At 40.0% G+C, this 72,089-nt stretch overlaps 2 protein-coding genes across 2 annotated transcripts; one reads left to right on the forward strand and one right to left on the reverse strand.

The window, feature by feature from the left end:
* The first annotated feature begins 18,552 nt into the window (after positions 1-18,552).
* Positions 18,553-21,158, forward strand: LOC141643015 (omega-3 fatty acid desaturase, chloroplastic-like). The gene is made up of 8 exons (XM_074452037.1): positions 18,553-19,341; positions 19,455-19,544; positions 19,655-19,721; positions 19,890-19,982; positions 20,061-20,246; positions 20,358-20,438; positions 20,515-20,652; positions 20,745-21,158. The coding sequence occupies exons 1-8, from the start codon at positions 18,857-18,859 to the stop codon at positions 20,907-20,909; spliced, it is 1,305 nt and encodes a 434-aa protein (XP_074308138.1). The 5' UTR covers positions 18,553-18,856; the 3' UTR covers positions 20,910-21,158.
* A 1,117-nt stretch (positions 21,159-22,275) lies between these two features.
* Positions 22,276-25,361, reverse strand: LOC141643016 (N-(5'-phosphoribosyl)anthranilate isomerase 1, chloroplastic-like). The gene is made up of 5 exons (XM_074452038.1): positions 25,246-25,361; positions 25,009-25,091; positions 23,892-24,256; positions 23,619-23,782; positions 22,276-22,766 (listed from the first exon to the last, which is right to left on the reverse strand). Exons 1-5 carry the CDS (start codon positions 25,326-25,328, stop codon positions 22,529-22,531), a joined length of 933 nt encoding a protein of 310 aa, XP_074308139.1. The 5' UTR covers positions 25,329-25,361; the 3' UTR covers positions 22,276-22,528.
* Between the last annotated feature and the right edge of the window lie 46,728 nt (positions 25,362-72,089).

Consider the following 72,089-nt stretch of genomic DNA (forward strand, 5'->3'; position numbering starts at 1 on the left):
CTTAGAAATGCGCATTCGGGGTAACATCCGGTAAACGCCTGGGATACGTTGTTAGCCAACGAGGAATAGAACTAGACCCTTCCAAGATCAAAGCTCTAATCGAAATGCCGCAAACTCAAACAGAGAAAGAAGTTAGAGGATTCCTAGGCAAGGTGCAGTACATAAGTGGATTCATATCGAAACTCACCATGATCTGTGAACCTATCTTCAAAAAGCTAAAAATAACAGATCACACCATGTGGAATGATGACTGTCAGAAGGCATTCGAGCGAATCAAGGAGATACTAGCCAAGCCACCAGTGCTCATGCCACCTCAACGAGATCAACCTCTTGGTTTATATCTCACGGTAACTGAAACAGCCATGGGCGCCATGCTAGCCCAAACCGTAGGAAAAGAAGAAAGAGTTATCTACTACCTTAGTAAGAAGTTATTGGAGTACGAGTGCAAATACACACCACTCGAGAAGATATGCCTCGCTCTTGTGTGGGCAACGAAGAAGCTACACCATTACATGCTTAGCTACTCCGTCAAAGTATACTCCAAAATGGATCCTATCAAATACCTCTTCGAGAAACCCGTTCTCAATGGACGCCTAGCAAGATGGACCTTGGTGCTCTCAGAATTCGATCTCAAGTATGTACCTCTCAAAATTATAAAAGGGCGCGCCGTTGCCGAGTTCTTCGCAGAAAATCCCATCAATGATGCACAAACAATAGACACCTGGTCATTTTCGGATGAGGATATACTCCAAACCGATGTAGACTCCTGGGACCTTTATTTTGATGGGGCATCGAACTTGAGAGGATTTGGAATAGGAGTGTTTCTCATTTCTCCTGAAGGCGAGCATACACCAATATCTGTCAAACTCGACTTCGAGGTGACAAATAACGCGGCAGAATATGAAGCTTGTCTCATCGGATTACAAGCAGCAGTAGGTTTAGGCATCAAGAATCTTCGCGTACATGGAGATTCATCTTTGATCATCAACCAAATTACGGGATCTTGGAAAATTCAAAGTGAAAGCCTAGCACCTTATCAAGCCAGAATAGACCAAGTAGCCCAATTCTTCGATCAAGTAACATACCTACATCTACCTCGAGAGGAAAATCAATTTGCAGATGCTCTTGCAAAACTTGCATCTTTGATTAATATGCCAGATAATATGGTAGAAATGCCTTTATGCATCGAACGATGGTCAGAACCGGCTTATGTGCACCAAATCACAGATGAAGAAGAAATTACAGAGGAACCTTGGTTCCAAGCAATCCTGAACTTCAAACTCAACGGCACCTATCCACCAGACATGGACAAGAGAGGACAACGTGCTATACGCCTACTAGCTTCCCAATACGTCCTCATGCAAGGAGAATTATATAAAAGAACGCCTCTTGGCGTAATCTTACGCTGCCTTGATCATTCACAAGCACAGAAACTGATGGAAGAAGTCCATGATGGAGAATGTGGCCCTTACATGAGTGGACCAATGATGGCAAAGAAAATCACGCGCTTAGGATACTATCGGACCACAATGGAATATGGCCAAATCAGATGTGACTTTTGACTAAACTCGTGAATTTGTGTCTCCGATTGCATCAAATATGTCAGACATTGTCATAACTGCCAAATTTTCGGGAATGTGCAACATGTCCCTCCTTCACTACTCTATACAATGATATCTCCTTAGCCATTTTCTGCTTGGGGAATCGACATCATCGGAAAGATCACGCCAGCCGGAACAGGAGGTCACTGTTTCATTCTAGTGGCAATCGATTATTTCACCAAATGGGTAGAGGCAGCTTTCTACACTAGTCTCACAGCCAAGAACATGGCAAAGTTCATACAAACGAACATCATCTGTCGATACGGTTGCCCACATGAGATCATTAGTGACAATGGGTCACATTTCCAGGCTGAGACTGAGCAATTGCTAGCCAAGTACAAAATCAAGCATCACCACTCCTCGCCAAATAGACCACAAACTAATGGCGCGGTAGAGGCGGCAAACAAGAACGTTGTCACAATCCTCAAGAAAATGATTGACAACTACCAAGATTGGCCAAGCAAGATACCGTTTGTCTTATGAGGATATCGCACATTTGTTAGGATGCCCACTGGGGCCACCCCTTTCTATTTGACCTACGACATGGAAGTCGTGCAACCAGTCGAGCTCGAAATACCATCCTTGTGTATTATACTTGAAAGTCAAATCCCGGAAGCCGATTGGAAGAAGGATAGATATGAAGAACTTATCCTCCTGGATGAACGTAGATTGCGCGCATTACATAATGTAAAAACATATCAGGCACGTATCAAACGAGCCTTCAACAAAAGGGTTAAGCCAAGGAATATCAAAGAAGGAGACTTGGTCCTCAAATCAATTAGAGCTCTTTTACCTGTCGATCCACGAGGGAAATTCAAACCCAACTGGGCCGGACCATTTCTAGTCAAGTCCATACTTCCAGGGGATGCGGTTAGGATCACAGACTTAGATGGGAATGAATTTGCCAACCCGATAAACCTCGACCAATTGAAACGTTACTATGCCTAGAATAGGAACAAAACGCGCCTCGCGTAACCCCACGTGTCGCTCATGGGGCACGGAATATAAATGGCCCCTGACCAAGCTAAATAAAACTAACGTCACCTTGCTCTTGCATTTTGACAATTTGTCATCCTCATATCATCAAATAAATTGAATTGCATTTTAGGAGTAAGTAAAAAGCTCATGCTTATTTTCTAGTTCACTACAAGCTCCTGCTTAGAACAATTATTATTTTACATTTACTTGAACTACGCGCAAGGGTTTGATTTCATTTTTAAAATGAATACGTAGGCAATCCTTCACAGGATACAACCTATTATTTTAAATGTAAATATAAGGACATTTGCATATGCATTTGGTATTCGACAAGAATAATAATAGAAATCCCAACGGTTTCATAACCAATCAACCTCTTTTATTTCATATCTTTTAATAATAATACGCTACATAATAGAAATTAATGCTAAAAAAATAGGCTAGAATTCTAAAAACCCCACTTTCTTATTACAAACAATAATAATCATAATAAATAATAATAAAGACTCAGGCTATTCTTCCATTTTCCCTTTGCCTTTGTCATTTTTATCATATTTCTTGTCACGACCTCGAGCCGGACGCTCTTGCGCCACTTCAGACCTAATCACCAACGGTCTCTCTCGTGGTCTTGCCTTGCCATTCTTGTCAACCACCTTTTCCACGGCAGGAGAAGTCTTCGGTTTCTTCGAAGGATGAACAACTCGAAACCTGGCTTCTTCCTCTCCCTCAGTCATATGCTTCTCTTTATCCTTTTCTACATCACGAACCTTGTAGTCAACAGGCTCGCGCTTCCTCAATCTCTCGCGCTCCTCCGGAGTAGTAGCTTTCCTCCACCGCGTATAGGAATCAGACACCCATAGAGCACTAATAGAAGAATTCAAGAACCACATATTTCTTTGAGCCCATTTGATGGCCCATTCTCTTTGGCTCTCAGTGGTAAAGGCCATAGCGGTCTGCGGGACGGTATAAAGCTTCGGGATCGTCTGCTTCAATCCAACCTGCCTCATCAACCTCTCCGGGAAGATGCATATCATAAACTCCAAGCCAGGAATGCGCACCGATCGGGTAGGATCCAAGGACGATATTCCAGTGACATATTTGAGATGCCACCATGGTACGATCCATCTAATCAGTGGACCATCTTCACTCTTCAGTTTGTTCTCCCAATAGTTGCAGACTCGAGTGAAGTCCACCATGTAAAGTCTAGTCCTCATTGCAATTGAGCGAGCATGATAAGCAGGAACATTAACTGGGGGCTCGATCAATCGAAGATGCTCCATAAGCCAAACCTACCAAAACGCAGGTATTAGAAAAAAAAAAACGAAAAAAAAAACAAAAAAAGAGGAAATAAAAAAAGCTTCGTTCTGTTACCTGCAATATGATGGGACTTCCTAAATAAGGAAGGTCGCGGTTGGCTTTCCTGTTATCTAACCCTAACAGGATCTCTCCTAAACACAGGCAAGCTGGGCTCCTGCGCAGCTCCATTTGCTCGATTAAGCTCAAGTAACGAGGGTCACCTCTCAAATCCTCATCAACATGCCCTTGAAGGACGTATACATGCAGTAGGCAAAATCCGAATGCCCTTCGCCTTGCAATATAGGAAATGGTAGGATCTGCCCTGTTTATGAATCGATCGATGAAGTCCAACATTCGCACCCCTTTTGAGGTCACAAGACGGTCAACCTCAGCTCTTGTCAACCCAAGCAAATCTCTGAACTTATTCCTATACCCTTGAGAAGTAGAGGGTATAGCAGGCAAATGCTCCGGGTCCCAACCACTGATCGCAGCAATTTCTTCGGGAAATGGGCAAATATCGCCTCCAGGAAAGGCAAATACGTGATAATTCGGGTCCCAATAATCAAGACAAGCATCTAGGAACGATTTGACTACCTTGACCAGCTTCAAACTCAAGATCGATCCAAAACTATAGGCGCCCATATCGTGTTTCTCCATATTAGAGAACTCATTTGTCCACTCTTTCAGACGGATTTCAAGAGTATTCATGATGTATGCTTAATTAGAGAGCTTTTATGTAATAAGACGAGAGAAAGACGGAAGAATTATGTGAATAAAACCTCCCTCGACGTCTATATTTATACTAAAACCTGTTTCCTAAAATCTGTCAGGACAGACACACTAGGGAACAGGCGCAGCACCTGATGCGCCTCTTCAAAGGGACGCAGCTCTTACTGCGCCTCTTCCTAAGCCTTATTTCTGTGATTGTCCGCGTTGGATCTTTCCTATTTCCTCCAAGAATAATTTCCTATTCATACGGGTTATTATTTTGGTAAATCCATCAAATTACCATGTTGCGCGTTTCCTAAATTCCACGGGCACGCATTTCGAGGCAATATCGGCATTTTCGTCATTTCAGCACACTTATACATTTCTTTTTAATTTTCTTTTTTGGGGAATCACTTCACCAATTTAGATATTCATTTTCAAACTTACGCATTTCTTTTTTTAAATTTTCTTTTTTGGGGGAATTATTTCACTCCCATTCCATTTCACATTTCAAACTTATATGTTTCTATTTTTTTCTTTTTTTAGGGGGTAACCCTCCCTACCGTCCGGTCATTTTCAGTAAATTTTTTGCATTTTCGAGTCTTTGTCTTTCGCTAATTTAGGCCATGTGTACAAATATGTGTTTTATGTGCAATTTCTTTCGGCAGCATGACGGCATAAACCGTCATCTATCAAACCTGTTCAAAAGCTAACATGTAGGTACAAACAAAGCAACCCAACAGCAAAGGCACTCAGGCCATCATATATACAACCAAAAAGGGAATATGTACACCAAACTGGGGGCTCGAGCCCGAAGCAAAGTGTATAAAGTGCAAAATGAAGGTTCCAAAATGTACAAAAGTCTGTGAAGTACGGCCAACAACAAAAACGACAAAGAGCAACAAACTACTGCTGGTCGCCACTCAACTCGGTAACTCTCGCCTCGAGATCAGCGATCTCGGCTTCGCGGACCTCTAGCTCCCTCAGCAGGTGAGCTGTCTCCTCCCGGGACTGGGCAAGCTCTCACTCCAAGTCACGCTCCCTCTACAAACGGCAAGAATTGGCTCATGTCAATCGTTTCAAACATAAGGAAAGTTAGAAAATTCAAAAATGAAGTAAACGAAAGGTTCATACCTGACGTCCTCGACCGCCCGCAAGTGCCTCGATGGCAATAGCCCGTAGCCGGTTGGCTACCCTCCACAAAGCCACGAACCAGGATGGCGCAACCTACATTTCAAGGATCCTCAATAATTTGATAAGTTTAAACAAGTGTATTCTTATACAAAAGCTAATTAAATTGGGGATTATACCCTCCGAATCAGATGTTGTCACTCGTCTAGACCAACATCTCTCACCGCCGCGTCAAAGTCGCGAAGCTCGGAGATCATCGTCATCCCCGTCGCATCAGTGTACTCGAGGGTCTCGGGGTACGCTGGGGGCTCGATGCCCGCCACCTCAACCTCCTGCAAAATTCAAATGGTTTTCATTAATTGATGATCATTCATCATGTCTTCATGTCAATCGAAAAAGAATAAAGCACTTCCCACGACTGGCCAGTACGCCAACCTCCCGTAGAGGAACGCCGAGTAGTCCTCACCAGGAAGAAGGAGGGCATCGCCACCGACGCCAGCTAAGTCGGCCTCCCTCTCAGCATCGGAAGGCTCCCTGAACATCGTCCGAGGAGGATCGATGGGAACCGTCAAGACATCTCGGGAGCACTGACGAGCCAAGCGCTCGCCCAAGTACCACACAGGACCCATCGACGTCCTCAAAAGCAACCGGCTCGAGCTCCTAGGTCGAAGGACCTCAGCCACAAAAGGAGGAGCGCCAGTGTAGTCCGCCCAAGGCCTGGGCACCCACTATGAAAAGCAAACAAGAGGTCATTCATATGATCAGTTCCGAAAGAGAGCAATGAAAAGTGAACAAAGAAAAGCGGCACGAAGATTCTCACGCCGTCCAGCTGTAGAGCGTTCACGTCCCGTCGACAGGCGTCCTGGAAGGAACGCTGGCTCTTCGTGCGACACATCACCCAATCCTTCACGACGGGATAAGCTCTCTCCCCTGGCTCCGTCCTCTTGGGCACGAGACTCGGAAAGTAGCAGTACACCCACGCTTGTAAAACAAGATAGTCAATAACGATCTTTTGTGATTCGATAAGGAAATGATCTTTCATGAAAATAAATGGAGGTTCATACCCCCAGTAATAATCCAGGGCCAACAGTAGCAGGAGAAGTCCCCTTCTCTATCAACTCCGGACGAACCATGGCCCTCACATAGCGAATGAGGACCGCAAAGCCAGCAGTGACCCAGTCCCAACGGCCTAAGTCACCCAGGTCAGAAAGAAAGGGAAGAAGCTTCGTCGACAGCCTCTCTCCCTTGTCTCCGAGGTAGATCGAAGACAAGAACCACCAGAGCCACAAACGGACTATCTGCTCTGCAGTGCAAAGAAGAGGAGCCATCTCCCTCCCATCGATCACCACCATCGCCGACCTCTTCCCAGCAAAGTAATCCCGGACATAGGAACTAGGCACCAACTCGGGAACCGCAGCAGCCTTCGGCATCAAATTCCAGCCGATCAAGCTCCTAGCCTCAGCCGAGTCTACCCTCATGGCTGTCTCCGACCACACCACCGCCTCAGTCCCGCACGACAAGCCAGAAATCATGTCGTAGTCCTCCAACGTGACCCCAACCTCACCGAAAGGCATGTGAAAGGTAGAGGTTGTGTCCCAAAACCGATCCAGGAAGACTCGAACCAGGCTAAGGTTAGCCCGAATCTTCCTCCTCGTGATGTCTCTCCAAGCCTGTACCAAGGCACCAAACGCTCTTTGCTCGATGATGGCCCGCTCCTCTACTGACAGTCTCTCGTAGGCCCCCATCATCGTCGTGTAACCCGAGAACGACCTGATGTTCCCGCCCTCCTATTTTGATTTGAAGTAAGAGCTATCTTTAGTTCGAATGAAAGGGAAAAGGAATAGCAAATAGAAATGAAAGAAGATGAATGAAAGAGTGATGAGTTCAAGTTACCAAACTCTTCACCGTCCTGTAGGACAGGTGACCCTCCGCAGCCCAGATGAGGTGTCTGCTGTCCCAGCTCTCAGCCCACTCGGGCGCTCCCCTCAGCTGGTGACCACCTCGCCCGACGTTCGCCAACCTCGGGGCCTCCTCCTCCTCAACAACCTCCTCCTCGACGACCTCGTCCTCAGCAGCTACCACTGCAGCAGTGAAAGCCTGCTCTAACGGCTCCTCAAGTGTACGAGAAGGGTCAAGAGCTGTGTCCATGTCCATGGTAGCCCTCCCTGACGTAGAAGTCTCATCACCTGCAAAATTAAAGGAAATTTAGGTCGCGTCAAGTGACGACAAGCCTTAATTAGGGGATTTTCGAGTTTTCAAAGCTTCGAAATCGCTCTTTTCTCGCCATCTTTGGCCAATTTTCCCACAAACCCGTCCGCTCATGTGGTAATTTGGGTCAAGTTAAGCCTAAGTTGAAGCCTAGTCATGGGTTCGAGTCGAAATTTCGACAGCATTTCGTTATAACGGCGATTATGCTCTAGAAAAGTGTCCCAAAAAAGCTGTCACAAATCAAAATTCCGAAATGGTAGGAAGTTTACCCATCATACGAGGATTCCAAATACCAAATTTCATCGCAAATGGGCAATACTAAGGCTATTTTTGAAGCAATATACGGTTTAGCTGTGAGACCGTCACAATTTCACTCAAATGCTCAAAACTCAATGAAAATTCGAAATAAATACATGGTTACGATCCTTATACTACCAATTATCCATTTGCAAGGTCAATTTTACAAGGCAAAATCATTTGGGGGAAAAGCCCCAAATTTTTGACTTTTTAGGGTTGAAAAACCCTGATTTGTCGACCCAATTTGACCAAATACGGAAGATTAATGCAAAATTAATACACATACCTCGATTAGTCATGGCAAATGCAAGCGTTTCGATCAAATTTTGGCGAGAAATGGTTGGAATTTGAGAGAGTAATTGAGATTTTATGTTTCGAAATTATGAAATGAATCTCGTATTTCATCGAGTTTTTACTCAGAAAAGCCGCACTCAGGAAAAGACGCAGCAGGTGCTGCGCCTCTTCCAAGAGACGCAGCTCTTGCTGCGCCTCTTCCTCAGTTTCCCTCCAAATGAATTTTTGAAGATTTGTTATAAGTTCGTTATTTGTGGGCCCATCTTTGGTGCGCCTCTTCCTTGATACCACACATCATATATTTGGTCCATTTGACATTTGTTCTTCGCCCAGACTCGCATTTCCAAGCCAACTGCAAACTGTCGTAATATATATATTTTTTACCAAGACTTTGCTTGCCACAACGAGCGGATATTTTCTGACAGGTGTTTCGACACACCTTTATTCTGTTCCCCCAGCGAGAGTACACGGACAGCCAATCGTCCCTCTCGAGACATGGAGATCAGTTCCCGATTATGTTCCCCGACGAGAGTATACGGACAGACACTTGTCCCTCTCAACACGTGGAGATCAACATCGACCCCAAGCTCTTTCAAAGTTTGTTTGAAAGCCGACCCAAGCAGATTTCTCCCAGCAGTTCCTGCCTACGTCCTGCTGCCTCTTCCAATATCGCGTTTTATTTCCCCTTGGAGTTTCAAGGAATTTCAGGTATGGTCTCTTCTTATGGCTGGAGAGCCTCCTTACATAGTCTAATGGACTTTAAACGACCCTCCCCGATAGTCGACAGACTCTAAAATGTTCCCGACGACAAGTCCATGGTTCAGACCCCTTGAACCGCCTCGCGTCGCCATAGTCGTCAGGTTGTGATCTTCGATTGAACTGGTGGCTATACTTTGACTTTTGCCTTGTCCAAGCCTCAGTCAAAGTGGGGGCTCTGTAGATACCTCATTTATGCACCTCACGCAAACCACCCGGTGATGATTGGGCCGCATGTTTGGTACAAGAACGATTTGTGACCGTTCGTAAGTTTATCATCAAGTGATCGCTCAAACACTTATGTCTACCTCATAGTCGTCATCTACGCGCCGATACGGTCGTTTTGACAGTAATTAGAGTACATTTGGAGTCCGGGTCAAAAAACCGTCTTCATTTTCTAATAACCGTTAAAAATGTTGAGTCAGAATGTTCTGAAATGTTCCGAATATTTCTATTCCATATTTCTTCCAATCTTTTAATCTTTGGTAAAATATATCCCGAAATTATCATATAAAATATTAAGGAAATAAGATTAATCCGTTATTCCATAATAGAAACACGGAAATCTTTCTTCCGCAGGAGGAAACCACAAAGGAAAAGACGCAGCAGGTGATGCGCCTCTTCCAACAGACGCAGTGCTTGGTGCGCCTCTTCCTCAGTCCTTTTCTGCGTATTTTTCGTATCTTTTCGAGATTCACTTCCAAAGTTTCTCCGAAAACCCTAATTTCCGTCGTGTGATTAGTATAAATAGAGACCTTCGGTCTCACATATTTCTCACGCGAGTGTCCGCCCTTCTCTTCTCCTTTTGCATCTAGACCACGTTCTTACTTTTTGGCATCTACGTGCTTGAACTTTCGACCACGTAAGCTCGGATCCTTCTGAGTACCAGCCTCGTTTTGCATGACCGACCAATTTGACCAACTCCACAATCAATCAACTTAATCAATCTGTTTAATTCCTCTTAGAGGGCACTTTCGTCGTACATTCGAATCGAGCATCACTAAACGTTAACTTAGTCAATCTCACTTCGTCAAACATGTAAGACTGAGGGTGTATAATCCTTATTTTATTATTGTTATTTATTTTTGTAATCACAATTGTAAGATTTACGTCGAAAATACGCTTAAAACCGATTTATAAAACATTGTTTCAAACCCTTTTTTACGAATTATCAGGAGACAAACGTCGAGAAAGGACGCAGCAACTGCTGCGCCTCTTCGAAGGGACGCAGCACCTACTGTGCCTCTTCCTGAGGCTGCCGCAGTTCCTGCTTCCTTTCTTCTTCCTTCGTCTTTTGTTCGTCTGATTGTTTTTGCTTTGTTATCAATTGTTCATTGTTCATTAACATAATAATTTCTAATATGATAATTCTAACATGTAAATAAATCATTAATAATTTATCATCTTTTAACATCCCGACTTAAATCCCTTATAATTCATATTTGCGGGTTTTCGTCATTTAAATCAATTCGGGTTTTTAGAGATTCGATTTTTCCATATTGAGTCTCTGGAATTCATCATTGACATATTTTCATTCGTTATTTATCGTCACCATCATTAATTCGTCGTTAATAACCTGTTTAATAATTAATTTGTCTTTGTTTGTTTAATTCTCATAATTAACCTTATTAATCTTGTATAATTCATCCTAATTAGTTTTTATCCATGTTTTATCGTTTTTATGACCTCAATCACATGTAAATAATCTGTAAATCACTTCTATCCGAGTCAAATAATATAATCAAGCATTAAAATCACTAATGAATATTAACGATTTGCAATTCCGGCTTCACAGCCAGAACTGAGCTCAGGAACAGACGCAGCGTCTGCTGCGCCTCTTCCAAAGGACGCAGCTCTGCTGCGCCTGTTCCTGGTTGAGTTCTGTCTCTGAACTCTCGTTTCTGCCTTGCCTAGTCTATTAGTTTACATATTTAATTTACTATTAATCATATTATCACCTAATATCTGTTTGTTTGTTTATTTATTTATTCTTTCTTTTCTAAAATTATCCGTTTTAAATGTATTTTCGACATAAATAAATTAATCCAATGTAATTATTGTAATTTTCTTTATTGTATTTTTTTATTGTATTTCTTTTATCGTATTGCTTGTATGCTCTCACATGTAATCGATCTTAAATTTCTACTTTGACTCAATTGCATGTTAAATTACGTGATAACCGACTTAGTATTAATTCTCACATGCTAGGATTAATCTAATGAACGTTGCATTGCATGCATATAACCGACAACATATCGAGTATAGACATTTTCCCTAATCATTAGTAGAGGCCGCTATCGAGGCGGGCGGGATTAGGTGTTCGATCAAAAGAGCTTCCTAATACGTACCCTCACCCCTTACTCCAGATCTCTGTGAACATCCGTGTTCATTGGCATCCATGAGAGTCATTCTAGACATAGAATGCTAAGGGTAACGAGTTCTTGGTGTTCATGTCACTACTTTGTGTCTTGACATGACGCGAATTATTCGAACGGTTTCCAATTTTCCACAATAAATTGGTGGCGACTCCACAAATGCACAAGAAAAGCCTTCTCGCTTTTCGCCCCCGTGGGCCCGCGTCCACAATTTTCCTCAACAATAATACCTAAATCAAAGATAGATATGAACAAAGATGTCGGTGGTTCAGAGAGGTTGTAAAAATCAAGACAAATTAGAAAATGAATGTGAAAGTAGCTTTCAATCAAAACCACATATGACCCCTTTTGCAAATTAAGATATGATGATTCTAGTCCCATTAATCTTAACAACAATTCTAAACTACTAATCACTGCCCTTTTCGCCATCGTCGTTGTTGTCATCGTCGCTCAGTCCCCTTCATCCTCACCCATTGCCTCTCCATCATCCTCCGTAACTAAACCACCCACCGCCATTACAACTACTCCCACTATCGTCGTCTCTCCTACCGCCGCTGAGGGCAGGGTCCGTCGCCGTCGTTGATGAACTCCCTCCCTCTACCACCCCTACTGCCATACCTGAAATGGTGCTGTTTCATTGAACAAAGTTGCAGTTGTCGGTGGTCTTCATGGTTTTTGTTTTGGTTTCTACTTTCATGTTCTAGATCCACATCTCTTTTCGTCTCTCTTTTTTTTTCTAAAATTTTGTGATATAAAGTATGATGGATAGAGAAATATTTTCAAGTGGCAGAAAATATAATATTTTTAAATTGGAAATTGATTAGAAAATTAAAGATGTGAAAGAGATTAGCAAATGAAGATAAAAGAAGATGAACAAAGAGCAATGAGAGAATGAAAACTAAAACGGATGAAGCCACTGTTATTGTTGTTTTAATGATTTTTTTCTTTCTTTTAAGTGTGACCTGACAAACAAGTAGTCGGTTACCCGATGTATTGTGAGAAAAATGAGTGTATAGGTCAGATTAATATGTGTTAAAACATAGGTTGGATTAATATGAGAATGACAAGTATAAGTTGGATTATTCCTATGAAATAATAGATTATTCATATGAAATAATCTAGAATACAATCCTAAGGACTGTATTTATCATTACCTTAAGTATATTTGTGACTTGTTTTTTTAAGAAACTTATCTCAATACTAATACATATTTCCTTCATTTTGATCAAAATGTATTAAACTTTTTAAAAGAAGAATTGTATATTAAAGACGATAAATAAAAGGGTTATTTCATAACAATAATCTATCCTATTGATTGTCTGCAATAATCACTCCATCCTATTAATAATCCCAATTAAAGCCATCCTAACCACCATACCTTCTAATAAGGAACTAGCTGATATTTTTGAAGTTTATGTTGGAATATTTGATAGTTTTTGGACAACCTAGCTGGTATAGGTGAAGTTTATGTATAATATTTTCAAGTGATGAATCAAGAACTTGGTTTATTTGATAAACATAAACATCACAAAATATCAGCTGATTCGTTATTAGAAGGTGTGGTGTTTAGGTTGGATTTAATTGTGATTATTGATAGGATGAAGTGATTATTGCAGACCACCAATATGATGAATTATTGTTATGAAATAACCCTAAATAAAAAGTACGAGGGGATGTCAAAAAAAATGTTTGTTTAAATAAAGCTATGTGATGCTCATATACTCTTTTCTATTCTAAATAACTTCTTTCTGTCTTTTTTTTTTTATCTATTCATACATTTCCTTACTTAGTAAAGTTTTATACTTATTTTAATCACCTTACTCCACAACAATACTTATTTTAATTATCCATCGAGAATAATACCCCACAATACCTTCACTATCTCCAATTACCTCACCCCATCACTACTACAGATATAGGGGACAACAACGGTTATTAGCCGTTGTTATAGAAAAAAGCGGGCGTTGTTGTTCGGGCCGTTGTTAAGGGTTTTAACAACGGTTATTATTTTAGAGAAAAACCGTTGTGGAAAGTATTAACAACGGTTAACACCCGTTGTTATTTGGCGTTATCCGTTGTGAAAAAAGTGACTGATGCGAATAATATTTTGGTGCGAAAGTAATAACAAGGGTTATTTTAAAAAAACCGTTGTTAAAAGTAATAACAAGGGTTATATATCAAAAACATGTTGTTAAAAGTGACTATTAACAAGGGTTATATTCAAAAAACCGTTGTTAAAAGTAATAACAACGGTTATATGTTAAAAAAAAACCGTTGTTAAAAGTAACTATTAACAACGGTTTTGTGGCATATAAACGTTGTTACTGATGTTTTTTTTTTTTTTTTAAAAAAAATCTACAAAATCAGTGCATTCAAAATCCTGTATCGACAACAGCAATAGTATCAACATACAACAAAAGCTCACTTCAAATTAATTAACCTAAAATTAAACACCTGCAAAGTTTTATCCACTAGCACAACAATTTTCTCAAAATATTAAAACCACAATTCAAACATCCATTTACACCCGAGAGTTACAACTCCACTACTATGCACGCACATTTTAGTGAATTGACTACTCAACCATACAACTCCAACAAACTTACATCGATCTCGCATAACATCCAACATAACAATAACATCTTAGTGAATAGACTACTCAACATTACGTATTCCCTAAATAGTTGGTAGTCTACACCTCATTAACATCCTTCATCTCCTCAATTGACACTCTCAAATTTAAATATGCAATGATACATTTAAGTTAAGATGGCGGAAATAAAAAAGGGAAACATACGTAGATATGAGAAGTGGATGAAAGCAATAAGTTGAGGGAAAACAAAGGAGGAAGATACATGAGGCAAATATATGAAAATCACCAAAAGTCTAACCTACAAACAGCATAAAATGAATGTTTACTAGCAAAAATCGAGGAATAGAACAGAAATTGAAAATGAAGGAGAAATAAAAAAAAAAAAAAAAAAAAAAAAAAAAAAAAAAAAAAAGAAAGTGAGCCAGCACAACATAGAAATTTCACGAGTTTAGCAAAAAATGAGCATATATTGCATCTTTAGCCATAAAACTAAAAGTCATGAACCCAAACACTTGAAACTGAAGTAACACAAACAACATTGATCCATCTCAATTTCATAAAATTTGGAAGAAAATTCAAACCATAACGGATATTGGAGGTGGACTAAATTACCGAGTCAAATTAGTTATAGCTTAGTTGAAAGACTTGTTGATATGCAGAAAATAAACTAAACAGTTCTATATAACATTCCAAAGACAAAAGATTCGGAGTCTTGCGAATCCTCAGGAATTAAAAACTTTGCACTATATGTAAAATATATATGAACAACATAATTTCTAGTGAAAAAAAGTAGTGATAATTACCAAACAAAGTGGCTTTCGTCCTGCTTTGTCAGCCAGAGTTGCTCCAGCAGCAGTAATTACTACCTGCAGGATCGATTTCTCAAATGAAAAGCTATCAATTAATTCTCTAAAGAAGAGGTCAATTTAAGATGTTAACCTGGAGAAGAGCATATATTACTGTCCCAATGCTAGGTAATACCGCTGAAATGGGAAAATGAAGAGGTCACGGGTTAGTATCCTCGTGAAAAGGAAGGAATACATACCATTTCACACACCTCAGAAATTAATCATCTATAATCGAACAATAGTATACAAAGAAGCGTCATGTCCACCAAACAATATGATCGTTAAATAAGGAGCCCATATATTGAGTGAGATTACCTAACAAGAAAGACGGTAAAAGACTACAATGTACAAATTTCCACCATGTTTGACCTTCTAAATCAGATGAGCATATTAGCATACTACCCCCAAGACTCCAAGATTACAATGTACAAATTTCCAAGTATAAGAATAATGCGAGACGGTAAAAGAAGTACAAATATCAAAGAATCCTAAAATTCAACAAGGCACCAGGGATTTTAAAATCAAAATAGACGAAGCAATTAGGGTTAGAAAGAATACCTCTAAATATGAATCCCTTCATGGATACTCTGAAAGATGAGATTCTTATGAAATCAAACAAAACCCTAAAATTTAACAGGGTAATTGATAGTGTAAAATGAAGAATTGATAAAGGGGAGAGTGATGTCGATGGTGAGATAAAGAAGGGTTAGTCAAACAACAGTAAAATGGGAATTAAAATAGATGTGCGATTATTAAGATTTTGTGTTGACGAATAAATCGAGTAGATTAGTATTTCATACATAACAATCGAAGTAATAAGGCGAAAATCAAACCAAAAAATCAATTTCTTGCTCCCGTATTTTTAAAACCCTAGGTTTCTAAAAATCGATTTTGAGTGATTTTGATAGTTTTGAAGGTTGGAAAGTGGGTTATAAGTATGTAGGATTGAGTTAGGGAGAATTTTTCAGTGTTTTGGGGGTGATTTGGTGGGTTTTGAGTAGAGCTGGCAAAAGCTGACCCGACCCGCCCGAAACCCGACCCGATACAACCCAAAAATTGGGTGAATCGAAACCGAACTGACCCGACCCGAACCGACCTGATAACCGATAGTAGCCTTATTTTTTCCAACCCGAACCCGACCTGAACCGACCCGACCCTACCCGTGACCCGATATTTTCTCAACCCGATAGATGACCCGATAATGAATTAGCTTAATAATGGTTTAAATAACACCAAATTGATATTCATCATAATTATTTTCACTTAAAATTACAATTAATACACCTACCCATTATTTAAACATAAAATTACCATCTAAAACTAAATATATAAGATAAAATATATGCTGATACCTTGGCCCGACATTGACCCGTTAATGACCCGACCCGACTTTCCACCCGTTAATGACCCGACCCGAAGATGACCCGACATGAACCGAACCGACCCGAATCCATTACTGACCCGATATAACCCGAACCCGATATGACCCGACCCGCTTTGACCCGACCCATAACCGACCGAGTGACACGATTGCCACCTCTAGTTTTGAGTGAGTATTGTGTAAGGGGTTTTGTTTTTGAGTGTGAGGGAGATGAAGATGTGAATGTTGAAGATGAATAAATTAAAGAATAGAAAGGGAAAGAAACATAAGGGATCCGGTTTGTCCCACAGAGAAAATATTTTGGTGCGAAGGTAATAACAAGGGTTATATGTAAAAAAACCGTTGTTAAAAGTAATAACAACGGTTATATGTAAGAAACCGTTGTTAAAAGTAATAACAAGGGTTATATGTAAAAAAAACCGTTGTTAAAAGTAATAACAAGGGTTATATGTAAAAAAACTGTTGTTAAAAGTAATAACAAGGGTTATATGCAAAAAAATCGTTGTTAAAAGTAATAACAGGGGTTTTAAAGAAATAACCGTTGTTATTACTTTTCAACGGTTCTAAAATGAAACCCGTTGTGATTACTAATAACAACGGTTTTAAAGAAATAATCGTTGCTATTACTTTCATAGAATCACGCCAAAATATACTAACTTGATTAACAATGGTATTACATATAATGCATTAATATGCGTTGTTAATGATGCGTTGTTATTGCCGATATTTGTAGTAGTGCATCACAATAGTTTAGTTTTTTTTTTTTTTTTTTTTTTGATAAAGTAAGGAAACTAGGTTGATTATAAAATCAACCTATACCATCCGATTCCGCAAGGATGAGAAAGGTAAACGAAATTCAAAAGAATTTGCATTCACCACAGGAAACCATAAATAAAAGGGTACAAAGAAGGAGACTTCCTCAGGAAAGTAGTCACTTTAAAACCCTAAAAATAAAATAAAAAAGGAATTCATACTGATAAAAGAAACAATAAAAATTTCATACAAAATTGAAATTGTGCACAAAGATTACCAAAGGGGAACAAAGAAACCCCCAAAATTTGGGGAACAAAGAACCCCCAAAACTTCAGATACATTGTCTAAAAGCATTAACAGCTTCAATACACATTCATTACAAAGTAACAATTCTACACTAAAGAAATCGACAATAATTTGGTCAGTTTCTAAAGATAACTCTTGAAATATTGCTGTTAGATCCTCGACTTAAACCTTTCTTTTAACTAAGACATGACTGAAATAAGCTCTCCTAGGCTATAATAGAGAGCAAATTAAAGTCGAGTCATTAAAGAAGGAGAAAATAAAAAAAGATACTGAAAAAAATTTCAATTAAAAGACTTAAGAGAAGAGACTAAAGATCTACCACAAGGAGGAAGAAGATGACTATGAAGGATAGTGATTCGAGAAGAAGACACGAAAAAAAGCTAGGGAAGGAGACTGGAAAAATGTTGCAGATCTCCTCATTTTCTTTGAGATTTTGAGAGAAAATTCTCTCTCATCTTTCTTTCTCTCTCTTTGATTGCTAGGATGTAGATAAACTTTATTTAGAATAGGAGGGACTTGGACTATTTAGCTTATTTAATTTGGGTTCCTTACTTCTCGTGCCATATTTGAATATGGAATGTTATTTAGAATAGGAGGGACTTGGACTATTTGAAATGTTGGCCATTTTCTTAAATGATAACCTAGAAAGAATGGAAGATTCCACTTTCCCAAATTCATCATGCTTAATAAGAAAGTTGTTCTTTTTTCTAAAAATAATGTTACCGTGTATAATGGCCATTTATTTAGTTAAACACAAAAACTCCTAAGAAATGGTCTCTCAATAGGGTTATTAAGAGACCTTTCACATGAGGAGGTGAGGGACCCATTAAATTTATTTTTAACGTACTCCGTATTTATGATCATAACTAATAAAATTACATACAAGTAACAATATCGAAAAAGAAAAGCTTTTGTGACCTCTCAATTTTTTCACCAAACCCACATAAATGACACAAGGTCATCGTAAGTCAAAGAGCAATAGAGTACCTTTTCCAAAGGACTGAAATTTAACACATTTGACATATGCACTGATAAATAGTATACGAGTAAGTAAATTCCTCAAAATCAACTTACTTTATTAATTTCATTCAAATTACGGCTAGGAAACCCACAAGAAACTCAATATCATATTCATTCATAAAACACCACAGTCCACAGTCCACCCCTTGTACACACGTAAACTTAGACCAACCTCCCCTATAAATTACTCCATTTTTCAAACACACTTAACAAATTCAGATAATTCAACACAAATTTCATAGAAAAAAAAAAACCATTTTTGTAGAGTAACTTATTGATTAAATTAAAACCCCAGAAAAAATAGTGCAAGAATGGCGAGTTGCATGCTCTCAGAATGTGGTATAAGACCTCTCCATAAAATCTACACAAAACCCAGAATTCCATTCTCCTCAAATTCCATTAAAAACAACACACTTTCACAAATTTCCCCTGTTTTTTCAGTTAAAAAACACCCATCGTTGTTAATCTCTTGTAGTGGGAGTACTAGAGGTAGAGATTGGGAGGTTAAGGTACAGGCGCCGCAGATTGTCGCTTTGCCAGAGGCAGTGAATGATGTTGGGGAGTTTGATCCAGCAGCGGCCCCACCGTTCAAATTAGGTGACATTAAAAATGCGATACCGAAACATTGTTGGGTGAAGAATCCATGGAGATCAATGAGTTATGTAGTAAGGGATGTTGCGGTTGTATTTGGGTTAGCTGCAGTTGCTGCTTATGTTGATAGTTGGTTTGTTTGGCCTCTTTATTGGTTTGCTCAAGGTACCATGTTTTGGGCTCTCTTTGTTCTTGGTCATGATTGGTGAGTTTCTTTTTTTTTATTTTTTATTTTTTTTCTAATGTTGCTTTTGTTTAATTAACTCATTATCGCGTAGTTCGTACTTAATTAGTATGATCATGTTAATTTTGTGGCAGTGGGCATGGAAGCTTTTCGAGTGATCTAAACCTGAATAGCGTGGTTGGACACATTCTTCATTCTTCAATCCTTGTTCCTTATCATGGATGGTAATTTTTATGTTTAAGCCTTGACCCTAACTAACTTCTTTATAATACGAGTAATAATCTTGGTAATTAAACTAGGATGACCTGAAAGTTTGGTTATCTGATTTTAATAGGAGGATTAGTCACAGAACTCACCATCAAAACCATGGACATGTTGAGAATGATGAATCATGGCACCCTGTATGTTTCTTTCTTACTTGTTTTGTCTTTATTCTATTACTTATTCCGTCTCAATCAATAAAGCAAACGTAAACTATTGACCTGGACAAAAGGAATGGTACTTATTGTCTTTTTTTATTTATTTATTTATTTATTTATTTATTTATTTATTTATTTATTTATGCATAGTTGTCTGAACGAGTATTCAATAGTTTGGATACCATTACGAAGAAGTTGAGGTTCACCTTGCCGTTTCCCATGCTTGCATACCCTATTTATCTGGTGAGTACCCATTCTTTCAGCTTTGCTTCATTCTAAATGACCTGTTGGTTAGATCTAATTGTTGTCATTTGGCCACAGTTCGCTCGTAGCCCAGGAAAGAAGGGATCACATTTTCATCCTGAAAGTGATCTGTTTGTTCCAGCTGAAAAGAAAGATATTATAACATCCACAGCATGTTGGTCTGCAATGGCTGCTTTGCTTGCTGGATTATCCTTTGTAATTGGCCCTCTTCAATTGCTCAAACTATATGGTGTCCCCTATGTGGTAGGTTTCTATTTCTTTATTTGCAGTTCCTGTTCATCTCACAACCCATGCATAAACCCAAAATTAGTTTACTTAGTTTAGCCGTTTGATACATTTGGCTCTGATTTTCAGCTTTTCGTCATGTGGTTGGACTTGGTCACTTATTTGCATCATCATGGCCATGAGGACAAACTTCCATGGTATCGTGGAGAGGTAAGCTCCCGTCTCAAAAATCATACGAGACCAACCATATAACCGTATAATTAAAATGTAATTTACTGACGATCAGGAATGGAGTTACCTACGAGGAGGGTTAACAACATTAGACCGTGATTATGGATGGATCAACAACATTCATCATGACATTGGTACCCATGTCATTCATCATTTATTCCCTCAAATTCCGCACTACCATCTAGTTGAAGCAGTGAGTATCCTTATTTTTTCGTGTTTCCATGTGTTGAATTCTCCTCGATGTTGTTTTGTCCATCGTCTCACTATATATGAACTGTTCTTCAGACGGAAGCAGCAAAGTCTGTACTTGGGAAGTATTACAGGGAACCAAAGAAGTCGGGGCCTCTTCCACTGCACTTACTGGATGTCCTCAAACAAAGCATGAAGAAAGATCACTATGTTAGCGACACTGGTGATATCGTCTACTATCAAAGACACCCAGATCTTTGAAATTTATCATTATTATACCCATAAGTTTGTGAGCACCAAGATTCATCATAGCCACCAATGTCGATTTGAGAAGTTATGCCTTATTTTTTGTTATCATTGTCAAGGGTAATTGAGTCATAAATTCGGATAGCTGAAATAAAAATGTTCTGCCATTGTTGATCAATATGCTCACAAGGTCTGATTTTGTAATGTGTAAATATAATATAATATATAAAAATATTCTATTAATCAGAAACTATTTTCTCATAATATCTTGATTAATCTCTTGATTTGTCAGTTTACGTCCACTTTTGCTGAGATTTGGCGTCACTGAATAGTACCGAATAAAAGCACGACACGCTAGTGTGCTATATCAATGTTCTGAAACCAAACCACCATGGTTTACAAGTAAGAAAATTGCTGCTGAATCTTTTGAAGAGACAAATGTTTAAAAATTATTTCCTTCCCTTTTTCTTCATGGTTCATACTTCCATGCTCACACTGCACTCAATTTTGTGAGTGATGCTCGATTGTTCAGCACACTGCACTCAATCGATTGAGTATAAGGTTTTAATCCAAGTTTGGGATTATTACTTATGGAATATTTTTAGGATTATCGATGATTGTAATTTTAGAGTATATATTTTTGAGTATCTTATTCCCAAACTTCGGAGCCTGCTCATATTTTTTTTTTTTTCCGTTGGAAAAAACATATCGCGGACTAATTCATTCCTGGCAAATCTGCATTAGTGATGTCAACAACACAACTTGGTAAATCGTCTAACCAGAACCGTCTACCTATAGACCATGTGGTAAAAGAATGAGGCAAGTCATGCACTCTATTAAACTTCTTATCAACAAAAGAGCAGGACACTAACTCAAAATATTGATCTCAGAGCAGCCACATCTCTTTCCTTCTTCAAATGTATATGACCACCTTGCGTCACTCTTCACGAAGTCCCATAGTTCCGCTTCTACTTCCGCCATCCTTGGTTCCATCTCCAGTCCTCATCAAACCACCCCTTCCCCATCACGACACACTACCCCCACCCATTCCCAGCCCCAGTCCCAGTCTCTCCTGCATTGACATTGATCTTCACGGCTCCACCGCCCAACTTCCTCCATCCATATGGCACCCTGCCCCCGTACAACAGTCCTCCAATTGACTACCCTCCAATCCCTCTGCCTCCCTCATCTAACACAGCAACTCCCTGTCCCGCGGTATCACCCCCAACACCTCATCATAAAAACTTCACTCACTTTCCTCCAACTCCCACCACACACACTCTGATATTGATTATTAGCCTAATGCTGTGACATATAAACGAATAGAGAAGAACAAAAGATGGGACACAAACTTCTTTGATCAGATCTATCATGATATCATGAGCCAGTTAAAATAGTTTCTAACTTGTGATAAATCAAGTTATAATCAAAAACTGTGATTGATCCAGTTATATTTATACGATGTGTGTGTGTGTGTGTGTGTGTGTGTGTGTGTGTGTGTGTGTGAGTGAGGCTATTATACAATGGGCTCAAGAACAAAGATGATACTCAGTATTATTTATTTTAGACCTTACTCCCTCAAATACCAAAAGGGAAAGAGATTGTTGACGAAAGAGCGTCTCAAATCCTTTTGATTAGTGAAACTGCTGGTACCTCACAGACTTGACTGCATGCATAAAGCCAGATATACGTGATTGATCCTTTGAAAGACCATCCAAAGCACAAATCCCGCTACTAACATCAACTCCGGTAGGGCAAAGTGTAAGAGCCGCTTCTTGAACATTGTCCGGGTTGATTCCCCCAGCTAATAGCCAACCGTGCTTGCTGCTTATTGTTGGTAGTTTGAATTCCAACCAGTTGAATCCTTCTCCACTGCAGTATTACAGTGAGAAATAAAGACGTCAGATCAAAACTCCCCGAGTTCTTGGTAAAGATTATACAATCACACCAAGTGTCATTGTCTACCAAGAAATGAGCATCCAGTTGTGCATTTTCCAAACGCTTTTATGGTTAATCGATTCTAAAGGATGAGTAAAGGCTTCATTAAAAGCTGGGCATATGGAGACAAACTGTTAACTGAGAATGAAGGAAGTGACATAATCAGCAACCACATTCCAAACCATCGGCCATTGGATAATCCATACAAATCAATGTTTTCATATATGGTTCACCAGTTGTATTAATAAAAAAAAACTCGATTTGAAATGTAAAATTGAGATAGTGAGCCACTGAGTCGACGAAATGATGTATTTTTCAGTCATAGACAAGGCGCACACAAGATTAGAGCAGAGGAGAAGGGTCGATATTACGTGATTAAACGATTAACTGAGTTTCCAGTAACTCGAGATAATTCGTGTGTAGACTGTAGACTCGAACAGCCCAAGTATCTAGCATTCTGAGACAATTATACCGACATGTACTTTTAAGGCTATGTTACTTCGACAATTCACTTTGGTTGTGAGTCGTCAGTCGCATATCCAACACCACAATATTCCAAGAACACTTCTACACTTCATTTGAAGGAAAAAAAAAACGAGACATCGTTCACAAAAATAAATGTATGCCACTCCAACACTGTGGACACCGGCACACCGCCACGGGCAGCCAAGTCAGAGTTAAATAGATCTAAGGTTTCATTTATTGGTGTCAGGACAAAAGAGTTGGTCCTCACAGTTTCAGTAGTTTATTCTAGAACTGAAAAATGCATAGTTCAAGAACACACACCTGCCACCAGTAGCACTATCTACTAAAATCCAATCTGCTAAACAACATTCTTCTTCGGAAATATGATTCAGAAGCACCCCTTCTTTGTCGGAGTGGAGTACATAAATAACCCGGTTATCCTTCACCAACAACGGGAAAACACTACGCGAGCCATGGCCATGGAGCTGCATACCTTTCAGGTTGCAAACAGTTAGATAAGTCATAAGTCTGAACAACGAAGATTTAAGTTATTTTTATTTTCTTTTTTTCGATAACTTTTATGATTGGATATACCTGAACATACTCAATATCTGATGCATCAGCAGCTCTTAGAATTGTGTCGGCATCATCATCTACAAACACCCCAACCGGCTCAGCCCCATAATCCCTAGCAACCTTAGAAATCTCCTTTGCAGTCGAAAGAGAAACTGAACGCTTTGATTTAGGCCATAAAATCATCCCAATAAAATCAGCTCCCGCTTCAGCGGCCATGGCGGCATCTCTAGCTGATGTAATTCCACACATCTTCACCAAAGGTCTGTTTTTCTTGTAATTGGTAGCCGCTTTGCATGATTCAATTGACTCAGATGACGCCCACACACTTAAACTTCTTCGTTTAATCGGGAGTCTAACCAAATCACTCTCTCTCTTTTGTATACCTAAATGTAATGAAAACGAACGTTGTGAAAAAATGATGAGACATTGTTTCTCTTATATAATTATAAATTCCTCATTGCTCTATAAATCATTACATAAAGTTCAGTAAAATGGTTCTACACAAATATATTGTAAAACCATCCAGCGACACATATACTGATACGAATCGTGCCATAAATTATGGTAGTTACTAAGAATATACCATCCAATGGTTGAGCCTGGTACTTGGCAGTGGTCTTTAAGAGCTCTCTAAGGTGGTTCGTATTGGTGGGGAGCAAAATGTAGTGCTCTTTGCCCACAATAACTGCCTCACATAAGCATTGGTGAATACAGTTATCCATGCGACTCGCGTGTTGGTTCATGTATCTAAGCTTGATAAATCATTTACATACATAATCATCATTTTATCATTCATCTTCTAGACCACTATTCATATGAGACCCTGACAGAAATTCAAACTAGTCACAACAATTTATCCAAGATCCCATCTTTCTTATATCTACATTGCAATTAGTCTTTTATAAGACGGTTTTACACAAACACTCCTCCGTTTTGTGTCTATTACTTTGGTGCCTCGCTCAAAATAATCGTCTGATTGAAACCCGACAACTACCGCATTGTGTGGCAAGAATGAGTAGAAATGTTTTATGCGACATCTAAAATTCTCAAGGTCCCGTTCAAAGATACACTACATTGACCATAAATTACAACAACAAAAAAAGGGTCAAAGTTGAATGTAAAATTTAAAAATTACCAAGGAATAGTTTGTTTGCGAGCCCGACATGTTGGTGAACTGAACCGGTGGTGGAGCCAGGAACTTGAACTCCCATCCTTACTCTGAAAACAAAAATAATTGATAAGCAGAATAATAAATTAACTTGGTGAACATTCAATTCCTAATTTAATTTAATTAGTATTAATAATCTAAGAAAACAGAACGGAAACTAATCGAAACAAAAGAAAATCATAGCAAAATACAGAAAGGTAATACATGGTAAAGAGCCAAGAGGGGATTAATTGAGGACGACTATGAGTATGAGAGGCAGTAGTAACGAGAAATCGCATTTCATCCATATTCTTGCTTTTATATATACTAGTTGTTGCTCCGCGCCCGGGATCGGGCGCGGAACCCCAATTTGGTTAATCATCTAGAAAACTTCTGTAAAAGGCATCGAAATAGAAACGAGAATTGTCGTTGACGTTGGTATTAACAATTGTAGAACACAGTAGTTAGTATATATGTAAGACAAGCACGTAAAAGAAAGACACTCACAATTTGGAACAACACGTATTGGTGTTTAATTGAATAAAGATCACAAAGTATAAAACAGAAACCTAGGTTGAGAATTAAAAGTGGCTAAAAAAGAGACCGAACACACTTCTTTGTGAAATAGGTAGAGCATTGTTTAGGCTAGTAAATAACGAAACCCTGCATACATCTGATAATTATGCAAATCAAATAAAAGCGAGAATAACTTGGATTTCCGGAGTGGAGCATAAAATATTGTACAAAAAAGCGAGGAAATGAGGCAACAACTGTTGCTATTAAATTTTTAACAACAGATCTACACCAATACATGGCACTAATTACACTCGCTATGTATCATTATCTATTTCTATTGGGAAAAAAATGTGTACATCTCAATTGAGCATTTTGCCCAACAAGCCAACAACAGACAAATGACGAAATAAGTAAGGAGATATTAGCCGGAGCATCAAAACCATCTTTGGTCGTACTCTCTTCGAGTGGGATGAGAGTGTCATGTCATGGTTACCTTTTTTGGCATTTTGCTGCAAAATCAACATTGAATTAGGCCCTAACTAAGCTAAGAATTGGACGTTCAGGTTCAGCAACAAACTAATTTTGTTAAAGAGCATATTGAAATTATGTGGAGACTCGGTACATGTTACCGGTAAATGCAACCCATTTTGGCACAGTTCTTACCTTCTCACCTTCCTGAGCAAAATCATTAAGGGGGTGTTTGGTTCATGCGTGGGTATGGGTTTGGAATCGGGAATCATACCTGGGTGGTATCGGGTTGGAACTTGATACCTCATACCTTGTGTTTGGTTCAATTTTGGGGGTATGGGGTTAGAAACTAATCAAAGCTAAAAACTCTTCAAAATACAATATTTTAATAATAATTTTTATACTATTAAATCATGTAGAGAAAATTTAATCAAATAAATATATAAAATGATTTTTTTACAATTGTTTTTATCACTTTTTAATATTTGTAATTTGATACCATGGGTATCAATCTCATACCCACCCCCTCCCTGGGTATGAGAAACCCATACCTCATGGGTTTGAGGTATGGGTATCAAACCTTCAATTTTGTCAACCAAACACATGTCCAAACCCATACCTCATACCTATATTGGGTGAACCAAACACCCCCTAAATGACAAAGCCAAACCTTTTATAAGGACGAATTATCCATTATGGACAAACTAACAAACCATAGTTACTCTCTAACTGCAATTACACTAAATTCACAACAGAATGTCAACTGAGAGATTCAAACAGAACCAAACAGTCTCATTCCCCTCCTATCCACTTCTCCCTCTACATCTCTTCTCAAAACCAAGAACAACCTCCTCCCTCCCTACCTGCCTTTCCCCCTCCCTTGTGATTGTTTAATGATATGATAAGTATGCGTCTAGTACTCTATAACCAAGAATCATTATTACGCCATACATGGAAAGGTAATGTGAACAAAACCAAAACCAAAACCAAAACCAAAACCAAAACCAAAATCTCTGCCTCCCTACAACCTTCACTACCATGCTCTGATCATCATTTCCCTCCCTCTCTACCTCCCTCCGCCTCCATTTGTACAAAAACAAACAGAGTGTATCAACCTCCCTCCACCTCTCACTATAAGAAAAACAAGCACAAACTCACCTTCCTTTCATCCCTCTCCCATTTCTCACTCCGTCTCCCCCCGTTTCGTATGAGCCACTAAGATGCTAATTACGTTAATAATATGATCTAGGTAAGAGCCCAATCCAGTTATGTCAAAATGGGTGGAGTATATCCACGTTAAAACACTAATACTTACATTAACAATCCCATCAAAAACAGAGGTGCCCAACAAGACGTGGCACGTGGGACATGGGTACTGGGAGCTATAAATGAAAGAAATAATCAGTGTATCCTACTGCCTTTTTCTAGAATAGGTTCATCCTCATCGTCCAAACTCCAAATGATAAGTTTTAGTAAGAATAACATTTTTAAAATAAGGATATAGAGTTTGGCCTATGTACTTTCTGAGCCTTGTTATAACTAAGAGAATCAAAATGCTAGGATATAGAAAGAGAAGAGTGAAAATCTAAAAAAGTCAAGTTAAACTTATTGGTTGAAAATCAAAGCTCAGTTAGTTTTTTTTTTATTATTATAAAAGCTGGAATTGAAAACTACGATGGAAAATTAAAAAGATGTTCTGGAAAATCGAAATAAAAATCAATGTTACAAAATACCTTCAAAGTTCAAAGTATACCAAGTATTATTGTACAAGACCGTTTTTTGTAAAACGGGTAATAAATCCGAAAAGTAGAAATGATTTAAAAAAAAATTAAAATCAAAACACTAAATATTTCAAATAAGAGCATATACTAAAGGTTTACACATATCATTTGCCTCCAATGTGCCCTTTCCGTCACCATACCCTCTTCAAGCCTATGAAATCTCATATCATGTTCTATCACTCTCAACCAAGTCTGTTTCGTCTCCCTCTATCCCTAAGCAACCTTTTTTGTTCCCCAAGTCTCGAGCCTCCAAAACTAAAATGTAAGCAAAAACACTTAAACCCCAAAAGTAATCAACTAATCATCTGAAGTATATCATCCAACACTACTATGTAAACAAGAGTCTGTTCTACAGAAAAACGGAGAATCTGACAAGACAACAAGAAGTCTAAAAAAACACCTACAAGAAGCATGATATTGGATTTAATTAGATCCATAAAATCGCGAAACTGGGCCAAGGAAGCTCATCTGAGCAAGTAAAATTTCAAGTGCTGGCCCAATGATCACTCCAAGTACGCTAAAAGAACATATCGGGAAATTTAAAAAACTGCGACACAAATATTAAGTAATAGGTTCACCACAAATGTCAACAAATAGACTAAGATCTTGAACGCCATGTCGCCAAACTCGAAGTTGAAAAAGCATTAAGAATACTATGATTTACATTTTGTATTGTAGGTCGATATAGTAGGCCTAAAGGTTGTGGAACAATAACAAAGCGACTTCATGGGAAAAAGGAATAAACCCTTCGAAACATGACATATATTCAATGATTGCATAGGCAAAATGGTTTGCATAGGAAAACCTGAAAGCAATATAAAAAACCAGGCAATTCAGAATGTTAATCAAAAGAGAGAGGAAGGTTATCGGCAGCAGACGAAGCAAAAAAATATGAGAGCGTCGCATTAGTAACTTCCTTCCAAAATGAAGCCTACAAATACAATTGATATTAAAAGTTAAATAAAAAAAATGGATTAAATCCTTAAAATAAACACACCTCAACCTCCAAATATTTTGATGATGTGAAAAATAAAGAACGATGAAGACATAAATCTGGAATGTGAAGGTAAACATAGATTGCAGGACCATAGTTAAAAAAACCGCGATTTATGATTTTAGCAGAACCATAGTAGCAAAAAAAATGTGATTCATCCTGGACAACACTCCAGGAGGTTAGCCTGGAACAATGGTATGGCAAGAATCAAGGTAAGAAAATTGAAATGAACAATTTATACCGGTTTATATGGACCCACGAAATCCATCGCGAGTATTAATAAATTTGACTCTAATGCGGCGATCAAACCATTTAATCTAAACCAATTTGAACAATTATATCAGGTTAATATTCCATAGAAAATGTGGGTTAAATTAGCATTTCCCATGTCACCATCTAAAGCGACGACCAAATATAAGCTTAAAGAAACGTCAATTAAACACAAAATTCCACTAAACCCAATTCAACCTTATTTGGAAATATCTCAATTCTCAAACAAACACTAATGACCCAGTCAACTGAAAAACAACAGCAACCCACGAAAAATAAACAAAGACTCACTTCAATCAAAACCTAAAACCAGTTCAATCAACATCACTATAATAATTTCTAAATTAAGGGTACGATTTTAAAGGAGACAAGTTTAAAACTTGGGGTGAAGTGCGATGATGTTGTCATTCGTTGCCAATCTTTGCCATCCATTTCCTTTTCCCAAACATAGAAGATAATGACTTATCGTTAAACATAGAAGCTAATGACTTACCGTTGAACCACCCTCAACACCTCCTACCACCATGATTCGGCCCGAAAACAATCAGTCGTGCACTTATCTCCTGCATCCCATACCTCCTCAGCTGCGGTAACCCTAAATGCACGTGTCCAAATCAACACCCTAATAGATGCACGACATCAGTTTATGTGACTAAAAAATCAAATGACTCAAGTTCTAACAAAATTCAAACCAAGTTGATAGAACTGCACTAAAAAAAATCAATGACTCATATAACCAACTGATAGAACTACACTAACTAATTACACCAAACTAATCAATTAATCGCGCACCACTTCAAACCATGGTATAACTGCACCAAGGTTTCAAGATTGAAAGGATTAGCAGAAGCATACACCACAGTCCATGTATCCCTTGCAAATGCAAGTTTCAGATGATGCACAGCTGGGGCTGCCAGCACCCAAAAAATTTCGATTATTTTATATGTTAGTCTATTTAACTATCAGAAACAGGCTTCTTTGTCGCTAACACAAAGGTAATACTGCTTCCATCTGACAACAATATTGAACGAGATGTGTAGAAAAGGGACAATGTAAGTAAGAGCCCGGCAATAGAGAATATCCCATGCTTTTCAACAACAATTAAATCACTAAATTAAATAGTGACACGGTAAATTCTTAAGTGCGTGCAAGACCAGTTCCAAATCTCCTGCTTTTAAATACAATCAAAGCACCAAATAAAATCTTGGCACAGTAAACTCTAGATTAAGTGCAATATCAGTTTCAAATACCATGATACGATTACATGACCAATCTTAAATAACGTAGCTAATCACCACATAATGGCTATGAAAATGACACCACGAAACCTAGCCTAGTTAGATAGCCTTAGATTATGTCCAAGATGACAAAACTAAACTATACCACATCCAAAAGCATCTGAACAGGGGATTAAAAATACATTAAGCATTAAAACATACCAGCAAAGGATAATAACTTACGATTATAGAGGGCACATATCTAGAGGAACACACAATATGCATCTCATCTTGGTACACCAGTAGAATAACCTGAGTCAGTAATTCAATTCATCGGACAGAGAAAAAAATAAAGCATGTGTACACGATAACAATCACTACATCCAAAAGAACCCACACCATACAACCATTCAGACCCACAAGATCACCAAACATCAATGTAGGTAGCCTAAACATAACACGAATTGAAAAATTTACAAATTCAGGTTAAATTGTGTGTGCAAATTTTTGAGCTCGTTAGCTCTATTTAGTTAGTATTTTAAACCAGGGTCCTAAATCCTAATTCACAGAATCCCCATAAACAATAAAAGCAACTCCAGTGAAAAATGTGGGCATCACTGAAAAAACACTCCACACATAAGAGAAGTAAGCGCCACACCTGGATGATGAGTGAGTGATAGTTCCCACGTAGAGCTGACATGCAAGCAAAGGAGTTATAATCAGATCAGCTGGGTAATTGCGCGAAATACTCATTAAATCGCCAGCACTCCGCAAACTTGTAAAGGTAAATACTCAGATAACAGTTAACAGAAAACGTATATAAAGATCCAAATCTACAAGAAGGATAAGACATATTTAAAAATCAAAGGACAACGATAAATAAATCATTTTTTAGCATATTTGAAGATCCAAATTCACCAGAAGAACAAGACATAAATAAACCGTAAGTTATTCAGAATAGCCTCAAAGAAGAAGTTTTAAAAACTCTAGGACTACACCATTATCATATGGCACATCCGAGAAGCCGCCAGGCCTCAGTAACATGTCGCACCGCCAGCAACAACGAACAAAAAAACATGAGCCGGTCAAATAATAAAACTAATGGCATGAACACAACTAAGCAAACTGAGGGGAATTTGAATGTCTAAATGGTGTAGTTGCACATAAATTGAAAATAATGAAACGAATAAGATCTCCAACATGATTGACAACGATAATGAAGATATATGAGTAAAAACTGAGAATGCAAAAATTAAAATACCAATCAAGAGAGAACGGAAAACAACGATGAAAATAATAAACCAGGAAAAGAAGAAAGACGTCAATGGAAATAACAAACCCAAACAAAACCCTCCAAATTAATCAGTAGTAATTAAACCAATGAACAAGTAACACTCAAATAAAAACCCTAAAAATGAATAGAACCACTTTAAATTTAACAAAACCAGGTTGATCATACCTCAGAAATCCAAAATCGATCGAAGCGGCTAATTTGAATGAAATTCGGCAGCATAATTGAGAGATTAAAGCTGAAGAAATAATTAATAGAGAAAATAAACAAAAACTGAAGAAAGGAGAGGGAGAAGGGAGAATGATGTATAGAAATTACGAAGTTAGGACTGAATAGGCAGAATGTGTGAGAATGCACCGTAAAATTCTCGCCCAGAGGGCTTTCAACAACGACACCACGCGCCCCGTGACCGCTTATACATAGGGTACTGCCAGGGAAAGAGAAGTAACACAAATTTCACAATAAACCCCCTACAATTTCGCAAAGCACCACATAAATAAGAACACGAATACCATAGGATCTATCAAAAATGCAAAGCAACAGATCCACGGAAATTAAGAAGGCATAAGAGAAGCTAGAACTAATGTGTAATAAAATGCAATATCCTACTCGACACAACGCAACTGAAGAAGAGACTTAAGCAATAAAAACTGAACTAAACTGAATTAATCTAAACTGAACTAAATCGACCTGACTAAACTGAAATTAAGTTCAAAATAACAGGCAGTACAACGAAAAACAGGAAAAATAGATAAAAGCAAGATTTGTGAAACTGTTAGGTAAATGCAATGAAATAGGTGCATATAACAGTTTGCACAATGGTACAAAGAATAAGACCTCAATAGGAGTCAGTATCTTCTTCTCACTTATCTTATCGTACTTTTGTTTCTTAGTCGCCACCTTCAATCCTTGCCATGGAAGACTGAACCAATAGAACAAAACAAAATGCATCCAGAAGTCAGTACATTCTTACAAGCACATATAACGTCTCAAAAGTAACTGGAAAAGAAAGCACAAGTTTGAAGTTGATTATAACCTTCCTCTCAGAAAATACATGAGCATGTAACCAATAGACTCCAGATCACCTCTTCAACTTTGTTCTGTGAATAAATCAGCCAGCAAAATTGCATCAATCATTAAGACTTTCTGAAGAAAAATAACAGGGGAGAAGATATAAGAAGTGTTTCACTACCTATGCCAAGGTGAGTGTTGGCACTGGCATACCGGCCAGTTCCAGTGAGATTTTTTTCTCCCTGCAAAAAAAAAAAAAAAAAAAAATCGAGATGAAATAGACAACCTAGCCCTAAAAAATTTAGCAATCACATTCCGAGAACTATAAGGCCACAATAAGCTATAGTGACATACCTATACGGCATATGTTTATGTCTGAAGATCCCTGAATTTTTTTGCAAGGCCAAAATCAATTACGTACACTACAACACGCCAAATGCTATGTTATACAATGCATAAATATCGACATGCCAGTCACATAGACTAAGACATTAATTTCTAAACCCTATTGAAACACTCAGAGGAAATCTTATTTACTCAAGACAATGATGTCGATCAACTAAAAAAACAGTCTCATAAAGATCCATCAGATAAAATTAGGATTTCAGGCGCAAGACCCAAAACAAATGTTTGATAGATGTGGTTGAAACTTGAAACTGTGATCGTATCATGGATGTAAATTATTTAATCTATTTGTCTGTTTATGCAACTTCACTCTTTGAGACAAATGTCAGCGTTATCAGGTGTCAAAACTTAATAGCATTAAGGATACTGAAACCTCAATAAAATGCATTGAGCTAACTCAAGATAACATATACGCAACCAACAAAACAGAATAGTGAAGAAGAGCCAAACATACGAAATAGTAAACACCTTTGAGTTTCGCCATAAGACAGACGCCAGCCAGCAGCTCCGATTGATCCGTAACAAAACCTTATAATCTGAGTAGCAATCCAAAACAATCGAAATCCCCAATTTAATTGTGAACCATAGTCCATAACCCTAATTCGTGATATTTAAGTGATCTGAGAAATTAGGTTGATTCAAGTGATGAATTTGAGATGGGATCCGATTATTTGAAGCAATTTATGTGAGATTTGTGAAGGTTTATTAAAAGAGAAGTGAATTTAGGAAGGATTAAGAGAGTAGTATTTTACTGTATGAGAGAAGCAATTTTTTTTTTTTTTTTTTGGCAGCCATGACAGAAGCAAATGAGTGTCGAAGAAGGATGAAAAGAGTGTGAGTGTGATAAAGGATAGGTTAACTTAGAATGGAAGGATGAGATTGAGGGTGGGAGATCAACGGTGCACATTGCTCATTTACTATTTATAGCTACAGTACCGGAACTTCCCTCTTTTTAAAGAGTAGGGATATATGTCTCACTGAGTCACGGTCTCACGGATAAAGTCTTGAAATGTCGGGGGTTATGCAAGTTATGGCTGAGCAAAAAATTCAATTATCCAAATCGATCCGATATCCGATCCGTATCTGATCCGAATTTTTGGATATTCGATCTGAAAGTAAAGTTTGGTTTGGATATATGATCCGAAATTTTTAGTTTTGGTTTGGATATGGATATTAGAATTAAAACATTTGGATATCCGATCCGAAAATATAGTTTTCTAGTATAATTTCGAGAAAATAAAATTTTATTTAATACAATAGCTTAATTAAAGTTTAAAATATTAGAGAAATATGTAAGTGGTACTTCAATTTTATGTCGAAAACATTGGAGTAAGAATACTAAAGAAAATCATCATGTAAGACTATGAATATAATCGTGTTTCAAACTTAATTTTAAAGCAAGATCCGATTACTTTGGATACCCGAACATTGGATATCCGAAATATTTGGTTTGGATATTGGATATCTAACTTCAGGATTTCTAATATGGATATCCGATCCGAACTAGCACTTTGGATCGGATACCCGATCCGTACTCTGCCCTACTGCAAGTGATTTTGTAAGCCTAAATGAAAAATGCCAATCTTCTTACCTACGGAGTACTCCCTAGTCCCTCCATTCAACTCCAAGTTTGGTTTTTGCACGGTATTAAGGAGCGGATTAAAAAACCTATGGGTTTTTCTACCGTGTACCCTCAAACTTTTTAATTTTCTATCGTGTACCCCTATTTTTTCCAGATTATATGTGGTACTGTGGACAGCGGGCCGCCCACGGGGGCGCTTGGTGAAGGGGCTCGAAAACAAGCGTTTGCATTTTGTAAGGAGTCGCCACCAATTTTTATGGGAAATTGGAACCGTTCGAATACCTCGTGTCATGTCAAGACACAAAGTAGTGACATGAACACTAAGCAATCGTTACCCTTAGCATTCTATGTCTAGAATGACTCTCGTGGATGCCAATGAACACGGGTGCTCACGGAGATCTGGAGTAAGGGGTGAGGGTACGTATTAGGAAGCTCTTTTGATCGAACACCTAATCCCGCCCGCCTCGATAGCGGCCTCTACTAATGATTAGGGAGTTTATTCGTACTTGATATATCGTCGGCTATATGCATGCAATGCAACATCCAAGTTTTAATCCTAACATGTGAGAATTAGACTAAGTCGGTTGACACGTAATTAGCACACAATTGGGTCGAAGTTGGATTTAATATTTGATTACATGTGAAAACATACAAATAAGAGAAATACAATAACTATGAATTGCAATAATGAAAATTACAATAATTACATCGGAATAGGCGATTTATGTCGAAAATACCTTTAAAACGGATAATTTGAGAAAAGAATAAAAGAATAAAACACGACAGACCAGAAGGTGATAATACGAATATTAGTAGATTAATACGTAGCTAATTAAACTATGTCAAGGCAGAAAAGGAGTTTAGAGACAGAACTCATTCTGAACAGAGCAGTAGCGTAATCGCGCCCTTTGGAAGAGGCGCAACAGATTCTTTGCGTGCTTCCAAGGTGAGTTCTGGGTCGTAGGAAGCCGAAATCGCAAAACCGTTAATGCTAATTGGTAAATTAATGGATTGATTACGATATTAGACTCGGATGAAAGTGATTTAATGAATTATTTACATATGATTAAGGTCATAAAACAGTAAAACATGGATGAGGCGGAAATAGACGGATTAATTATGTGAAGGGTCGATGTTAATGAATGATTAATTAAACTAACTAAACGAATTATTAACTAAACATGATGAATGACGACGGATTAATGACTAAACAGGTGAAAATATATCAACAATGAATCCCAGAAACTCAACATGAACGAATTGAATCTCTAAAACTCGAATTGAATTTAATGACGAAAAACCCGCAAATATTGATTATTAGGGATTTAAGTCGGATTTATGACAAATTAAACATGAACATGATGATGATTAATATACATGTGAAATTAATATGCTATGATGATGAAGAATTAACAGAAAACAAAACAAAAGAAATAAATTTGATACGAATTACAGAGGACGGAGGAAGAAGAAAAGAAGCGGGAACTGCGGCAGCCTCACGAAGAGGCGCGCAGTGCTGCGCTCCTTCGAAGAGGCGCAGCGGTTGCTGCGTCTTTTCTCGACGTCTGTCTACTGGAAATCCGCAAAAAAGGTTTTAAAGACGGTTTTAGAAATCGGTTTTAACGGTGTATTCGACATAAACCTTACAATTGTTATACAATAATTAAAAAAACAATAAATAAAAGAGAGATTAATACACCCTCAGACTTTCATGTTGACGGAACGAGAAGAACTAAGAAGATCGATTAGTGATGCTCGACGCGAATGCAAGAAAAGAGTGCCCTCGTAAGAGGAAAACGATTTAACAAGTTGATTAATTAGATTGATTGAGTGTAGTGGTCAAATTGGCCGGTCATGCAACGGAGAGGTGGTACCGGAAGGATCCGAGCTTACGTGGTCGAATGTTCAAGCACGTAGGCGCCAATTAGTAAGAACGAAGTCTAGAATGCAAAGGGAGAAGATAAGGGCGGACACTCGCGTGAGAAATATGAGGAACGAAAGCTCCTATTTATACTAATCACGTGAAGGAATAGGGTTTCGGAGACTCTTTGGAAGTGAATCTCGGAAAGATATAAAAAAGATACGTAAATCATGCAAAGAAGGGCCTGGGAAGAGGCGCAGCAGCCATGCGTCTCTTGGAAGAGGCGCAAGACTGTTGCGTCTATTCCCGGAGGTTTCCTCCCGCTAAGAAAGATTTCCGTGTTTAAGTTATGGTAGGACGGAATTAATTCGATTATCTTTAATATCTTATGTAAATATTACGGGATATTATTTGCCAAAAGATAAAATTTGAGAAATATGGAATAGAAATATCCTAACATTCCAAACATTCGACTCGGGATTTAATTATCGAAAAATGGAGACGGTTTTTGACCCGGACTCCGAATGTACTCTAATTACTGCCAAAACGACCGTATCGGCACGTAGATGACAACTAAGAGGTTGACATTAATATTTGAGCAATCACTTGACGATAATCTTACGAACTGTCACAAATCGTTCCGCGAATCAAACATGCGGCCCAATCATCACCGGGTGGTTTGCGGGAGGTGCAGAAACGAGGTGTCTACAGAGCCCCCACTTTGACTGAGGCTTGGACAAGGCGAAAGTCAAAGTATAGCCATCAGGTCAATCGAAGATTACAACCTGACGACTATGGCGACGCGAGGCGGCTCAAGGGGTCTGAGCCAAGGACCTATCGTCGGGAACATTTTAGAGTCTGCCGACTATCGGGGAGGGTCGTTTAAAGTCCATTAGACTACGTAAGGAGGCTCGCCAGCCATAAGAAGAGACCATACCTGAGACTTCTTCTCGGGATGCTTTCGGAGGTTGCGTAGGAGCTAAGGTTCGAGCTTGGGAGCTAAGGGTAAGACCTAAAAGTTATATAAGGATTTGTGCTAGGGCGTGGGACCCTAAAGGAAAGCATTGACGGGAAGGAGGCCAAATATGAGTTTCGACCTAAGGGTAACTAAGTTTTGGGTATAGGAACTTCTGGAGAATGACACCCTGTCGAACTCCGCGGGGAAACAAGAAACATTGAAAGCAGCAGGACGTCGGTAGACACTGCTGGGGGGAATCCGCTTGCGTCGGTCTCAAACGAATTCAGGCAAGAAAACTTGAGGTTGAGGTTGAATTTGCTTGCGTTGGTCTCAAGCGAACTCTTGTTGGGGAACATACCGACGACTAGGAACATCTTGATCGTCGTAGGGGAAATCTCTTGAGTGAGCAGTACTGCAAAATACTACTGCGCTGGGCGAAACAAACTGAGCAATACTGCAAAATACTGCTGCGAGGGATAAAATGAACTTGGACAACACTGCAAAATACTGTCGCGCTGGATAAAATGCGGGCCGGAACGAAGGAAAATCGTCGAAACGGACCAAAATGATAAAATGTCATCGAGGAAGAGGCGCACCAAAGATGGGCCCACAAATAACGAACTCACAACGGGTTTTTGAAAATCCGCAAGGAGGGAAACAAGGGAAGAGGCGCAGCAAGAGCTGCGTCTCTTGGAAGAGGCGCAAAGACTCCGCCGCGCGTCTTTTCCCCATTTGGCAATCTCGCGTAAAAACGCGAAATCAGAAGGGATTCATTTCATTATTTCGAAACTCAAATCCTTCAATTTCTCTCTCAAATCTTCACCATTTCCGTCAAGGTTGGATTCAAAAGCTTGCTTAAAATATGACTAATCGAGGTATGTGCTTTAATCTTGCGTTAATCTTCCATATTTGTCGAATTTTAAGCCGCGAGAACTAGGGTTTTTGACCCTTTTGATCGAAAATTTGGGGCTTTTCCCCCAAATGGATTTGTCTTGCCAAATTGATGCTAGAAATGGATAGTAGGCAATGTTAGGAACATAACCATGTATTTGCTTTGAATTTTCGTCGAGTTTTGAGCCCTTGAGCGAATTTTGAGACGGTTTCACAGCTAGATCAAAAATTGCTTCGAAAATGGCCTTAGGATTGCCCATTTGCGATGAAATTTGATATTTGGGACCCTTGGATGATGGGTAATCTTCCTGTCATTTCGAAATTTTGGTTGGTGACAACCTTTTCAGGACACTCTTCTAGGGCATAACCGCCACTATAGCGAAATGCTGCCGAATTTTCGACTTGAACCCGGAACTAGGCTTTGACTTTGACTTGACTTGACCCAATTCATCACATGAGTGATTGAATTGGTGGGAATATGGCCAAGGATGGCCAGAAGTGGGGAATTCCCGGGCCTTGAGGGCTCGAAAATTTCTTAACAAAGGCTTGTCGTCATATGATGCGGCCTGGATTTGCTTTAATATTGCAGGTGATGATGCTTCTACTTCTGGGAGGACTCCCATGGATGTAGACGCCAGTGCGGTTGAGGAGGCTTTGGAGCAGGCTTTCACCGACGCGGTGATGGGCTGCTGCGACGAGGTTCCCGAGGAGGAGGTCAGCGATGAGGAGGAGATTCCGAGACGGGCCCACCTCGGACGAGGGGGTCGTCACCGAGAGGAGCTCCGCGTGGCCGAGACACAGGGAGAGTAGGCACCTTGTGTGGGCTGCAGAGGGTCACTTGTCCTACAGGACGGTGAAGAGCTTGGTAAATAGGAATTCCCTAACTCATTACCTATCCCTTTCTGCTTTTTGTTCAAATTTCCTTTCAAATTTACTTCAAAACTAAAGATAGCTTTATTTCGAATCATAATAGGAGGCTGGGAACATCCGGTCGTTCTCGGGGTACACGACGGCGATGGAGCACTACGAGCGGCTGTCGGAGGAGGAGAGGGCCATGATCGAGCGTGGAGCGTTCGGTCCTCTGGTTCAGGTCTGGAGGGATATCGTGAAGAGGAAGTTGCGGGCCAACCTTAGCCTGGTCCGCGCTTTCTTGGATCGATTTTGGGATACGACTTCCACGGTTCACCTGCCTTTTGGTGAGGTGGGAGTCACCTTGGAGGACTACGGGATGATTTCTGGTCTGCCGTGTGGGTCTGAGGAGATGGTGTGGCCGGAGACTGGCATGAGGGCGGATTCGGCCGAGGCGAGGAGGTTGATCGGCTGAAACCTATCGCCGAAGGCTGTTGCGGTGCCGGGTTTGGTACCCAGTACCTATGTCCGAGATTACTTTGCGGGGAAGACCCCGGCATCGGTGGTGATCGATGGGAGGGAGACGGCTCCCCCTCCTTGTACAGCTGAGCAGAGGGCTCGTCTGTGGCTTTGGTGGTTCTTGTCTTCGATTTACCTCGGAGACAAGGGTGAGAGGCTGTCGACGAAGCTTCTTCCCTTTCTTTCGACTCCGAGCTCCCTAGGGCGTTGGGGCCGTGTCATCGCTGGTTTTGCGGTCCTCATCCGCTTTATGAGGGCCATGGTTCGTCCGGAGTTGATGGAGAAGGGGACTTCTCCTGGTGCCGTCGGACCTGGGCTACTGTTGGAGGTATGAACCTTCCTTTTAATGGCAAATTCTTTAATCGAATTACGGAGGACCGTTATTGATCATTCTGTCTTACAGGCGTGGGTGTACTCCTACTTTCCGGGCCTCGCGCCCAAGAGGACGGAGCCGCTGGAGAGGGCCTACCCCGTGGTGAGGGATTGGGTGATGTGCCGGACGAAGAGCAAGCGCTCTTCTCACAATGTCTACCGGCGGGATGTGAACGCTCTTCAGCTGAGCAGCGTGAGTATCCTATTTGTATGCACTTATTCTTCTCATACTTTGTTTTAAATTGATCATAGGAATGACCTTCGCCTTTATATTGTCGCAGTGGGTGCCCAGACCTTGGGCGGAGTACGCTGGAGCGCCTCCTTTTGTCGCTGAGGTCCTTCGACCTAGGAGCTCGAGTCGGCTGCTGTTGTGGACGTCGATGGGTCCCGTGGTGGTATCCGGGCGAGCGGTTAGCTCGTCGGTGCTTTCGGGCGCGTTGACGGTTCCCATCGATCCTCCTAGGACGATGTTTAGGAGCCTTCGAGGCCGAGAGGGAGGCGGACTCGGCCGGTGCCGATGGCGACGACCTTCTTCTCCCTGACGAGGATTACTCGGCGTTCCTTTACGGGAGGTTGGCGTATTGGCCGGTAGTGGTGAGTATCTTTTGTTTCTTTGTTGGATTTTGATTTTCGAGAATCGCGACGAAAGATCATCGATTAATGAGAGCCATTTATCTTTGCAGGAGGTTGAGGCGGCGGGCATCGAGCCCCCAGAGTACCCCGAGACCCTCGAGTACACTGACGCTATTGGGAGGACGACGATCTCCGAGCTGCGTGACTTTGACGTGGCTGTGACGGATGCTGGCCTAGATGACTGGCCGGATCTGATTCGGAGGGTGAGTTCTTACTTTGCATAGTTTTCGTGTAAGAACACATTTGATTGAACTTGTTCAGTTTACTGAGAATTCTTTTGAAACGCAGGTCGCGCCATCTCGGTTTATGGCACTATGGAGGGTAGCCAACCGGCTACGAGCTACGGCCATCGAGGCACTCGTCGGCGGTCGAGGTCGTCAGGTATGAACCTCATTTGTTTTTCCTTGATCTTTGGTTTTTCAGTTTTGTTTGAATTGATTGACATGAGCCAATTTCTTGTTGTCCACAGGCCGATCGTGAGCTGGAGCGAGAGTTGACCCAGTCTCGGGAGGAGACGGCTCGTTTGTCGAGGGAGCTCGAGTTTCGGGATGCCGAGATTGCCGCTCTTACGGCGAGGGTTGCCGAGCTGGAGGGTGCCCAGCAGTAGTCTGCGTGGTTTCGTAGACTTGATTTTGAACATTTTTGGATTTGTTTGGGGCGCAAGCCCCCAGTTTACTTGGATTTGGATTTGTTTGGGGCGAAGCCCCCAGTTGCACATTTGGACTTGTTTGGGGCGAAGCCCCCAGTTTGCTTGTACATTTGCTTTTTGTGTTGTATATACGACGGCCTGAGTGCCTCTTGCTGCTGGGTTGTGTTGTTTGTACCTGCAGGTTAGCTTTTGAACAGGTTTGGTAGACAACGGTTTACACCGTCATGCTGCCGAAATTTACATAGAAAGTCACATAACACATACATTTTTATATACACATAAGGCCTTTAATTAGTGCAAAATGAGACTCGAAAGGACGTGAAAATGCAAAAATTTTGTCGGAAATGACCGGACGGTAGGGAGGGTTACCCCCGAAAAAAAAGAAAAAGAGAAATCTATAAGTTAGAAAATGGAAAAAAAATAGAAATTAAGAAAATGAAATGACTAAGTAAATTTTGAAATAAAAAGGAATTAAAATGAAAACTAAATATAAAAGTGTGAGAAAAATGGCGGAAAATGTCGATGTCGCCTCGAAATGCGTGCTTGCGGATTAAGGAAACCTGAAGCATGGTAAATTTCTCGGATTTACCAAAATAAAATCCCGTAGGAATAGGAAATTATTCGTTTTATAGAATTAGAAAAGATCCAAACGCGGAAATCACAGAAGTGATCTTTGGGGAAGAGCGCGGCATGAGTGCGTCCCTTTGAAGAGGCGCAGCAGTGCGCCTGTTCCCAAGCAGGTCGGTTCTGACGGATTTTTGGAAACATCAATTAGTATAAATAGAAGCGTCGACGAAGCTTTAAATCATATAATTCTTCCGTCTCTTCTTCGTCGATTCACACATAAAAACTCCCAATAAATTTTCAAGAGAAAATTATCATCATGAATACCTTAGAGATTCGCTTGAAGGAATGGACTAACGAGTTTTCGAACATTGAGAAACATGACATGGGTGCTTATAACCTTGGGTCTTTGTTGAGTTTGAAACTCATTAAGGTTGTAAAACCGTTCTTGGATGCTTGCCTTGATTATTGGGACCCAAATTATCACGTTTTTGCGTTTCCAGGAGGCGATATTTGTCCTTTTCCGGAGGAAATTGCTGCTATTGGCGGGTGGGACCCCGAACATTTACCTGCCATCCCTTCTACTGCTCAAGGATATAAGAGCAAGTTTAGAGATTTGCTTGGACTTACTAGACTTGAGGTAGATCGTCTCGTTACTCCGAAGGGCGTGAGGATGCTAGATTTTATAGACCGATTCATCAACAGGGCCGACCCTACTGTCTCTTATGTTGCTAGGAGGAGAGCATTTGGCTTTTGTTTGCTTCATGTTTATGTCTTTCAGGGACATGTTGATGAAGAGTTGAGAGGTGATCCCCGTCTATTGGGTCTTATTGAGCAAATGGAGCTGCGCAGGAGCCCAGCTTGTCTATGCTTAGGGGAGATTATCTTGGGTTTGGACAATAGGAAATCCAACCGCGATCTTCCATTTTTGGGGAGTCCCGTTATCCTACAGGTAAAAGACACCCTTCTTTTTTTCCCTTTTTTTTTTTCGTTTTTTTTTGTTTCGTTTTTTTTTTCTTTTCGTTTTTTTTTTGTTTTCTTTTTTTCTTTTTTTTCTTTTCGTTTTTTTTTTGTTTTCTTTTTTCTTTTTTTTTCTTTTCGTTTTTTTTTGTTGGGTGTCTAATACCTGTTTTTGGTAGGTTTGGCTTATGGAACGGCTCCGATTGCTCGAGCCCCCAGTTCATGCACTTTCCTATCATGCCCGTATGATTTCGATGAGGACACGGCTGTACATGGTGGACTTCACCCGGGTCTGCGATTATTGGAAGAACAAGTGAAGAATGATGATGGCCCGCCGATCGGGTGGGTCGTTCCGTGGTGGCACCTCAAGTCTGTCACTGGAGTGTCTTCTTTGGATCCTACTAGGTCCGTGCGCATTCCTGGATTGGAGTTTATGGTATGCATCTTTCCTGAGAGATTGATGAGGCAAGTCGGGTTGAAGCAGATGATCCCTAGGCTTGACACCGTTCCGCAGACTGCTATGGCGCTTACTACAGAGAGCCGAATAGAGTGGGCTATGAAGTGGGCCCAAAGAAACATGTGGTTCTTGAACTTCTCCTCCAATGCCTTGTGGGTGTCGGATTCTTATCTGAGGTGGAGGAAGGCCGCAACTTCGGAAGAGCGCGAAAGACTGAGGAAGCGCGAGCCCGTTGACTACAAGGTGCGCGAGGGAGAGAAAGAGAAAGAGAAGCATTTGACTGAAGGAGAAGAAGAAGCCGGATTCCAAGTCATTCATCCTTCGAAGAAATCGAAGACTACTCCTGTCGCAAAGATGGTGGTTGGCAAGAATGGAAGAGTCAGGCCTCGAGAAAGACCGTTGGTGATTAGGTCTGAAGTGGTGCAAGAGCGCCCGGCTCGAGGTCGTGACAAGAAATATGACCAGAACGACAAGGGCAAGGGAAAGATGGAGGAATAGCCCAAGTCTTATTTATTATTTGATTATTATTATTATTGTTGTAATAAGAAAGGAGGGATTTTTAGAATTCTAGCCTAGTCTATTTTTATTATTTGCCGTATTATTATTATTAGAAATTGAATGAAATAAAAGGTTAAGTGGTTATGAAACCGTTGTGATTTTGTTTAATTATTCTTGTCGAATTTCAAATGCAATGCAAATGTCCTTCTATTTACATTTTAAATATAATGGTGGTGGGTTGAATCCCGTGAAGGATTGCCTACGTATTCACTTAAAAAAGCGAAATCAAACCCTTGCGCGTAGTTCGAGTAAATGTAAAAGAATAATTGTTCGAAGCAAGAGCTTGTAATGAACATAGAAAATAAGCATGAGCTTTTGCTTACTCTGGAGGTGCGAATTTAGTTTGTTTGATGATATGAGGATGACAAGTTTGCCAAGATGCAAGAGCATAGTGACATTCAGATGGGCCAGGGGCCGTTTATTTAGTGCCACAAGAGCGACACGTAGGTTTACGCGAGGCGCGTTTTTGTTCCTGTTCTAGGCATAGTATCGTTTCAGTTGGTCGAGATTTGTGGGGTTTGAGAACTCATTCCCGTCTAGGTCTGTGATTCTAACCGCACCCCCTGGGAGTATTGATTTGACTAGATATGGTCCGTCCCAGTTAGGTTTGAATTTTCCCCTTGGGTCGACAGGTAAAAGAGCTCTGACCGATTTGAGAACTAAATCTCCTTCTTTGATGTTTCTTGGCCTAACCCTTTTGTTGAAAGCTCGTTTGATACGTGCTTGATATGTTTGGACATTATGTAAGGCACGAAGCCTACGTTCATCCAGGAGGATGAGTTCTTCGTATCTATCTTTCTTCCAATCGGCCTCCGGATCGACTCTCTAGTAGGATGCGCAAGGATGGTATTTCTAGCTCGATTGGTTGTACGGCTTCCATGCCGTAAGTCAAATAGAAAGGAGTAGCCCCAGTGGGCGTCCTGACGGATGTTCGATACCCCCACAAAGCGAAGGGTATTTTGCTTGGCCAATCTCTATAATTGTCAGTCATTTTCTTGAGGATTGTGACGACATTCTTGTTAGCCGCTTCTACCGCGCCGTTAGTCTGTGGTCTATAGGGCGATGAGTGATGATGCTTGATCTTGTACTTGGCTAGCAATTGTTCGGTTTCGGCTTGGAAGTGGGATCCATTATCGCTAATGATCTCATGTGGGCAACCATATCGGCAGATGATGTTATTTTGTATGAATTTGGCTACATTTTTGGCCGTAAGAGCGGTGTAGGAAGCCGCTTCTACCCATTTGGTGAAGTAGTCAATTGCTACTAGGATGAAACAGTGACCTCCTGTTCCGGCTGGGGTTATTTTCCCAATTATGTCAATTCCCCATGCGGAGAATGGCCAAGGAGATGTCATCGTATAGAGCAACGAAGGAGGGACATGTTGTACATTCCCGAAGATTTGGCAATTGTGGCAATGTCTCACATATTTGATGCAATCGGATTCCATTGTGGTCCAATAGTACCCTAGACGTGTGATTTTCTTTGCCATCATAGGTCCACTCATATGAGGACCGCATTCTCCGTCGTGGACTTCTTCCATCACCTTTCGTGCCTGTAAATGATCAAGGCAACGTAGGACTACACCAAGAGGTGTTCTTTTGTATAATTCTCCTTGCATGAGGACGTATTGTGAAGCTAATAGGCGTATAGCTCGTTGTCCCCGCTTGTCCATATCTGGTGGGTAGGTACCATTAAGCTTGAAGTTCAGGATTGCTTGGAACCAGGGTTCCTGTGCGATTTCTTCTTCATCGGTAATTTGATGGACATAAGCCGGCTCCGACCGTCGTTCGATACACAAAGGCATTTCCATCATGTAATCTGGCATGTTTATCAAAGATGCAAGTTTCGCAAGAGCGTCTGCAAATTGATTTTCTTCTCGAGGTAGGTGTAAGTAGGTTACGTGATCAAAAAATTGAGCGACTTGGTCAATCCTAGCCTGATAGGGTGCTAGGCTTTCACTTCGGAGTTTCCAGGATCCCGTAACTTGGTTGATGATTAGTGACGAATCTCCATGCACTCGGATGTTTTTGATGCCTAAGCTTACTGCCGCTTGTAGTCCAATCAGACAAGCCTCATACTCTGCGGCGTTGTTTGTCACCTCGAAGTCGAGTTTGACAGCAATCGGTGTATGCTCACCTTCAGGAGAAATGAGCAACACTCCTATCCCAAATCCTCTTAGGTTTGATGCTCCATCAAAGTATAGGTCCCAGGAGTCTACATCTGTTTGAAGTATATCCTCGTCGGGAAATGACCAAGTATCTATGGTTTGTGCGTCGTTGATGGGATTTTCTGCGAAGAATTCGGCGACGGCGCGACCCTTTATTACTTTTAGTGGCACGTATTTGAGGTCAAATTCCGAGAGCATCATGGTCCATCTTGCCAGGCGTCCGTTGAGGACAGGTTTCTCGAAGAGGTATTTGACTGGATCCATTTTGGAGAATATCTTGACGGAGTAGCTAAGCATGTAGTGACGTAGCTTCTTTGTTGCCCACACAAGAGTGAGGCATGTCTTTTCGAGTTGTGAGTATTTGCACTCGTATTCCAAGAACTTCTTACTTAGATAGTAAATAGCTCTTTCTTCACTTCCTACGGTTTGAGCTAGCATGGCACCCATGGCGGTTTCGGTTACCGTGAGATACAAACCAAGAGGTTGATCTTGTTGTGGTGGCATGAGCACTGGTGGTTTAGCCAATATCTCCTTGATTCGGTCGAACGCCTTTTGACAATCATCATCCCACATGGTGTGGTTTGTTTTCTTGAGTTTCTTGAAGATAGGCTCGCAAATCATCGTAAGTTTCGATATGAATCGACTTATGTATTGCACTTTTCCCAGGAATCCTCTGACTTCTTTTTCTGTTTGAGGTTGTGGCATCTCAACCAGAGCTTTGATTTTGGAAGGATCTATTTCTATACCTCGTTGGCTAACGACGTATCCTAGGAGTTTGCCAGACGTTACCCCTAATGTGCATTTCTAAGGGTTGAGTCTCATGTTGTACTTCCATAGCCTTGCGAAGAACTTGCGAAGGTTCGCAATATGTCCTTCTCTCTCCTTGGATTTGACGATCATGTCATCTACATATACCTCAACTTCTTTGTGCATCATGTCATGTAGGAGTGTAGTTGCGGTGCGTTGGTATGTAGCTCCGGCGTTGATCAATCAAAACGGCATTACTGTATAGCAATAGGTTCCCCATTGGGTGACGAACGCGGTCTTGTGCATGTCTTCCATGGCCATTTTGATTTGGTTATAACCCGCATATCCATCCATGAAGGATAGTAATGCGTGGTCTGCAGTATTGTCCACTAATATGTCGATGTGAGGCAGAGGGAAGTCATCTTTTGGACTTGCTTTGTTCAAATCCCTAAAGTCAACACAAACTCGGATTCTCCCATCCTTTTTGGGTACGGGTACTATGTTAGCCACCCAGTCAGAATACTCGGAAACTTTGATGAACCCGGCTTTGAATTGTTTGTCAACTTCTTCCTTAATCTTTAGAGCCCACTCTGTTCTCATCCGTCGAAGCTTCTGTTTCACAGGTTTGAAACCTGGCTTAATCGGAATTCTATGTTCGGCAATATCCCTGTCGATCCCTGGCATGTCTTTGTAGGACCAAGTGAAGACGTCTTTGAATTCGTTTAGGAGGTCTATGAAGTCGGCCCGTTCGGTAGAGCTCAAGGTAGTCCCTATCCTAAGTTCTTTGGGTTCTAGTTCAGTTCCTACATTGATGGGTTCGGTGTCCTCAATTACTGGTCCCCCTTCCCCTTCCTGTAGTATTTCTTTGGCTACGTAGGGAGGTATTTCGGTCAAGTCTGGGTCTTGGTCATCCTCAGTATCATCATAAACAGAATTGCACTCAAGATAACGCAAAGAGTAAGCAGAACCTGATTTATTCATATTAAGATTCGAGTAAAGTTGAAACAAAGAAGCCAACTGATCCATGGTCAGTGGCGGCAAAGGAACAGTAATTGGGGCATTTCCCGAACTACTGTGACTACTTGAAAATAAGCTAGGAGAAACGAAGGGAGTGGGGGTGACGACAGGAGTAGACTCTCTAATGACTTCTCTAGACTCTGACTCTGACTCCGACTCCGACTCTGATTCAAACTCGTCGTCTTCTGGTTCTTCCTTGAACATCTCTCCTTCTCCAGTGGTGAGCTTGAAGAGTCTTCCTTGATTGTCGGTCCATTTGATTGATTTTCTCCATCCTTTCTGCTGCTTGGTGTCGATTTCTGTGATTAATGCGGTGGGGTTGAAGCGGTGGGGTTGAAGCGATCGTCTTGAAGTATCGTAGTAATGATCTCATCCTGCGCGGCCTTAACAAATCGGTCCTCTCCAAACAGGAGGCTCACAGCTTGCTCGTCTAAGCAAGGTGCTTGACGGGCTTTGACGGTAGGAACCGTTTCTGGAGGGATGAAGTAGCAATCGTGAAAGATCTCGATTCCGGCTAACTTCCTCTCAAGGTAATGCCAAGGTTCGGGAAACCCGTGAAAGAGTTCTGAACTTCCTTCTTGAACGAAGTATCCATTTAAGGTGGGGAGATATGGCCTCATTTGGACTCCTACATACTTGCGATTTTGGACTTGGGCGAGCATTTCGAGAACTTCTTCTGTTGTGGGTTTGTACCCTAGTCCAAGTGGTATTCTCGATGAGTTGCCTTTCTTGTATGGCGCGAAGGTGTTCTTCCGAATCGGGTTCAAAGGCATTCCAGGGAAGTATCCCTGATTTTTGAGTATGTGGTTGACCACCAAGTTAGAGTAGGGATTATAGTACAAGGGTGCTAACTCACTTTCTATGACATTTACACTTTGGAAGCCCCCAAGTTCGTATATGGGATCCGCAAGGACTTGATTGCTTGATTGCTTCTCAATTATTGCCTTGATAGGCGACGAAGTGATCGTCACAACTTTGCCATTGAGTGGGATCTTGATCTTTTGGTGAAGGGTGGATGTTACCGCTTTGGAAGCATGAATCCAAGGCCTTCCCAGAAGTATGTTGAATGAAGCTTCGATGTCCACTATTTGGAAGTTAACCTTTCGTTCGATTGGTCCCGTTGCTATGGTTAGGTTAGCAAGTCCTACCACTTTTCGTCGTGTACCGTCATATGCACGTACACCTTGACTTGTAGGGGTCCAGTCCGACTCTTTCATGCCTAGTTTGTATGCCGTTTTGAGGGGTATGACGTTGACCGCGGAGCCATCATCTACCAAGGTCATTGGCACATTCTTCTTTAGACAAATGACGGTGATGTATAGAGCAAGGTTGTGACTAGCGCCAAAAGGTGGTAAGTCTTCATCTGAGAAAGTAATAGGATTACTTAACCTCGGTGATTCTTGGAAGACCAAGTTGACTACATCTTCGGGAGTAGAGTTATGCGCTACATTCAATTTGGCCAAAGCTTGCAGTAAAGCTTGGCGATGCGGAAATGAGCTTGCCACTAGTTGCCAGACTGAAAGATCAGCCTTGGTTTTCTGTAATTGCTTGAGCAAATGATCCGTGGGGTCATCTTCGTTGTCATTTGGTGTGATGACATTAGTTGGACCGTTTTGAGTGGTGCTTTGGTATGGACGACCCGAGCGAGTTAGGTGATCCACATCTTGGTCTTCGCCATTTTGGACTATTTCTTTGACTAAGGAGTTTTCGATGAGATACTCGTCCTCGTCGTCATCGGCCCAAACCCCATTAACTGCAGCTAGTTCCCTCATTCTCATGATGTCACTTTCTAGTTGTATGATTTGATCGACTAGCTTGTCGACCACGGCGACTACTTCTTGCATAGTTGCATTTTGAGAGAAGGTCAATGGTACGCGTTCTTTAGGCGTTGCCTTGGGATCGCGTAAGGTCGTTACCATGTTTTCTAGTTCCCATACTTGTCTATCTACACTCCTTGTCCATGCGATGAAGTCGGAAATGGCAGGGGAGATGGTAGAGTAGAGTCTTTCTTTCTCAATTGCATGAATTTCATTTTCGGTGGGAGAAATGAGATGTGAGCAATCTAAGGTAGATTCGTCACTTGTAATCACTAGAACTCCAAGAGGATTCTGAGTGTTGTTGGGCTTACCTCCCGGTGGAATCGGAAGTCGACCATCTTCAATCATATCCTGAAGCACGTGTTTCAACTTGTAGCATTTTTCTGTGTCATGCCCCTTGACCCTATGGTATTCACGAGGGAATTTTCATCCCGAAATTTGGACTTCCTTTCGGGTTCGGGAGTAGGTCCGATGGGTTGGAGTTTACCTTGCTTCATTAGTCTTTTTAGAGCGTTGGAGTACGTATCTCCAAGGTTTGTGAACTTCCTTGGTGGGCTAGTTTTCATGGATGGCTCGAGAAGGTTAACTTCGTCGGTCTTGCTAGTAGAGCCGTATGAACGACTTGTGGACCCTTGGTATCCTCGACCTACCGTTTTGGACAAGAGTCCTTTACGGATGTCGTCTTCAATTCGTGTCCCTAGTACAGTTAAGTCCTTGAAGGTCTTGATGTTTTGATATCTCAAATGGTTGGCATATATGGGCTTGAGATTGTCCACAAACTTTTCTACAAGAGTAGCTTCATCCGGGCGTTCAACTAATTGGGTACTAGTCTTCCTCCACCTACTTAGAAAGTCGGTGAATCCTTCCTTGTCATTTTGGGTAAGAACCTCTAGAGTGCGCATATTGACTTGGATCTCGGCATTATCCGCGTATTGTTTCGAGAACTCGATGGCGGCGTCCTCCCAAGTAGCGACCTTTTTGTGATCTAAAGTGTAGAACCATTGCTTTGGGATGGTGTCAAGAGATGAAGGAAAGATCCTTAAGAACATTTCGGGTTTGATGCCTTTGATAGACATGTAGTCCTTGAAGGCGCGGATGTGGTTCAAAGGGTTCTCATGTCCTTTAAACTTAGGGATATCCGTCATGCTAAAGTTAGTGGGCAATTTGGAATTGACGGCTTCATACTTACGATTGTTCTCCCTGTAAATGTCATCCCCCTTAAGGTACATCAATTGCTCCTCTAGGTATTGGAGTCTTTTCTCACCAAGGTTGTTCCTAGGACAGGATTCTCATCTTTAGACTCGTCATCGGAAAATTGTAGTACTTCACCTTTAATGGGAGGTAGCTTTCCCTCTACATCAAAGATGCGGCCTTCGATAAGCTTAAGGCGGTCATAGGTTTGTTCTTGAGTGATTTGCATTTGGGTTATCGCGGCTAGGATTCGATCATTACTCTCTTGAATTTGCTGGAGGTTCGTATCATCACTTGACCCAGGCATCTTGGAAACTGGACAAGAGATCGGCGACGAATCAAAACACGATCGACCATTCTATCACACTTGCTAAAAGAGGAAAAGATTTTGACTCGTGAAGTGGGTGTGTGCCACTTGTGTTGAGTGAGTTTTGAAGAAAGACAAGGTCTTTGAAAATGTGTGTCCTAGCCAACTGTAGTGTAGTTGTAGGAGTGGACTCGAAGTGAGGTTTTGAAATGGGTTTGTGGCCCGAATTTTGACTTGACAAACGGACAGAGTTTTGACCGGATTTTGTACTAATTAAAGGCCCTATTTCGAAATTCTTGATTGAAAACGGGTTTTGATTTTTTTTTGAAAATTCGTCATGATTTGTTTAGAAATGGTGATCACATAAGGTTTACACATTTATACAAGCATTATAACGGGATCCTGAGTGCATTTAGAAGGGTTTTGGTTTAAAGGGTGGGTTGCCATACCGAACCATCAAACCCGAAGTCTGTGGAGAGGCTCGTGCCAAACAAGAGTAAGGCCGATTCCTAGTCCATTTCCTCAAGTAGTGAAGGCCCTTGATACAAACAAGAGTAAGCATCATGGTATGGATGACGTCAATCGCTATCCATCCTTAGGCCCAAATAAGAATTAGGACCGTTTAGACGGGACGATTGGTCGAATGGGTTGGGTTGGGCCTAGGAAGGCCGAATAAACGGTCTAGGAAGACCGAGTTATGAAAACCGACAATTGTCTTGTACAAACTTATTCCCTAACCTTGTTCAAGTTTCACCCTAGCTACACGTAAGTGTATTTCCCAGTGAGTCGCCAAACGTGGACAGCGGGCCGCCCACGGGGCGCTTGGTGAAGGGGCTCGAAAACAAGCGTTTGCATTTTGTAAGGAGTCGCCACCAATTTTTATGGGAAATTGGAACCGTTCGAATACCTCGTGTCATGTCAAGACACAAAGTAGTGACATGAACACTAAGCAATCGTTACCCTTAGCATTCTATGTCTAGAATGACTCTCGTGGATGCCAATGAACACGGGTGCTCACGGAGATCTGGAGTAAGGGGTGAGGGTACGTATTAGGAAGCTCTTTTGATCGAACACCTAATCCCGCCCGCCTCGATAGCGGGCTCTACTAATGATTAGGGAGTTTATTCGTACTTGATATATCGTCGGCTATATGCATGCAATGCAACATCCAAGTTTTAATCCTAACATGTGAGAATTAGACTAAGTCGGTTGACACGTAATTAGCACACAATTGGGTCGAAGTTGGATTTAATATTTGATTACATGTGAAAACATACAAATAAGAGAAATACAATAACTATGAATTGCAATAATGAAAATTACAATAATTACATCGGAATAAGCGATTTATGTCGAAAATACCTTTAAAACGGATAATTTGAGAAAAGAATAAAAGAATAAAACACGACAGACCAGAAGGTGATAATACGAATATTAGTAGATTAATACGTAGCTAATTAAACTATGTCAAGGCAGAAAAGGAGTTCAGAGACAGAACTCATCCGAACAGCGCGAGCATGCGCCCTTTGGAAGAGGCGCAGGCGATTCTTGTCGTCGTCTGTTCCAAGGGTGAGTTCTGGCTGTGAAGCCGGAACTGCAAACCGTTAATGCTAATTGGTAAATTAATGGATTGATTACGATATTAGACTCGGATGAAAGTGATTTAATGAATTATTTACATATGATTAAGGTCATAAAACAGTAAAACATGGATGAGGCGGAAATAGACGGATTAATTATGTGAAGGGTCGATGTTAATGAATGATTAATTAAACTAACTAAACGAATTATTAACTAAACATGATGAATGACGACGGATTAATGACTAAACAGGTGAAAATATATCAACAATGAATCCCAGAAACTCAACATGAACGAATTGAATCTCTAAAACTCGAATTGAATTTAATGACGAAAAACCCGCAAATATTGATTATTAGGGATTTAAGTCGGATTTATGACAAATTAAACATGAACATGATGATGATTAATATACATGTGAAATTAATATGCTATGATGATGAAGAATTAACAGAAAACAAAACAAAAGAAATAAATTTGATACGAATTACAGAGGACGGAGGAAGAAGAAAAGAAGCAGGAACTGCGGCAGCCTCACGAAGAGGCGCAGCAGGTGATGCGCTCCTTCGAAGAGGCGCAGATTCTGCGTCTTTTCTCGACGCCTCTCTGGAAATCCGCAAAAAAGGTTTTAAAGACGGTTTTAGAAATCGGTTTTAACGGTGTATTCGACATAAACCTTACAATTGTTATACAATAATTAAAAAAACAATAAATAAAAGAGAGATTAATACACCCTCAGACTTACATGTTGACGGAACGAGAAGAACTAAGAAGATCGATTAGTGATGCTCGACGCGAATGCAAGAAAAGAGTGCCCTCGTAAGAGGAAAACGATTTAACAAGTTGATTAATTAGATTGATTGAGTGTAGTGGTCAAATTGGTCGGTCATGCAACGGAGAGGCTGGTACCCGGAAGGATCCGAGCTTACGTGGTCGAATGTTCAAGCACGTAGGCGCCAATTAGTAAGAACGAAGTCTAGAATGCAAAGGGAGAAGATAAGGGCGGACACTCGCGTGAGAAATATGAGGAACGAAAGCTCCTATTTATACTAATCACGTGAAGGAATAGGGTTTCGGAGACTCTTTGGAAGTGAATCTCGGAAAGATATAAAAAAGATACGTAAATCATGCAAAGAAGGGCCTGGGAAGAGGCGCAGCAGCCACTGCGTCTCTTGGAAGAGGCGCAGCACCTGCTGCGTCTATTCCCAGGAGGTTTCCTCCTGCTTAAGAAAGATTTCCGTGTTTAAGTTATGGTAGGACGGAATTAATTCGATTATCTTTAATATCTTATGTAAATATTACGGGATATTATTTGCCAAAAGATAAAATTTGAGAAATATGGAATAGAAATATCCGGAACATTCCAGAACATTCTGACTCGGGATTTAACAGTTATCAGAAAATGGAGACGGTTTTTGACCCGGACTCCGAATGTACTCTAATTACTGCCAAAACGACCGTATCGGCACGTAGATGACAACTAAGAGGTTGACATTAATATTTGAGCAATCACTTGACGATAATCTTACGAACTGTCATAAATCGTTCCGCGAATCAAACATGCGGCCCAATCATCACCGGGTGGTTTGCGGGAGGTGCAGAAACGAGGTGTCTACAGGTACCCCTAAGCTTCATTAACTACTATAAACCGTGACCTAATGTCACTTGGCTGTTAAGTTGATGACAATTCCGTCAACTTCAGTGTGACGTGGCATATGACAAGCAATATGGATGCTGAGTTGTAAAGTTCACCCTCCACCAAATTCCCTCCATTTTTTTATCACATTTTCCCTCCAAAAATTTCCCCCTTTTCTTCTATTTATTTCACTGACTCCTACTTCATTCCTCTTTCTACTGTCTTTATCCCTCTTTGTAATACTCCGTATTTAGGAGTCTTAGGGTACTCTATCGAGTAGGCCTTACTCTGTCGAGTAAGGGTAAGTTGCGTTTTAGAAAAGTTTCTGACCTGTAGGGGACTCTATCAAGTAGCCTTAGGTACTCGATAGAGTAAGGGGGTACTCTATCAAGTAGCCTTAGGTACTCGATAGAGTAAGGGGGTAATCTATCAAGTAGCCTTAGGTACTCGATAGAGTAAGGGGGTACTCGATCGAGTAGCCTTAGGTACTCGATAGAGTAAGGGGGTACTCGATCGAGTAGCCTTGGGTACTCGATCGAGTAGCCGGTTTTGCGGGGGAGTTTTCTCGGGTTTTGTTAATTACGCGATTGATGTATATAAGCTTTGTCGTCATTGTTTTAAATCACTTTTACAAAACCTAAAACCCTGTTTAAGAGAGAAAGCAACCAGTTCATCTTCCTAATCGCATTCTTAGCAATTCCCGGAGTTCAGACGGTCGGTTCTTGTCGTTATTCGTGTCGTTGAGTTCCTTGCGTCGAGGGTAAGCTTTTAATATAATTTTTATTGTCTTTCCTTTAATTTGGTTAAACCCTAATTTAGGGATTTGGGGGTTTTTGTGTAGATTGTGATTCGGTAGTGTTTGTATGTTTGTATGATAGGAGGAGGTTTTGTAGAAGAGCCTTTTTGATACAAATTGTGTAGAGACCGTCGATAATTATGCTTTCCGGGTAGGATTTCGTACTCGATTTGTCCCATAATGGGATGATTATTGATGTGTGAGATTGATTGTTTGATATAGTAATTGTATTGTGACGGCTGTGATTGTGATTGTACATTGTTGATAGATTCGGACGGTTGTTGATGTTGTGATTGTGATTGGTTGTCTATGGTTCTCGAGATGCGTTCTCGGCTGAGTGGAGTCACTTGCGGGAGTGGCTTCACGCCCTAGTTTCGCCCTTCGTGGAACCCGCCACGGAAGGGGATGTGCACATTAATGGGACAGGTTATCGCTCGGTATGATGAGCGGGGCTTAGGTGGGAACGGCTGCGGTCCCCCATCGGCGGGCTGGTCCAAAGGTGGACGATCGGTGACGAGATTGATTGGAGTGGGTGTGATTGTGTGTGTGACTGTTTGAGCTATGTTGTTTGTTGTGTTGTTGGATCATATAAATTATGTGATTAGTAATCGACCCGTTTAAATGTTTTAAAAACTGTGGTGATCCATTCGGGGTGGTGAGCGATTATTGAGCGGTATGAGAAGATGCGTATGGGATAGCCGGGATGAGCCACCACGTTGCGCTTTAGAAGTCTTCCGCCGTGTCTGACGCTTGATAGTATTTTGATAGTAGATAGTTTTGAGAACTTGTAGTTCCTTTTATCAGTTTTGGTTTTGAACATGTAATCACTTAAACTGTAATTACTTTTAAAGTGCGTTTCTTTATTGTCTTATGATATTCATTGCCTCGGGCAACCGAGATGGTGGCATCCCTATACCTGAGTGGTCCTAGTAAGGCACTTGGAGTATGGGGGTGTTACAAATGGTATCAGAGCGACGATCCTGAAACCTGTAACCAATGAATCTAATGAACCTAGGGAGTCTAATTAAAATGAACCCGTGGTAAAGGTTGTAGGAGCTAATGCAAAGGCTTCGGAGACGTCCTAAAGTCGCGAACTCGCCCTACAATTTTGAACCGGTCACCATGGGATATGTGTCGGGATCGTTATGTGCTTATTGTGTGCTTTGTGTATCTATGTAGTAGTATGTTGTATGAATTGATGGATGCATGCATGTGGAGGATGGGGGATCTGAGTTGAAAGATGATGATGACGTGAATTGTATGATGGTTGATTGTAAAGCATGAAAGTATAATGATTGATACATGTAATTTGGCATGTTATAACTATGTAAGGAAAAGTGTTATGTTTACATATATATAAAGCGATGCGTAAGTATACATGTTGTTGTTGTCGTTTTGAGTAAGAGTACAGAAAGTTGGGAGTGTGAATTGAACATGTGTTGGGTGAATATGTTGAACGAATGTGGTGGATAAATATGTGGCATGATGGATGAATTAGTGGAAAAATATGAATAATCGTTGTATGATAATATGATTTATGATTAAGCATGTTATATAATGAAAGTTATTTTTATAATGTTGTTATGCTAGTAACATGTGAATAGGGGACTTGATGTCATGTATTTGTGATTTTGTTTACGAAAAGTGATAGAATAAAAGCACGTGGGAAGCCATGATTGGCAAGTTAAATGAATTATGTGCATGATAAATGTTATTGTTTGGCTTTTGGTAGGTCGTAACATGTGGTTAGGGATAGTGGTTTTACAAGTATTGAGTCGCTTTTATTCGTTTTGTTGATGTTTAAGTTGTTTGAAAGAGAAAATCGAATAGTTATGTCGTCGATTACAGACAAAGTTGTCTTTAAACTGTTATAACTTGAGATGCATAAATGATTTTAACGTGATTCCAATTGGAGGTGATAGCTTGTTCTTTTACGATTCTAACGATATGTCACACGCCCAAAACGACCAAGTAATGAGTGAGTTATGACTGTTTCTGAAAAACTGGACAAAGTCTTTGAGAAATGCGTAGGTACTCGATCGAGTAGCCTTGGTACTCGATCGAGTAGGGGTACTCGATCGAGTACGTCGATTACTCGATCGAGTGGCCCCGGTAATTTGTTTTACGTGCTTCTGATCTTCACCTACTCGATCGAGTAAGTCCCTTACTCGATCGAGTGGCTAACTTTCGATCTAGTGACCCCTGTTTTGGGTCATATGCTTATCTTTTGAATTCATTGCATATTATGTTTAATTCAAAGGTATTATTTTGCTTCTTTATGCGTTGTTTTACGTGTGTGTCGGTCTTGATGCGTAAGTTACCCGACCTTATGATGTAAGGAGTAGCACCTGTGGTGAGTAGGAGTTCGGTGGGAGGACATAAGTTATATGTGTTGTGATAAATAGTGGAAAAAGAAAAGGAAGATTGGTATGGTTTATTGAGACATAGAGCATGTTTTGTGAGATGAGATGAGCGATATGTTTGTATGTTGGGTAATGTAAAAGTAAATGAATGTGGACAAGGGATGGTGTGAGTTTATGGAACGTGAGAATGAAAAGATTGAAATGAGGGACGCAAATAGTGGCAAACTTGTGATGTGTAAAGAATCATGGAGGGGGATGGTTAGGAGTCGTGTGGGTTAAGAATATACATAGTGAAAGTTCGTTTTAAAGGGGTTGAGAAGAGGGGTATATAGTGAACTTTGTGGAGACATGTCGCGAGGTGGATTTGTAGACAGTGAGGGAGTTTGGGGAGATTTGGTTTATTAAGAGGTGAAACCACCATGGGATTTCCTTGGGCAATTAACGGTATTAAATGAGTTCTGACTTCTAGAGAGGTACAAAGGAGATGCAATTGTTTGGACAGTGAACGTTGATTTTATGGATAGATTAGTGGCAAGTGTGAGTGATAGCATAATAAGAGAAGATCCATGGTAAGAAAGAGTGAGATGATGTCGGTAGAAAATAATGGAATTTGAGTTTTGGAGCAACGAAAGGGTAACTGGATTACTAAAGAGTTAGCTAGAAAGAATAAGGAGTTGAGCTATTAATTGTTATTGTTGAGTGTAAAGAGAAAAGAAGGATAAAAGTAAGCTGAGAAAAATGTTGACCAGAGTTATGTGATATAGAAGTAAGGAATCGTCGAGATTTATGATATTATCATGAGGATATTAGTTAATGATTATATAGAAGTTTCAGGACAACATGATTGATAATGAGTTTCGAGGAATTAAGGGAGTAATAAGTTGGTGGAGTATTGGCAGGATACGAGATATTTGGTGGAGAGTTGGATGACAATACAAATAAGACAAAGATTGGGTATAATGTTGAGGTAATTTTGTTGATGGGTTTGATGTTCGTTATTTGGGATGTTAACCAAAGATAGGAGAAAAACCGTGTTATTTTGATATGAGTGTAAGAGGTCCGATATACGAGCGTGGTGGTATTGTGGTGTTGTCACTAGTGGTTAAGGGTGATGATAGATAAGAAAGACAAAGACATCTTAGAGAGGTTGATTTTGTAAAGGCCGGATTGTTATGAATGTTTGTAAGAAAGTATAAGATGTGGTTATATGAGGCGAGCGCTAGTGGTTGAATATTAATGGTATGGTTATACTTGGCATGAGGTGATGGTTATGCGAGCGGGAAAATATATTATGAGGGGCTTATGAGTTAAGCTCGGGCGACAGGTAACCTTATCGAGTGGTAACTTACGTGATCAGGATTGACTAGTTGGATGTGATTATGGGTCTATGGTGTCTATAAATGTTTGTGTGAGGTTGTGACCTCACGAGAAGCGGTATGGTGTGATAGTTATAATGTGGTTATCTGAATTTTCTGTAATACATGTTGGATACGAGAACGTAATGGAATGATGTTTAAAAAGGGTAATAATTTGACTAGTTATGCTTGTCTGTATTCATGATACATGTCAATCTGTGATATGGTAAGGGGATGATATTCACGAGGTTATTATCTGTTTAATTCATAAAATATGTTATGTTATGATTTAGTAAAGTGGATTTGAGTAAGTTTTTCTTGTCTGAAAAGTTATTCTGAGTCAGTGTTTATGGGAGTTGTATGCAGTTGTGATGTCTATCGATGTGGTTGTTGTGCCTCGGGTGGTGATCCGGGCACGATATTTAGTGTTGTGATGCGGGTATTTTCGCATGCGCGTGTGGCTGTTGGTGGCGGTGTTGTGATGCCGTCACCGGTTGTGGTGGAATAGGCGGGATGATTATGATAATCTGAGTTTTCGAAAGTGCATACCAGTGATACATAGATTGTTGTTTTGTTTGATGTTGCTCCCTGTGAGTTTCGATTTGTTGTAGAGATAGACATTGTTTTGTTATTGATGTTTTCTTTACCAGTTTAAGTTTGAGAATCAGGGTAGAGTATGGTATGAAATAGAGTTGTATATGTTTTCGTTGTTGTCATGGTATAGTGATATTCTGTTGATGAGACGCGGTTGTGAGAGGTTGTTACAATAGTTTTGATCTTGTTCTAGATAAGGCTTTAGTGGACATGGTAATGGCAAGTGATTCGTAAACATGTGTGGTAATGACCGAAAGATGCGGGTGGTTCATAATCCTTTGTTGAGGCAGTGAGTGTAGGGTGTTGGGGGAAATAGTGTCATGTTAAGTTGTGTATGAGTTTTGCGGTAATGAAGGAAAGAACTTGAGGATCTAGTGTGAGTATACGTAACGAGTGTGGATCGGGAGTTATGCTTCTGGAAGATAAGTGCTTTACATAGCGAGGTATGTTGGTTTGCAGTGATAATGGAGAGTTAGTATGGTGATTTTGCTACGAGCCTTATGGTATAGGTTAGGGGTTTGCAGATTGATTTGAAGTATGAGAACTGTTGAAGTAAGAGAGCCTTGAGAAATAGGAGTGGTTATGGAAATGAGGTTATAGGCGGTTATCTTTGACATGTGGTGGTGATGAGGATAATGAGATAATATAGCTAAGGATTTAGTATTAGTGAGTTACGAGGACGTAACATTTGTCTTAAGAGGAGTAGGATGCGATAAAAGAGAGTTTCATGGTGGTGCATGCGGTAATATAATTGGAAGTAGAGTGTTAGCGTAGCGTAAAGGAGGGATTTGTTTTGTGGATAATACTCATAAAAGGCCATGACCGTGCTTGTAGTAGTGTGATGCTTCAGAGTATGAGAATATTTTATATAGTGTTGACAGTTGGAGGATGATGTTATGAGTGTGAGTAAACTTCGAGGACGAAGTTCCTTTTAAGGGTGGTAGAATGTAACATTCCGTTTGATGTTTATGTAGTTGGTTATGTATGGAGTTAGTGTCGGGAGAGTTTATGATGTAGTTGATACGACATCGTGAGCGAGGTGTGAAGGTAGGAATAGTTGGTAGATTTGGTGTTAAGAGTTCATGGTTTCATGTTTTGTAAGTTGGGGTTTTGTTTTGAGTCCTTAGTAGCTTTGTTACGTCTTGACCGAGTTAGTATGTTTGTTTTTAGTTATGGGTTGAACTTCGGGGACGAAGTTCTTTTTAAGGAGGGAAGACTGTAATACTCCGTATTTAGGAGTCTTAGGGTACTCTATCGAGTAGGCCTTACTCTGTCGAGTAAGGGTAAGTTGCGTTTTAGAAAAGTTTCTGACCTGTAGGGTACTCTATCAAGTAGCCTTAGGTACTCGATAGAGTAAGGGGGTACTCTATCAAGTAGCCTTAGGTACTCGATAGAGTAAGGGGGTAATCTATCAAGTAGCCTTAGGTACTCGATAGAGTAAGGGGGTACTCGATCGAGTAGCCTTAGGTACTCGATAGAGTAAGGGGGTACTCGATCGAGTAGCCTTGGGTACTCGATCGAGTAGCCGGTTTTGCGGGGGAGTTTTCTCGGGTTTTGTTAATTACGCGATTGAGGTATATAAGCTTTGTCGTCATTGTTTTAAATCACTTTTACAAAACCTAAAACCCTGTTTAAGAGAGAAAGCAACCAGTTCATCTTCCTAATCGCATTCTTAGCAATTCCCGGAGTTCAGACGGTCGGTTCTTGTCGTTATTCGTGTCGTTGAGTTCCTTGCGTCGAGGGTAAGCTTTTAATATAATATTTATTGTCTTTCCTTTAATTTGGTTAAACCCTAATTTAGGGATTTGGGGGTTTTTGTGTAGATTGTGATTCGGTAGTGTTTGCATGTTTGTATGATAGGAGGAGGTTTTGTAGAAGAGCCTTTTTGATACAAAATTGTAGAGACCGTCGATAATTATGCTTTCCAGGTAGGATTTTCTACTCGTTTAGTCCCATAATGGGATGATTGTTGATGTGTGAGATTGATTGTTTGATATAGTAATTGTATTGTGACGGCTGTGATTGTGATTGTACATTGTTGATAGATTCGGACGGTTGTTGATGTTGTGATTGTGATTGGTTGTCTATGGTTCTCGAGATGCGTTCTCGGCTGAGTGGAGTCACTTGCGGGAGTGGCTTCACGCCCTAGTTTCGCCCTTCGTGGAACCCGCCACGGAAGGGGATGTGCACATTAATGGGACGGGGTTATCGCTCGGTATGATGAGCGGGGCTTAGGTGGGAACGGCTGCGGTCCCCCACTGGCGTGGTCGGGTCCAGTGGACGATCGGTGACGAGATTGATTGGAGTGGGTGTGATTGTGTGTGTGATTGTTTGAGCTATGTTGTTTGTTGTGTTGTTGGATCATATAAATTATGTGATTAGTCGACCCGTTTAAATGTTTTAAAAACTGTGGTGATCCATTCGGGGTGGTGAGCGGTTATTGAGCGGTATGAGAAGATGCGTATGGGATAGGCTGGGATGAGCCACCACGTTGCGGTTTAGAAGTCTTCCATTGTGTCGACGCTTGATAGTATTTTGATAGTAGATAGTTTTGAGAACTTGTAGTTCCTTTTATCAGTTTTGGTTTTGAACATGTAATCACTTAAACTGTAATTACTTTTAAAGTGCGTTTCTTTATTGTCTTATGATATTCATTGCCTCGGGCAACCGAGATGGTGGCATCCCTATACCTGAGTGGTCCTAGTAAGGCACTTGGAGTATGGGGGTGTTACAAATGGTATCGAGCGACGATCCCGAAACCTCGTAACCAATGAATCTAATGAACCTAGGGAGTCTAATTAAAATGAACCCGTGGTAAAGGTTGTAGGAGCTAATGCAAAGACTCGGGAGACGTCCTAAAGTCGCGAACTCGCCCTACAATTTTGAACCGGTCACCATGGGATATGTGTCGGGATCGTTATGTGCTTATTGTGTGCTTTGTGTATCTATGTAGTAGTATGTTGTATGAATTGATGGATGCATGCATGTGGAGGATGGGGGATCTGAGTTGAAAGATGATGATGACGTGAATTGTATGATGGTTGATTGTAAAGCATGAAAGTATAATGATTGATACATGTAATTTGGCATGTTATAACTATGTAAGGAAAAGTGTTATGTTTACATATATATAAAGCGATGCGTAAGTATACATGTTGTTGTTGTCATTTTGAGTAAGAGTACAGAAAGTTGGGAGTGTGAATTGAACATGTGTTGGGTGAATATGTTGAACGAATGTGGTGGATAAATATGTGGCATGATGGATGAATTAGTGGAAAAATATGAATAATCGTTGTATGATAATATGATTTATGATTAAGCATGTTATATAATGAAAGTTATTTTATAATGTTGTTATGCTAGTAACATGTGAATAGGGGACTTGATGTCATGTATTTGTGATTTTGTTTACGAAAAGTGATAGAATAAAAGCACGTGGGAAGCCATGATTGGCAAGTTAAATGAATTATGTGCATGATAAATGTTATTGTTTGGCTTTTGGTAGGTCGTAACATGTGGTTAGGGATAGTGGTTTTACAAGTATTGAGTCGCTTTTATTCGTTTTGTTGATGTTTAAGTTGTTTGAAAGAGAAAATCGAATAGTTATGTCGTCTGATTACAGCAAAGTTGTCTTTAAACTGTTATAACTTGAGATGCATAAATGATTTTAACGTGATTCCAATTGGAGGTGATAGCTTGTTCTTTTACGATTCTAACGATATGTCACACGCCCAAAACGACCAAGTAATGAGTGAGTTATGACTGTTTTACAAAAACTGGACAGTGCTGAGAAATGCGTAGGTACTCGATCGAGTAGCCTTGGTACTTGATCGAGTAGGGGGGTACTCGATCGAGTACGTCAGTTACTCGATCGAGTGTCCCTGGTAATTTGTTTTACGTGCTTCTGATCTTCACCTACTCGATCGAGTAAGTCCCTTACTCGATCGAGTGGGCTGAACTCGATCTAGTGACCCCTGTTTTGGGTCATATGCTTATCTTTTGAATTCATTGCATATTATGTTTAATTCAAAGGTATTATTTTGCTTCTTTATGCGTTGTTTTACGTGTGTGTCGGTCTTGATGCGTAAGTTACCCGACCTTATGATGTAAGGAGTAGCACCTGTGGTGAGTAGGAGTTCGGTGGGAGGACATAAGTTATATGTGTTGTGATAAATAGTGGAAAAAGAAAAGGAAGATTGGTATGGTTTATTGAGACATAGAGCATGTTTTGTGAGATGAGATGAGCGATATGTTTGTATGTTGGGTAATGTAAAAGTAAATGAATGTGGACAAGGGATGGTGTGAGTTTATGGAACGTGAGAATGAAAAGATTGAAATGAGGGACGCAAATAGTGGCAGCTTGTGATGTGTAAAGAATCATGGAGGGGGATGGTTAGGAGTCGTGTGGGTTAAGAATATACATAGTGAAAGTTCGTTTTAAAGGGGTTGAGAAGAGGGGTATATAGTGAACTTTGTGGAGACATGTCGCGAGGTGGATTTGTAGACAGTGAGGGAGTTTGGGGAGATTTGGTTTATTAAGAGGTGAAACCACTGTGGGATTTCCTTGGGCAATTAACGGTATTAAATGAGTTCTGACTTCTAGAGAGGTACAAAGGAGATGCAATTGTTTGGACAGTGAACGTTGATTTTATGGATAGATTAGTGGCAAGTGTGAGTGATAGCATAATAAGAGAAGATCCATGGTAAGAAAGAGTGAGATGATGTCGGTAGAAAATAATGGAATTTGAGTTTTGGAACAACGAAAGGGTAACTGGATTACTAAAGAGTTAGCTAGAAAGAATAAGGAGTTGAGCTATTAATTGTTATTGTTGAGTGTAAAGAGAAAAGAAGGATAAAAGTAAGCTGAGAAAAATGTTGACCAGAGTTATGTGATATAGAAGTAAGGAATCGTCGAGATTTATGATATTATCATGAGGATATTAGTTAATGATTATATAGAAGTTTCAGGACAACATGATTGATAATGAGTTTCAAGGAATTAAGGGAGTAATAAGTTGGTGGAGTATTGGCAGGATACGAGATATTTGGTGGAGAGTTGGATGACAATACAAATAAGACAGTATTGGGTATAATGTTGAGGTAATTTTGTTGATGGGTTTGATGTTCGTTATTTGGGATGTTAACCAAAGATAGGAGAAAAACCGTGTTATTTTGATATGAGTGTAAGAGGTCTGATATACGAGCAGTGGTGGTATTGTGGTGTTGTCACTAGTGGTTAAGGGTGATGATAGATAAGAAAGACAGCAGTCTTAGAGAGGTTGATTTTGTAAAGGCCGAATTGATATGAATGTTTGTAAGAAAGTATAAGATGTGGTTATATGAGGCGAGCGCTAGTGGTTGAATATTAATGGTATGGTTATACTTGGCATGAGGTGATGGTTATGCGAGCGGGAAAATATATTATGAGGGGCTTATGAGTTAAGCTCGGGCGACAGGTAACCTTATCGAGTGGTAACTTACGTGATCAGGATTGACTAGTTGGATGTGATTATGGGTCTATGGTGTCTATAAATGTTTGTGTGAGGTTGTGACCTCACGAGAAGCGGTATGGTGTGATAGTTATAATGTGGTTATCTGAATTTTCTGTAATACATGTTGGATACGAGAACGTAATGGAATGATGTTTAAAAAGGGTAATAATTTGACTAGTTATGCTTGTCTGTATTCATGATACATGTCAATCTGTGATATGGTAAGGGGATGATATTCACGAGGTTATTATCTGTTTAATTCATAAAATATGTTGTGTTATGATTTAGTAAAGTGGATTTGAGTAAGTTTTCTTGTCTGAAAAGTTATTACGAGTCGGTGTTTATGGGAGTTGTATGCGATTTGTGATGTCTATCGATGTGGTTGTTGTGCCTCGGGTGGTGATCCGGGCACGATATTTAGTGTTGTGATGCGGGTATTTTCGCACTGCGGTGTGGTTGGTGGCGGTGTTGTGATGCCGTCACCGGTTGTGGTGGAATAGGCGGGATGATTATGATACGAGTTTTCGAAAGTGCATACCAGTGATACATAGATTGTTGTTTTGTTTGATGTTGCTCCCTGTGAGTTTCGGTTTGTCTGAGATAGACGTTGTTTTGTTATTGATGTTTTCTTTACCGATTTAAGTTTGAGAATCAGGGTAGAGTATGGTATGAAATAGAGTTGTATATGTTTTCGTTGTTGTCATAGGTATAGTGATATTCTTGATGAGACGCAGTTGTGAGAGGTTGTTACAATAGTTTTGATCTTGTTCTAGATAAGGCTTTAGTGGACATGGTAATGGCAAGTGATTCGTAAACATGTGTGGTAATGACCGAAAGATGCGGTGGTTCATAATCCTTTGTTGAGGCAGTGAGTGTAGGGTGTTGGGGGAAATAGTGTCATGTTAAGTTGTGTATGAGTTTTGCGGTAATGAAGGAAAGAACTTGAGGATCTAGTGTGAGTATACGTAACGAGTGTGGATCGGGAGTTATGCTTCTGGAAGATAAGTGCTTTACATAGCGAGGTATGTTGGTTTGCAGTGATAATGGAGAGTTAGTATGGTGATTTTGCTACGAGCCTTATGGTATAGGTTAGGGGTTTGCAGATTGATTTGAAGTATGAGAACTGTTGAAGTAAGAGAGCCTTGAGAAATAGGAGTGGTTATGGAAATGAGGTTATAGGCGGTTATCTTTGACATGTGGTGGTGATGAGGATAATGAGATAATATAGCTAAGGATTTAGTATTAGTGAGTTACGAGGACGTAACATTTGTCTTAAGAGGAGTATGATGCGATAAAAGAGAGTTTCATGGTGGTGCATGCGGTAATATAATTGGAAGTAGAGTGTTAGCGTAGCGTAAAGGAGGGATTTGTTTTGTGGATAATACTTATAAAAGGCCATGACCGTGCTTGTAGTAGTGTGATGCTTCAGAGTATGAGAATATTTTATATAGTGTTGACAGTTGGAGGATGATGTTATGAGTGTGAGTAAACTTCGAGGACGAAGTTCCTTTTAAGGGTGGTAGAATGTAACATTCCGTTTGATGTTTATGTAGTTGGTTATGTATGGAGTTAGTGTCGGGAGAGTTTATGATGTAGTTGATACGACATCGTGAGCGAGGTGTGAAGGTAGGAATAGTTGGTAGATTTGGTGTTAAGAGTTCATGGTTTCATGTTTTGTAAGTTGGGGTTTTGTTTTGAGTCCTTAGTAGCTTTGTTACGTCTTGACCGAGTTAGTATGTTTGTTTTTAGTTATGGGTTGAACTTCGGGGACGAAGTTCTTTTTAAGGAGGGAAGACTGTAATACTCCGTATTTAGGAGTCTTAGGGTACTCTATCGAGTAGGCCTTACTCTGTCGAGTAAGGGTAAGTTGCGTTTTAGAAAAGTTTCTGACCTGTAGGGTACTCTATCAAGTAGCCTTAGGTACTCGATAGAGTAAGGGGGTACTCTATCAAGTAGCCTTAGGTACTCGATAGAGTAAGGGGGTAATCTATCAAGTAGCCTTAGGTACTCGATAGAGTAAGGGGTACTCGATCGAGTAGCCTTAGGTACTCGATAGAGTAAGGGGTACTCGATCGAGTAGCCTTGGGTACTCGATCGAGTAGCCGGTTTTGAGGGGAGTTTTCTCGGGTTTTGTTAATTACGCGATTGAGGTATATAAGCTTTGTCGTCATTGTTTTAAATCACTTTTACAAAACCTAAAACCCTGTTTAAGAGAGAAAGCAACCAGTTCATCTTCCTAATCGCATTCTTAGCAATTCCCGGAGTTCAGACGGTCGGTTCTTGTCGTTATTCGTGTCGTTGAGTTCCTTGCGTCGAGGGTAAGCTTTTAATATAATTTTTATTGTCTTTCCTTTAATTTGGTTAAACCCTAATTTAGGGATTTGGGGGTTTTTGTGTAGATTGTGATTCGGTAGTGTTTGTATGTTTGTATGATAGGAGGAGGTTTTGTAGAAGAGCCTTTTTGATACAGCTGTAGAGATCGTCTGATAATTATGCTTTCCAGGTAGGATTTCCTACTCAGTATTAGTCCCATAATGGGATGATTGTTGATGTGTGAGATTGATTGTTTGATATAGTAATTGTATTGTGACGGCTGTGATTGTGATTGTACATTGTTGATAGATTCGGGCGGTTGTTGATGTTGTGATTGTGATTGGTTGTCTATGGTTCTCGAGATGCGTTCTCGGCTGAGTGGAGTCACTTGCGGGAGTGGCTTCACGCCCTAGTTTCGCCCTTCGTGGAACCCGCCACGGAAGGGGATGTGCACATTAATGGGACAGGGTTATCGCTCGGTATGATGAGCGGGGCTTAGGTGGGAACGGCTGCGGTCCCCCACTGGTAGGGCTGGTCCAGTGGACAGTCGGTGACGGAGATTGATTGGAGTGGGTGTGATTGTGTGTGTGACTGTTTGAGCTATGTTGTTTGTTGTGTTGTTGGATCATATAAATTATGTGATTAGTACGACCCGTTTAAATGTTTTAAAAATTGTGGTGATCCATTCGGGGTGGTGAGCGATTATTGAGCGGTATGAGACGATGCGTATGGGATAGGCCGGGATGAGTCACCACGTTGCAGTTTAGAAGTCTTCCGCTGTGTCTGACGCTTGATAGTATTTTGATAGTAGATAGTTTTGAGAACTTGTAGTTCCTTTTATCAGTTTTGGTTTTGAACATGTAATCACTTAAACTGTAATTACTTTTAAAGTGCGTTTCTTTATTGTCTTATGATATTCATTGCCTCGGGCAACCGAGATGGTGGCATCCCTATACCTGAGTGGTCCTAGTAAGGCACTTCGAGTATGGGGGTGTTACACTCTTCATCTCTCTCTCTTTATTTTCCTATTTTATTCCTCCCTCTTGTTGTAATGTCATCTTCTTACTCCGGGAGAAATAACCCAATTCAAGGGCTTGAATTTAAGAATCAAATTTGCAAAAAATGCAGACGGAATGCAGTTGTGATGATTTCTGGATCGATGAGTAATCCAAGGAAGGCGTATTTCAAATGTCTTGTATGTAATGACTTTGTTATGTGGCTTTCAAAAGAGCATATCATCATAACTGATGATTTCAAGATGAGAAATATGAATGAAGATGATTGTTCTTCAAGCTTTGAAGGAGTTGGTGATGAAATTAGGAATATGAAGAACGATTTTTATGAATTAGCTAGGTGCACTAAGTTTTATATGAAATTGTATGCTCTTATGTTACTTGTAATTGTGGTAGTTGTTCTTGTTAAGATGTAAGATGAAGAAAATTTGGAGAAATAAAATGGGATTGTATTGTTAAGAACACCATTAGCCATTAAATTTGTGCAAAAAAGAGTACATTAGTTATTGTATGGTGTTTGACTAAAACCAAATTACATTCAACAAAGGGTGTTCCTAAAACCAAAATAAACTACAGCTTATGTCATTAAAGTGTTTGCCTAAAACCAACTTTCTGCAAAAAGGAGTACGTCAGTCCCATTTTTGGTTGTTCAAAACAGTGGCTTGTCATTGTTTAAAGCTGCAGTTCACCCTTTTTATGCTCCTAGTCAGGTCGTCTTCCTCTTCTTTCCCATTTGTTGTACTTCTTGATTTGAAGTACTAGCAATTTGAGATGCTTGTGAACTTGTTACTATATCACCTTCTAGAGCTCTTAGTGATTGATAGGGTGAGATGTAGGAATTCTCTGTCAATCCCTTCTTAGATCTGCTTTTGCGAATCTTTCCTTCCATTTCATCCCTCTCTTTAGCTGTATAACCCCCCTTACAAGTTTTTGAGTTGTGCCCAAAGCAGTTGCACTTCTTGCATTTGACTGTAATGGATCTTTTGCCCTTCCTTTTCTCCCCTTTCTCCCTCTTCCTATTCCTTGATGGTCTTCCAATAGATCTCCTTAGTGTAGGGGGCTCAAGAGTAGGGACATCAAACTCTGGCCATTGTTGTGCATCAGGCATAAGGCTAATGTTTAAGCCATATGCTTCTCTATACTTTTTGACTGAAAACCATTCACTAACAAAGTCAGATGGTTCCTTGTTAGCATCTATTATAGCTCTAATGGCATGTTTACAAGGAATACCACTGATTTGCCACAAACCACAAATACATGTTCTGTTGTTTAAAGACACATGTAGATAAGTCCCTCCATCTTTAACCTCGTATTCACCAGGGGCAGAAAAAAAGGTTGTACAACCTCTTGAGTCTTTGGTCAGCTTTTTAAGCCTAGCTAAGATGTTGGGACATACTCCATTGTCATCCCATGACTCAGCTATGTGCTGCCTTGTGGCATGTCTTACCATACCCAGTCTACGGATACCTAATTAACATTCATCAAAATTAACAGAGAAATTAATTAGGTTAGTATACACAGATTAATTAACATTCACCAAAATTAACAAACTTACCCTCGAGAAGACTCAGCACTGGATTGGTTTTGTGTATTCCTAGTGTACTGTTGAAGCTCTCAACAAAGTTTGATGTATTATCCTCAGCACATATTATGGGATCAAACATGTGCTTAGTCCATAGCTCCTTGTCTCCTAAGTCTAGAAGCCACCTAGCAGCACCTCTTCCTCCATGTTGAACAATCAATTCAAGGGCCTTCTTGAATGAAAATTCTGAAGTTGCATTAACTACTCTCCAAAAGAGCTTATTCATTAGGACTCCAGGGTAATCAGCCTTGAAATTTTTGCACAAATGCCTTGCACAAAATCTTCTATATGCCTCAGGCCAAACATTGTTTAAAGCTGGTTCAACACCCTAGAAATCAAATCAAAATATCTTAGGATCAAATGAAATTCTGAACTTGATTTATATATCAAATGTAAATGTAAACATAAGTTTCAGAGTCATACCTTCTGTCTGTCAGAAATGACAGTTCAATTGTCTCTGCCACTGTCCTTGAGAGTGTTCTTTAAATGCAAGAAAAAACTAGACCAACTATGTTGGAGCTTGTGTCCTCCACAAATTAGTGTGATAACATTTGTAAATCTCTTACAGGTTCACAAGGGTATACTTCGTATATTTAATCAGTTGATTAACGTTTACCTAATAACGGTTGGCTTGCTAGAAAGTTTGACGTTATTATCATACAGATGGCGGTGATCAACTGGTCCCTAAAGGTCACACCTATAGGATGTGTTTGAGAAATGTGGTTATAGAAATATAATCACATTGATGCCCAAAATGACTAAAAACTTAGTCAATGTGTTGATAAGATAATTATTTAATGAAAATTAAATAATATTAGTTGAGACGAATTAACTGTCAATTCGTAAATTAAATATAATAAGTTATATTTAATTAAATGTATATAATGTTAGCTTGGACGAATTAATCTGTTAATTAGTAATTAAATATAATCAGTTATATTTAATATCAACAAGATGAATGTGTCATGGTGGTAATAGTGAGGGTACACAAACCGAGAGGTCTTGGGTTCGATCCTCACTAGATGACAATTCAACACATATTATATATTTTTGGAAAGACCAAAAATAAGGAGGAGATACTCCTTATTTCGGTCAGTTTGGCCGAAAATTAGGAAGGATTTTTCTTTCCTAATTGACTCAAAGTTTCGGTCTGTATAAAAAGAAAGGGAGAGAATTATTTCTACCCTAATGCTTTTTCTTGACCTTGCCTCCTTTCTCTCATCAGAAAAAACACAAAAACAACTAAATTTTACAGAAAATTTTAGATCGATTTCTAGCATAATCAAGGGGCATATCTCATATCGTCTTGGGTGCAACTAATAGGCGAATATCAATTTTGATATTGTTCTTAGGCCAATTTTGCTAGGACCGAAGGTTAATTCTAAATCCTTTATATTTTGTTTATGTATTTTGTTTATGACCATTGATCATCATTGTTAAATTCGTTATAATCCCTCTAATTTAAGGGAAGTATACAGATGATTTTCCACAAGTGGTATCAGAGCTTTAGGCTACGATTTTAATTTTGATGATTTTCATAAAATTTGTATGTGAACAATAGGATTTTCGAGAAAAAAAAATTAGGGTTTCGAATTTTTTTTGTGGTTCGAAAATTTTTTTTGTGCCGTTTTTTCTTGCCGTTTTTTTCTTTCTGTTTGATGATATTTTTCCATTCTATTTTTCATATTATAGTTTATAATCAGTTAAAATTATCATATGAAGAATTGGTAGTTTTTGATTTAATGCAGATTAAGTTAAAATTAAATGGAATCGTCATGTTAATGATAAAAAGATTGTTTTTGCTATATAGTTTTTGGCATATAAATTGATCATGTTTATTATTTCATATGCTAATCATGTTCTAATAGCAAAGGTAAACAATTTAGTCATCAAATCTTGTTTTAGGGCATATTGCCGCAAAAAGAAAAAAAAAATAGGAGGCCGTTTTTTTAGGGTTTACCGAAAAAAAAAAACTTTATTTTAATTTTGTTTTTTGGTAAACCGAAAAAAGAAAAAAAAAATAGGAAAGTTTTTTTTATTTGCCTTTTTGCCGAAAAAGTAAGAGAAAAAAAATTTATGGAAAGTTTTTCCTATTTACCGAATTAAAATAGGAAAGGGGTTGTTTTTTTAAATTCAGCCGTGACAGCTAATAAATAAAAAAATAAATTTGTTTTTTCCAACCGAGACCAATTTAAAAAAATTGGATTTTGTTTTTTTTTTTTTTAATTTTGGCCAATTAGTTATTGTGAATCGGTTCACAATTTAATGATACCGAGTTATTTTAAAGTAGTT

The sequence above is a fragment of the Silene latifolia genome, chromosome 2 (assembly GCF_048544455.1).
Source record: "Silene latifolia isolate original U9 population chromosome 2, ASM4854445v1, whole genome shotgun sequence".
NCBI classification, from domain to species: domain Eukaryota; kingdom Viridiplantae; phylum Streptophyta; class Magnoliopsida; order Caryophyllales; family Caryophyllaceae; genus Silene; species Silene latifolia.

Excerpts from the sequence above, each read along its gene's own strand:
- LOC141643015 (XM_074452037.1), top strand. The coding sequence starts at position 18,857 with ATGGCGAGTTGCATGCTCTCAGAATGTGGTATAAGACCTCTCCATAAA. Across the intron at positions 19,722-19,889 it reads ATGATGAATCATGGCACCCT|TTGTCTGAACGAGTATTCAA; the intron begins GTATGTTTCTTT and ends ATTTATGCATAG. Across the intron at positions 19,983-20,060 it reads TTGCATACCCTATTTATCTG|TTCGCTCGTAGCCCAGGAAA; the intron begins GTGAGTACCCAT and ends ATTTGGCCACAG.
- LOC141643016 (XM_074452038.1), bottom strand. The coding sequence starts at position 25,328 with ATGGATGAAATGCGATTTCTCGTTACTACTGCCTCTCATACTCATAGT. Across the intron at positions 25,092-25,245 it reads CCCTCTTGGCTCTTTACCAT|AGTAAGGATGGGAGTTCAAG; the intron begins GTATTACCTTTC and ends TTTTGTTTTCAG. Across the intron at positions 24,257-25,008 it reads CGCAAACAAACTATTCCTTG|GTATACAAAAGAGAGAGAGT; the intron begins GTAATTTTTAAA and ends CATTACATTTAG.